The sequence below is a fragment of the Salmo trutta genome, chromosome 3 (assembly GCF_901001165.1).
Source record: "Salmo trutta chromosome 3, fSalTru1.1, whole genome shotgun sequence".
Lineage (NCBI taxonomy): Eukaryota > Metazoa > Chordata > Actinopteri > Salmoniformes > Salmonidae > Salmo > Salmo trutta.
The window spans coordinates 64,721,989-64,786,380 of NC_042959.1; the positions used below are offsets into that span (position 1 = coordinate 64,721,989).

Here is a 64,392-nt window from a genome sequence, read left to right on the forward strand (position 1 = left end):
TACAATAACAGGAAAGGCTAGCATTTTGAGGTGGTATGATATTTATGCCTCTAACTTTCTCACTCATTAATGACAATTCATTCAGTTTTATCCATAATCATGGTAGCCACTAATATAGAAAACATACTCTATTCTAATTTATAAAAAAAAGTGACTCCAAAGAGAAAACATTATTTACCATTATTTCTATTGAACACAAAATACTCCGACACAACCAAAACAAACTGCAAATGCATCCAGTCACAAGCTTAATGTAAGCATTGCGTGCTAGGAATATGGGACCAAATAATTTAACGTTTCCCTTAAAAATGGGGGGGGGGGATATGTACATAAAGTGATGTTCTTTCTAAACGGTTCACCCGATATGGATGAAAATACCCTCAAATTAAAGCTGACAGTCTGCACTTTAACCTAACAGTCCATTATACACTGCTCAAAAAAATAAAGGGAACACTTAAACAACACAATGTAACTCCAAGTCAATCACACTTCTGTGAAATCAAACTGTCCACTTAGGAAGCAACACTGATTGACAATACATTTCACATGCTGTTGTGCAAATGGAATAGACAACAGGTGGAAATTATAGGCAATTAGCAAGACACCCCCAATAAAGGAGTGGTTCTGCAGGTGGTGACCACAGACCACTTCTCAGTTCATATGCTTCCTGGCTGATGTTTTGGTCACTTTTGAATGCTGGCGGTGCTTTCACTCTAGTGGTAGCATGAGACGGAGTCTACAACCCACACAAGTGGCTCAGGTAGTGCAGCTCATCCAGGATGGCACATCAATGCGAGCTGTGGCAAGAAGGTTTGCTGTGTCTGTCAGCGTAGTGTCCAGAGCATGGAGGCGCTACCAGGAGACAGGCCAGTATATCAGGAGATGTGGAGGAGGCCGTAGGAGGGCAACAACCCAGCAGCAGGACAGCTACCTCCGCCTTTGTGCAAGGAGGAACAGGAGGAGCACTGCCAGAGCCCTGCAAAATGACCTCCAGCAGGCCACAAATGTGCATGTGTCTGCTCAAACGGTCAGAAACAGACTCCATGAGGGTGGTATGAGGGCCCGACGTCCACAGGTGGGGGTTGTGCTTACAGCCCAACACCATGCAGGACGTTTGGCATTTGCCAGAGAACTCCAAGATTGGCAAATTTGCCACTGGCGCCCTGTGCTCTTCACAGATGAAAGCAGGTTCACACTGAGCACATGTGACAGACGTGACAGAGTCTGGAGACGCCGTGGAGAACATTCTGCTGCCTGCAACATCCTCCAGCATGACCGGATTGGCGGTGGGTCAGTCACGGTGTGGGGTGGCATTTCTTTGGGGGGCCGCACAGCCCTCCATGTGCTCACCAGAGGTAGCCTGACTGCAATTAGGTACCGAGATGAGATCCTCAGACCCCTTGTGAGACCATATGCTGGTGCGGTTGGCCCTGGGTTCCTCCTAATGCAAGACAATGCTAGACCTCATGTGGCTGGAGTGTGTCAGCAGTTCCTGCAAGAGGAAGGCATTGATGCTATGGACTGGCCCGCCCGTTCCCCAGACCTGAATCCAATTGAGCACATCTGGGACATCATGTCTCGCTCCATCCACCAACGCCACGTTCCACCACAGATTGTCCAGGAGTTGGCGGATGCTTTAGTCCAGGTCTAGGAGGAGATCCCTCAGGAGACCATCCGCCACCTCATCAGGAGCATGCCCAGGCGTTGTAGGGAGGTCATTCAGACACGTGGAGGCCACACACACATTACTGAGCCTAATTTTGACTTGTTTTAAGGACATTACATCAAAGTTGGATCAGCCTATAGTGTGGTTTTCCACTTTAATTTTGAGTGTGACTCCAAATCCAGACCTCCATGGGTTGACAAATTGGATTTCCATTGATTATTTTTGTGTGATTTTGTTGTCAGCACATTCAACTATGTAAACAAAAAAGTATTTAATAAGATTATTTCATTCATTCAGATCTAGGATGTGTTATTTTAGTGTTCCCTTTATTTTTTTGAGCAGTGTATAATTTGGAATCCAAAGTGCTGCAAGAGAAACAAAACGTGTCACTGTCCCAATACATGGAGCTCACTGTGTGACCCAACTGGAGGACTGCTAAAACATTGTGGCGTTATCATAAACAGGAGGGCAAAATTTTGTTAGCATTTGTTGTCACACATCGATCACTGACTAAAGAGATCAGACTCTCCTCCTATTAACTCATAAGAGTAACTGAGTTTCATAAAAGGTTAAAAATATACATCATTATCATTTAGGTTTATGACATCTAAGCAGGTGTTTGGAGAGGTTGGACTTGCGAGCAAAGCTGATAAAGCAGTGGGGGCAGGAAAAACGTTTCCCCTTGTGGATTTTCATGTGGCCGTTCACATGACTCTGTTCATAAAAGCTCTTCCCACACTCTTGGCAGGAGTATGGCTTTACATCACGGTGAGTGTGGGTCCTCACGTGCAGGGTCAGAGAAGCAGAGCAGATAAAGCGTTTGTGGCATTCAGAACATTCAAATGGCCTCTCCCCAGTGTGGAGGCGCTTGTGTTTGGTCAGATCTCCAGACTGAGTGAAGCTTTTACCGCACTCGGTACAGGTGTATGGTTTCTCACCTGTGTGAGTGCGCTGGTGGTTCTTCAGGTGGTCGAGTCGGGCAAATTGCTTGTCACACACTGTGCAGTGGTAAGGCCTCTCACCGGTGTGTGAGCGCAGGTGTACGTTCAGCACCCCAATCCTTATGAACTTCTGCCCACAAACCCCACAATGGTAGTTTTTCTGGTTGTTGTGGATCTTCAGATGCATCTTCAGATAACCTTTGTCAGCAAAGTCTTTACCACACACAGTACATTTGAAAGGTCTCGCCCCTGAGTGTGTGCGCAGGTGAAGCTTCAGACTCTCCCGGTATGCAAACTGCCTGTCGCATTGGGAGCAGGAGTACTTCCTCTCACCAGAGTGAACAGTCATGTGCTTCCTGAGGAGGTACTTCTGTTTGAAATCCTTCCCGCAGTCCTGACATTTGAATGGCTTGACCCCATTGTGTATTAACAAGTGATAACGGTAAGCGCCTGTACCTGAGAAGCGCTTGCCGCACTCCTTGCAGACATAAGGCTTTTCTCCAGTGTGGATGCGCATGTGAGTGTTCAGGCTCGTAGGAGTAGTGAGGATCTTGCCACAATCTAAGCATTGGAAGCCGACTTCCTTACAGACCATCTGTTTAGCGTCCTTAGGTTTAGTGACCTCTGGTTCATGACACCGGTGAGGACCCAGACCCCAGCAATTCTCAAAGCTCTTCTCACAGTCTGCGCAACTGATGTGTCCATCGGTGAGAACAACGGCCATTTTGTGCAAACTCTTGCAGTGCTTCAGCAGGCTGCCCAGGTACTTGAATCTGCGGGAACACTGTGGGCAGGTGTGGAATTTCTCCTGAACCCTATGGGGACGTCCAGTTCTCCGGGGAGGGGCAGGTTTCTGGGGACGGTCAGAGGGGTGGGCCTGGCGGGTGTGGATGTCTAGCTGTCGTGGTGTATGGAACATGCAGCTACAGTGGGGACAGCTGTGTGTGGGGCCGTACACTCTTTTACTCTTTGAGACTTGGCTTTTCAACATGGCCAGGTACTGCTTCTGGTGTTTGGTTTTGATGTGGTTCTCCAGGAAGTAACAGTCAGTGAAGGAGATGGTGCAGTGTGGACAAGGAAAGAACTGAGGAGAACCTGAGAGTGAGGGATAGAGGGAGAAGAGATGGGTACGATAAGAGGGGAGAAAAAAATGGCAAATGTAATTTTCCTCATTCAATAGTCCTTGCCGATATTAATATGAATGTTCCAGTATCCATCACCCATTTAAACTGCACTGTTGGGAGTAGACTGGAGTGTTAAACAGTATGTCCTGCCTCCATGGTTGTCTTCATCCTTCCTGACATCCGTCTCCTCCTTCACCAAACACACTTTAATGTCTTTCAGAAGTGTCTTAACCACCACCTTATGGATTAGAAAGATACAGAAACTACTAGTATGCATTAACAATCTTAATGATCTTGCCACGATACTAGACACATTAGAAAACACTAATCCTACGTACCTCAGCCAACCTGGTTAGCACCACCACAGGATCCTTGTGGAGTGGACTAGAATCTGAATGATGATTTGAACTGGTGCTCTTTGAGAGGGCTTGGGTACAATCTGATTCATCTCTGCCGGTAGAGTCGTCACCTGATTGTGGTTCATGTTCTGTTTGTGTTATACCCAGGTTTCCATGGCGTTTAGTCCCCATGGTTTTTTTGTGCAGTGGTTTAGTTTTTGAATGTTGTTTGATCTTCATCTTGTTGACTAAAGTGCCTCTAATATCCTCCTTACTGGCATTCTGAGTGAAAAGAGAAGCAGTTTTAGGCTGATGCTCATTAACCAAGATGAGCTAGACTAGGTCAGGAACCATAAGGGAAACTCTTCTCATGGCACTTAGACATTTTGCGACTTTTTCGTAGCAGGTTAGGAGAACAGACAGCAGGTTAGGATAATTAACATAGCAGGTTAGGAGACTGTGGTTAAGGTTAGGAAAATGCTCTCCTTACCTGCTATGAAAATCACTTTGTATCGAAGTGCCATGAAAAGAGTATCCGGGACCAAAACAGCCTATATACATACCCACACACACACTGCAGACTTAGGCCGCTAGGCAATGATGAATACACACAATTCTGCATTATTAGCCAAAAGTTGAATCACTCAACTAACAAGGCTAGTGGTCTTAAATTACCATAAAACTCGAATTAAATGGCACAGGCATTTATTTTATTAAATCACTCTACATAATAGGCTATTATTAGAGACAGGATTCTATTTGAGCAAGGCATCTACACTGAACAAATATATGAACGCAAAAAAGTGTTGGTCCTATGTTTCATGAGCTAAAATAATAGATCACAAATTTTTCTTATGTACAAAAAGGTTATTTCTCAAAAAAATGTTGCACAAATTTGTTTACATCCCTGTTAGTGAGCATTTCTCCTTTGCCAAGATAATCCATCCACCTGACAGGTGTGGCACATCAAGAGGCTGATTAAAACAGCATGATTACATTTACATTTTAGTCATTTAGCAGACACTCTTATCCAGAGTGACTTAGTCGTGAGTGCATACATTTCATAGTTTTTTTTCTCCGTACTGGTCCCCCGTGGGAATTGAGCCCACAACCCTGGTATTGAAAGCACCCTGCTTAACCAACTGAGACACATTGGACCATACACAAGATCATTACACAGGTGCACCTTGTGCCGGGGACAATAAAAGGCCACTAAAAGGTGCAGTTTTGTCATACAACAATGCCACGGGTGTCTCAAGTTGAGGGAGCGTGATATTGGTTTCAACTGTACCGGGCAGATGGCAGACATGGCGTGTGGCATTGGCATGTGGGCGAGCAGTTTGCCGATGTCAACGTGCCCCATAATGGGGGTGGGGTTATGGCATGGGCAGGCATAAGCTACAGACAATGAACACAACTGCATTTTATCATTGGCAATTTGAATGCACAGAGATACCGTGACAAGATCCTGAGGTACCTTTGTCGTGCTATTCATCCGCCAAATTCACCTCATGTTTCTTCACAGCCCCATGACGTAAGGATCTGTACACAATTCCTAGAAGCGAAAATGTCCCAGTTCTTCCATGGCCTACATACTCAGACATGTCACGCAATGAGGCTGTTTGGGATGCTCTGGATCGTTGTGTACAACAGCGTGTTCCAGTTCCCGCCAATATCTAGCAACTTCACACAGCCATTGAAGACGAGTGGGACAACATTCCACAGGCCACAATCAACAGCCTGATCAACTCTATACGAAGGAGATGTGTCGCACTGCATGACGCAAATGGTGGTCACACCAAATACAGACAGATTTTCTTATTCACGACCCTACCATTTTTTTGTATGTATACGTTACCAACCGACAAATATCTGTATTCCCAGTCATGTGAAATTCATAGATTAGGGCCCAATGAATTTATTTCAATTGACCGATTTCCTTATAACTCAGTAAAATCTTTGAAATGGTTGCATTTTCAGTGTATTTTCTTTATGCACACAGCTTTGCATAGTTAATTGTTTAATTCCAGTGTTCACTTCCAGCATTTATCAATTTCTTCATTTCCTGAACTAACGTGTTATCACTTACACACTAAGGTTTCTTTTGTCTTAGTATGCGTATTAAAATTGTAAAAAATTAATTGGACTTTATTTTTTGGGGAAAATACATTTTCGCCAGTTATTACTTTCGCCACGATTTGTATGGATATGTACTAGCAGTTTCTTTCTGGCGATATAAGCGCCAGTAAGTCATTACTGAATCATTTAAACCCAACAAATAAAAACATTAAGTGGTTAACACGAATTGTTTACCTAGTTTAAACAACTAATTTAAACCTGGCGTTTATTTGAAACAGGCGCATATTTGCTGACATGTGTGCCTTTGCCCGGTTATTAAAAAGGGACAGGCAGCTATTTCAAATGGCGTTTAATTGAACTTACGGTTTTAGCTGTCTAGAATCTAGCTAGAAGATGGATTTTTTTGTTGAAAAACGGAGTGAGCTAGCTACAAAAACAACACATATCACGTGGTTTTGGTGAAACTTGGATAAACCAAATTACGCAGCTTCCTACTTAGCTTGTTTAGCTACATTTGACACCCACCTAACGTTTAACGATGTGAGTAAACATTTGTTTTCTACGCAAAATAACTTCTTACCTTCTTCGATTCAAACCAAACACTGACCGGAAGAACTGTTTGCACTTCCTTGGCATGGGTGTAAACTGACCAATCAGGTAATCATGTAGAAAGATTTAGTCTGCTGACTGATGAGGATTTTAAAAGGGACACTCGCAGAAAAGTGTAGGTACCGACCTGAAAACAATGAGCCAATATAATCTAAATCTGACCCTTAACCTAATTGTAACCAATTCTGAAATTAAATAGCCTATCGGTTTGCACTGCAGGCCAGGAGTGTCCATTATAGGGTGCGTTCGTAAATTCAGAATATTTGTACATTTTTGGGGGGTTAATTTTAACCATTATTTAACTGTCATATTGTCCTTTAGTAAATTCAGAGCTTTTCGCTGTCGGAGCGTTTAGAGCGCACCCTGGACGCTCTGGCCGAGGTGTAGGGTTGATCCGAGCCATCTGACCTCACAACGGCACCCAAGCTAACTGGCTGAAGTAAGCTAGTTACTTCCAAAACAATTGATATAACACCTCTCTGACCATTTTACTTGCCCTAGCAGAGCTGGTTATGCGGTTTTCATGTTATCCAGTGCGTTGGTGACTGTAACTGTGCTGCTGGCAACAATTGAATTAAGCTTTTTTTTTTGCCGTTGTTTGCTGACACCGGCCCTATTCAACGGGTGTTGAGCGTTCGTAAATTCATCAGTTATTCTGCGCTCTGAAATGGGAAATAGTCAGAGCGAATTTTCGAACGCCTATAGTCTTCCCCCAATGATGACGTAACAGGATAAAATGGTCTCCAACCAAGGAATTTGACGCTATTTCAATGATATGTGTTGAACAGACATGAATTGAATATAATTAGTCCACCTCAACCGATGTCTCTCTTATTCCACGTAAAAGAAAACATGCTCAAGAAAACCACAATAGTGTGCCATCTTTCCTGGACTTTTAATATTGTCGCCTACTCATCACCAGGACAAAGAGCCTGGCAGGCAACCATCTTATGTAAATCACTTGTTCCCTTATATAAAAAAAAACGAGCAAATGAAAAATGTAAACAAACAAATACAAGAACAATGTAACCAGTGTAATAATGCTGTGACCAGACTCGAGGGTAGCTGAAGATAGTGTTACAATTTAACTTAATTAGGAGCAATGCTACTAAACAAGAAAGCTGTTATAACAAAAATATATTCGATTAAATACACGTAAATCTCTCTGAATGACTGGTTGTTTTGTGTAGTGTATCAAGCAGCACCATTCAGATTGTTCCAAGATAATGGGGGATTCATCGTGTCGTGATTCATATGAGAAACCGAAGAAAATGTCCTTATTAAGAGTGCAAAAAACATCTACATTTTTTTTAACACACCCTCCTTGAAAATAAAACACCTTTTTCATTCATGTTATCTTTCACCAGGAAGATGCAGCTTTGCACATATCTTGTCTCTTTCCTTTGTCTCCATTATAAATCTGACATAATTTACATACAATTTTTTGTTCCACATACTGTAATTGTTTTCTTGTTCCATTTGTCACAAGACAAATCCAAAAAGTTAATTCAGTTCTAATCATAGCCCTCATTGGCTGATAAAAATCATCCAATCAAAAGAGCTAAAAACAAAACCATAAAAGTTAACATACAGTTCATATAAAAAAACTGAAATAAAAGCCTTTTATAACATAAACAATACATAGTATGTTATGTTATCCACTCATAATGGCTACAGGGACAGAAGTTTGATAACAACCTAGTTAAATCCTTCATTTGTTACAAAATCTATTTAAAACAGACATGAAATGTGTCAAAGGTGGAGACATACACAACAGGATTGTTAAGTGTAGGCCTGGGAGTTCACAAATGCATAAGAACTGGAGACAGACAAGCAAAGAAACAAATACAACAACCGATAAAGAACCATGTAACTGGTCGTGTGAATGAACATGCACAAATGTATACTTGACACGTAGTTTAAAAGCCTGCCATATATTAACTTATAATTAATATCACTCATCATTACTGCCATGATATAAAAAACATCTGACAAACAAGCATCACTTTTTCTTTATTCCTATCCTGTCAATTCGATGTTGCACATCCAGGTGGACTAAGCCTTCTATCTCTTGTTTTTAATGGCAATGTTTGATTGCTACTTTTTGGGGTATAAAGCACATATTGGTTCCAACACCAGTAGTTATCATCCCTACTTTTATTGGTCATTCCAAAAACGACAGTGCAGCAAAAGTCTATGCGTCTGGTTGTCGACTGCACTCATACCTCAATAGCGGACGCAGACAGGATGCAGCTGAATGCTTGAGCTGATATAACGTGCAGTTGTTGTGCATTCTATTCACGTATAGCGTTTGAAATAAAGCGATACATAACGGAATAAAAGACAATCAATATTGAAACAGTGTAAATAAAGGTACGATCCTATCAACTTCAACAGGCTCTTATACAACTTTCTCCTGTATGGCCTTTTTCATGTAACTCCCCATCTCTCTTCTAACCTCAACATGTTACTACCACCCCACCACATACCCCTCTCTCTCTTACCCACTTTCTTTTTCCTTTCTCCCCCTCTCTTCTCTACATAGCCATGGTGGTGAGGTGCTGATGCCCTAGCAGGCCTTTGCGCCCCCCTCCTGCCCCGGGGTGTCCCCCTCCATTGCCATGACCACAGTACTCCTGGAGGTTCTGCCGTAGTGTGACCAGGGCGGACCCCAGGCAGGCGCGATTAGGGGCCAGGATGCCCCCCGGCAGCTGGATGAGGACCGTGGCCACCCCGGCCATGCCGTCGTCCGTGGGCTCCAGGGTGATGGGCCCCACCTTGAAGGTGGAGTAGGAGAAGCCCATGAGCTGGGACAGGAAGGGGTCGGAGCGGCAGAAGTGCTGGTAGCCGCTGTGGGAGGATGGGTGGTGGTGGTGGTGCGAGGCCGTGGTGTTGGTGGGGACATAGTGGTGGGTGTTGAGGTAATGCAGGGGCAGATGTTGCCCACTGTTGCCCCCTCCACCCAGGGTAAGGTGGTGGTGGTGGATGGTGGGGCCGGAGCCTGGCTCGTGTTTGTAGGAGACGACTCCAGCTCTCCCCCTCTGGCCAACTCGCCCCCCGGATTTGCCTGTGCGTGCATGAGCCAGGGACACGGCACTGCCCCCCACCCCTCCGCCCCCTGTGGAGGGCAGGTAGATGAGCTGGGGCTCCTCTGGCTCCAAATAGACAGTGAGCTTGGCGAAGGGCCTGGACGCCATCTTGGTCATTTCCTGGATATGACGCCTCTGCTCTCGGCGGAAGTCCATGAACTGCTTGATCTTCCAGAGGAGGACGCAGACGGAGAGGAAGAGGAAGAAGCAGGAGAAGAAAACAGAGAAGAAGACGAACAGGTCGATGTGGGCCTGGTCTTGGCGGAGGAAGAGCAGGCCCTGGGACTCGCCCCGTCTCTCCTCAGTACCTACACCGCGCAGGGCGATGTAGAAGCGGCTGGACTTCAGGGAGTGGACCTCATGGGGGAAGGTGATGACCACACGGTCACGGACACCTCGAACAATCAGCACAGTCTGGGGCTTCCACACCGTGATGTAGGAGATGAGCCCCTCCGTCTTGGCCTCCCGTACCTCCCTGTCCGCCCCCTGGGGCTTGGCGTGGAGCTGCAGGGGGGTGTTGGGGGGCATGGGCCCACCCAGGCTGGATGAGGAGTTGGCATACACCTTCATAGGTGATGGAGGCGTCTCCTTATCCCCCCCGCTCGCCCCACATCGGGCCGCCGACTCATCCTCGATCTTGATGGCGTGGATGCCTGTGTGGAGGTCCACTTCTACGATGAAGGTGTCATGGGAGTTGGACACGTACACTTCCACCTCCCCAAAGGTCACGTCGATGGTGACCCGGATGTCCACGTTGGTGAACTTTGGCTGGGCAGCGAAGAAGACGGTGCGTCCCTTGGGCAGATTGCGGATGGTGGGGTCGTGGAAGCAGTTTGTCTGAGAGGTGGGGTCGAAGCAGCACTCATTGTCCACGTTGAACTGCCGGTAGCACTGGCGCCCGTTCACCGGTGTGCCGTTGAAGGAGTCTTTGCACTTGGCGCACTGCGTGGAGGATTCCAGAGAGGGAGAAGAAACAAGAAATACAAGTGCATGTAAGTACTGTGCTTATTGTCTGTATATGGATGTGATCTTTACAACCAGGAAAATCAAGGTGTCCTTATTCAGAACTCCCCCTGCTGTATCAGTATACCTGCTTGTAAACTGTGTTTAGTGCCTGCACTATCCTATCCATACCTGTGTTCTGTAGCAGTCCTTCCTGTCGCTCTGCGGGCTGCTGAGGCAGGAAGAGGTCTCTGTGTTGTTCTGACATGGGCAGCCTGTGCCGTCATGTTCATTACACGTGTCTGCATGGCCGTTACACTGACACCTGCAGGTGGGAGGAACAAATAGCATTTCAGCTTTCTGTAGGATTCAGCCCTCCGAAGTGATTTTTACAGAATCACTCCATCATGAACACTCTTCTGAAGTGCACAGTCTCGAAAAATGAAAAGTCGGATGGGTGTGAACACCAAAATATTTCTCCATGTCCCTTTCATCCATTAATTACAAGCAGTGGTGTAAAGTACTTAAGTAAGAATACTTTCAAGTACTACTTAAGTAGTTATTTGGGGTATCTGTACTTTACTTTCCTTTTTATATTTTTGACAACTTTTACCTCGCTATATTCCTAAATTAAATTATGTTATTTTTACTCCATACTTTCCCCTGACACTCAAAAGTACTCATTACATTTTCAATGCTTAGCAGGACAGAAAATCGTCCAATTCACACACACTTATCAAGAGAACATCCATGGTCATCCCTACTGCCTCTGATCTGCCAGACTCACTAAACACAAATGCTTTGCTTTGAAATGATGTGAGTGTTATCCTTGCTTCCGTAAATAAAAGAAAAAAAGAAAAATTGTGCCGTCTGGTTTGCTTAATATAAGGAATTTTAACTTATTCATACTTTTACTGTTGATACGTAAGTATATTTATATCCAAATACTTTTACTCAAGTAGTATTTTACTAGGTTACTTTCACTTTTACTCGAGCCATTTTATATGAAGGTATCTTTACTTTTATTCAAGTATGAGATTTTAGTACTTTTTCCACCACTGATTACAAGTGAATTAGATGTGGCTAGTTCATTTTAAAGGAATCACTACTCACTTGTCACAGTTACCCTGCAGTAGGAAGTAGCCGCTGAGGCAGCTCTCACACTTGTCCCCCACGCTGTTGTTCTGGCAGCTCACACAAACCGCTGAGTCCTCTGTAGGACCCTCCGACACCCACTGAACAATCTGATAAAGGAGAGGGAGTTCAACAAGAGAAATGTAGCTAAATGACATCCAAGATGATATACCTGTTCCTACACAGTGAGTTTCTAGCTAGCACATAAATCATGATATAACCACAAAAGATGCTGTTGATCAGATCAAAAGTAACCCATTACTAAACTCAAAGCAAGATGGAGAGAACATAAATGAACTAAAACAGACAGTGTGTCACTTACACTGTCTGGGTCCAGAGGGTGGTCTTGGGGGTGGTCTAGCGCCCTCTTGTGTTCGTCCCGGGACAGACATACTGCGCTGTTCCCCCTGCAGAACTCCCGACAGGGGCGACACGTCCCCCCACCCACCGCCGACCCCACATACAGGGGCTTACACTTCTCACAGTGATCACCCTGGAACAAGAGAGAGAGAGAGCCACAAACCACATAATCATCAGTTTATGATACACTGAATGAACTGGGAATCTGACCTGGGATCAGCACCAGTGTGTCACTAGTGTTTTGGCACTCAAGAAACACATTGGGCTGTGACATGCATAATCTTACAGTTGAAATACTGTGTGTGTGTGTGTGTGTGTGTGTGTGTGTGTGTCTGCCTCACTCACCATAGTGTTGTTTTTACACTCCAGACACTTGTCAGGCTCAGACACTCCTTTACAGTTGCTGTGTTTGTTACAGCGACACTGAGATGAGCAGTTGTCCCCCACAAAGCCAAAGTGACACTGACACACTCCCGGGGACACGCAGGTCCCGTTGACACAGCCCTGAGCACACACCGGCTCACACTGGCCTGACACACTGCAGAGAGGGAGTAGAGAGAAAGAGGAGAAACTTAAACGGATACTATGGATGTATACCTACTGAATATGTAGCCCTGTTTGTTATCAAGTTTCAATGTCACATACACAAGTACAGTGAAATGCCTTTCTTGCAAACTCAAAACCCAACAATGCAATAATCAATGTATTACTAGAAAAAAACAAGAAATAAGAAGAGGAAATATGAAATACGCAATAAAGTAAGCAAGAAGGATACTATATACAAGTCAGTTCCAATACCATATTTACATGTGCAGGGATACTGGAGTGATGGAGGTAGATATGTATAGGGCAAAGGGGACTAGGCAACAGGATTTAAGATAAACAGAGTAGCAGCAGCTTGTATGTGAGTGGGTGTGTAGAGTCAGTATAAATGTATGTGCATATTATGTCTGAGTGAGCAGATGATGAAGTGAGTGTGTGTGTTGGAGTGACAGCGTGTGAGTGTGTAGGGCCCTGTGACTGTGCATTGAGACAGTGCAAATATTGAAATAAAAGGTAAATGAAGATACAAGACAAACTCAGTCTGTGTAGCTATTCTAATTATCAGTCTAATTGTTTGGGTATAGAAGCTGTTCAAGAGCCTGTTGGTGTCAGACTTGATACACCGGTAGCTCTTGCCATAAGGCAGCAGGGAAAATCGTCTATGACTTGGGTGGTTGGGGTCTTTGATGATTTTCCAGGCCTTCTTTTCACACCTCCTGATATAGATGTCCTGGATGCCATACCAAGCAGGGATGCAGCCAGTCAATATGCTCTCAATGGTACAGCTGTAGAACCTTTACAGGATACTATGTATGTATACCAACTGAATATGTAGCCATGTTTGCAGGACAGGTGGAGTGGTAGTACTGATGATTGTGATGATGATGAGGTTGTGTGTGTATTGCTGCTGAGGTATCCAAGTGCTACTTCTTCTGCCGTTAATGATGATTGTGACGTGTGGCTTCCTACCGGCTGAGAACGTAGCCCTGCTTGCAGGTGCAGTGGTATCCCTGGGTCAGGTCATGGCAGTCCTGGGTGATGTTACAGTGGTGGTGGCCGTTGGCACACTCATCCTCCTCTGGGCAGTGGAGGAAGGACCAGCTGCTGTTTCTCTGGGGACACACTCCCTCACTCACACCTGACACATGCACGCACACACACACACACACACACACACACACAGGGGAAAGTGAGGAGAAGAGGTAACTTGAAATAGTTATTGGGAGTAGAGAATATAACCCTCAATGTTGGACAATATAGTTATATTCTATAACGCTCTTATATTTCATTAATTAATTTAATATAAACTCAGTAAAAAAAAAAGTCCTCTCACTGTCAACTGTGTTTATTTTCAGCAAACTTAACATGTGTAAATATTTGTATGAACATAAGATTCAACAACTGAGACATAAACTGAACAAGTTCCACAGACATGTGACTAACATAAATGGAATAATGTATCCCTGAACAAAGGGGGGGTCAAAATCAAAAGTAAGTCAGTATCTGGTGTGGCCACCAGCTGCATTAAGTACTGCAGTGCATCTCCTCCTCATGGACTGAACCAGATTTGTCAGTTCTTGCTGTGAGATGTTACCCCACTCTTCCACCAAGGCACTTGCAAGTTCCCGGACATTTCTGGGGGAATGGCCCTAGCCCTCACCCTCCGATCCAACAGGTCCCAGATGTGCTCAATGGGATTGAGATCCGGACTCTTCGCTGGCCATGGCAGAACACTGACATTCCTGTCTTGCAGGAAATCACACACAAAACGAGCAGTATGGCTGGTGGCATTGTCATGCTGGAGGGTCATGTCAGGATGAGCCTGCAGGAAGGGTACCACATGATGGAGCAGGATGTCTTCTCCGTAACGCACAGTGTTGAGATTGCCTGCAATGACAACAAGCTCAGTCCGATGATGCTGTGACACACCGCCCCAGACCATGACGGTCCCTCCACCTCCAAATCGATCCCGCTCCAGAGTACAGGCCTCGGTGTAACGCTCATTCCTTCGACGATAAACGCGAATCCGACCATCACCCCTGGTGAGACAAAACCGTGACAAGTCAGTGAAGAGCACTTTTACCAGTCCTGTCTGGTCCAGCGACGGTGGGTTTGTGCCCATAGGCGACGTTGTTGCCGGTGAAGTCTGGTGAGGATCTGCCTTACAACAGGCCTACAAGCCCTCAGCCCAGACTCTCTCAGCCTATTGCTGACAGTCTGAGCACTGATGGAGGGATTGTGCGTTCCTGGTGTAACTTGGGCAATTGTTGTTGCCATCCTGTACCTGTCCCGCAGGTGTGATGTTCAGATAAACCGATCCTGTGCAGCTGTTGTTACAAGTGGTATGTCACTGCGAGGACGATCAGCTGTCCATCCTGTTTCCCTGTAGCGCTGTCTTAGGCGTCACACAGTGCGGACATTGCAATTTATTGCCCTGGCCACATCTGCAGTCCTCATGCCTCCTTGCAGCATGCCTAAATCACGTTCACGCAGATTAGCAGGGACCCTGGGCATCTTTCTTTTGGTGTTTTTCCAGTCAGTAGAAAGGCCTCTTTAGTGTCCTAAGTTTTCATAACTGTGACCTTAATTGCCTGCCTTCTATAAGCTGTTAGTGTCTTAACGACCGTTCCACAGGTGCATGTTCATTAATTGTTTATGGTTCATTGAACAAGCATGGGAAATAGTGTTTAAACCCTTTACAATGAAGATCTGTGAAGTTATTTGGATTATGAATTATCTTTGAAAGACAGGGTCCTGAAAAAGGGACTTTCTTTTTTTGCTGAGTTCACACACACATACACACGTTCAAAAGTTTGGGGTCACTTAGAAATGTCTGTTTTTGAAAGAAAAGCAACATTTTTGTCCTTTAAAATAACATCAAATTGATCAGAAAGACAGTGTAGACATTGTTAATGTTGTAAATTACTATTGTAGCTGGAAACAGCTGATTTTTAATGGAATATCTACATAGGTGTACAGAGGCCAATTATGAGCAACCATCACTTCTGTGTTCCAATGGGACGTTGTTTTAGTTTAGTTTATAATTTTAAAGGGCTCAGGACTGGATATTCTAAAGGTCTATTAAATTCTGTTCCCCTCACCGTCGAGGCCTCCCTGCTGGCAGCGTCCAGCCCCGTTGCCCCCCCGGGCAGCACACCAGCCACACTGGGGACAGGCGATGCACTGAGAGCACTGGGTGAGCTGGGCACACTGGGGGGAGCAGGAGTCCCCACCAGACAGCAGACGACCACACTGACCCGCCTCACAGCGCAGAGGCACGAAGGACGGACTCACACACTGGAGGAGAGGGGGAAAGAAGGGCTGAAATATCATCTTATTCATTTGTTTTTGAAGCTATAATGCAGAAATACATTCAGGAAGAAAATAGACACATATGATCCTAAAACACCCACCCATCCACCCACAGTCTCCGTCTTACCTGCTGCAGTGCCATGCTCCACACACAGTGCTGCCAGCCCCCATCTGAGCCCCGGGAGCCCAGGCAGAGGCTGCAGGTGCTAAGGTGGTGGCAGGGGGGCGGGCAGGGCAGAGGGGGGGAGGACTCCACCTGCATGGGGGACACGTTGAGCAGGGCGTAGCTGAAGCACGTCCAGTCGTAGGTGGGGTTCACACTCAGGATGCGCCTGGTCTCGCCTGGAGGAACCGCAACACAAGATGTAAGAGAGTGGTTCTCAGTTATTCCAGCCACAACTTAGTCTAGTGGTCAACCCAAGACTCCTGTCCCTAGCAATAGAAGGTGAATGGCGGTGTCTCTCACCGGTGCGTTTGAACTGGCGTGTCCACATGCACTTCCCTGAGGCGGTGCACTTGGGGCAGTCGGAGGCCTCACAGCTGGTCTCAGTACAGTTGCTGGACAGGAAGATCTCTCTCTGGTTTATCCTGCAGTCGTGTTCGGAGGTGCAGCTGACTGTACTGCTGATGCATGCTCCCTCTGGACAGTTGGTGCACCACTTACACTGCAGAGCAGACTGGGACTGACAGAGAGGGGAGGTTAGTGTGTGTGTGTACTGTCTGAGCTGGTGTTTGTGTGCGTTTGCGTGTGTGTATTACCTGTGAGGGGCTAGAGAAGGTCCTGGGGTGGCGTGCCAGACACTCACTGCAGGTCTTCAGTCTGCGACACTGGTCTGGTAGACGAGGGGTGGGGGAGCAGGGAGACTGACCAATGGAACAGCCCAGTCTGAGAGAGAGGGACAAAACACCATAAATAGGGAGAGATGGGATAGTTTGTCACTAATTCTGAGATTGTGTAATCATGTTTATTCTTTCCCTAAGTGATAACCCCAAGAAACACCTCCAAAATAAAAGACAGTCAACAACATCATTCCCATGATAACCATAGCTGTACCTCTCAGCAGTATCGGAGGCGGCGCAGGTGCCCCTGCACCAGACACAGCTGCCTGTGGTGGTGTTGCAGGCCTCGGGCGTGGACAGCAAGGCACAGGGGTCAGAGGGAAGGGTCAGGGTGACAAGACGCCCCAGGGTGACCCCGTTGAAGCCCCCAGAGAGGAACAGCTGCCCACCCCAGCCCGCCATGGCCAGAGACACTGAACGGTTAACCGGCTCGCCCACCGCCGAGTCTGAGAGAGAGGAAGGGAGAAACGTTAGGATAATCTCCACATCATCATCAAACTGAGCATATATGCAGTGTTTTGGCTAGCCACATGTAGTGTCAGTCACACAGTTACCTGGCTGTATCCAGGTGTTACAGTTGATCTGGTACAGAGACACTGTGTTGCTGTAGTCCTCCACTCCTGTCCTCCCTCCCACGATCACCATGGTGTCTTTTATCAGGGCTGCAGCGTGGAAGAAACGAGACAGGGGCTGGGGAGAAAGAGGGAGAAAAAAAGACAGTGTTAATTTAAGAAAAATTGTTACGATATAATGACGATGTCATCAATTAAGGCCAGCCTGGGAACATGTAAAAGCTGTTTAAATACCGGTAAGCTAGTTAAGCCATGGTAGCACCTACCTTATTCCCCTGTGAGGGGACCAGTAGGGACCAGGTGAGGTTGGCATAGTAGAGACTGTAGAGCTCTCCTGAGGGCTCCACTGTCTCCACGTGGAAGCGGTAGCCTCCGAACACGTACACGGCGTCCGTCTGCTCGTGGTACACAGCCGAGTGGCCATACAGACCTGAAGAGAGGACAGGACACACAGGAGTCAGTCAAGAGGCAACACGGGAGGGTTAAGGGTTAATAAACAGACTGGTAAATTATGCAACATCATAAGGGACAGCAGTTTACTGTTCACGGTGTCAGAAATAACTCTTTGCTCCAACCATAATGGATGCACCTCAATCTTTATATTCTATGCCTACTTAGTGGGAGAGGTTCCACGAAAGCTAAGTAGGGACTTTCCAGATTGGCAGGTACTAAGTGAGTTAATGAGTGCAGGTGGAGATAGGTCCTTCTGACCTGTAGGAGGTGTGCCGGTGTGGGGGGTGACGGTCCAGTTGCCAGAGTGGATGTTGAACTCCAGTAGGTGATGGTTGAAGCCGTTCTCTGGAGAATAACCTCCGATGAGCAGCATAGAGGAGTCCCGACGCACCGTTAGAGTATGACCTGCCACCGGTGGCAGCACTGAGCTCTGTGGGGGAAGAGGACACAGACTAATTGGTTACATAGAACAAGTCTATAGTAAATTGAATCGTGGGGTGTAGGCTGACAGTTAACTACCAATATCTTATGTTTAGTGTTTTTTTGTTCATATATATATATGACGATATATATATATATATATTCCCAATTAAGGCAAGATGGTGGATTGCTAAAACCAAACAAACCAACTCTGACCTTGTGCTGTCTCCACACCAGACTGCTGAGGTTGAGGCTCCACGTATCCATGGCGACGCCCTTCTGCGTGACACCACCCACCACCAGCATGAGGTTGTGAGTGGCTCCCTGGGCGTCGGAGAGAGGCTCGTGACTGGCCAGAAGGGCAGAGGCATGGTGGTAGCGGGGGCTGGGGGTGGAGCCTTCCTCCACTGAGCTGGTCAGCATCTGAGTCCAGCGCCGCTCCAACACAGAGTACCTGAACCCACCAATCAACACAGTGAGATGACATGAACCCACCAATCAACACAGAGAGGGAAGAGATCAGAGAAACTAACTGATATGAGTTACTGGTAACTTCAAACAATTACAACAACAAAAAATTGCTGTCTCATAAAAAGCATCTTTAAATGAACGCTAATAAAAACACAGCCATTAAAAAGCCCCCCCCCCACACCTGTAGACGTTTCCCAGGATGCCCTCTGAGAGAGAGAGGCCTCCATACATCCAGAGGTTCCCCTGGGGTCCAGACACTAGAGAATGGCCCATCCGGTGGAGGAACCTGTGGGCCTGGTTCTGTGAAGGGAGGGCGAAGTTCAACACTGTGACACTCTGTGGTGGGAGTGTGTGTGTGTGTGTGTGTCTCCTGGTTCTTACCGCTGTGAGCTGTGTGTCCAGTAGGGTTTCCCAAACTAGACTGCAGGAGTCCAGAGGAGTGGCGCAGTCAGAGCCACCCCAACCGTCTGCACACACACACACTCCCAGAGACTAAAACAGAGACAGACAGAGACAGACAGACACAGAGAGACAGAGACAGACAGACAGAGAGAGAGCGAGACAGACAGAGAGAGAGAGAGAGCGAGACAGACAGAGAGAGAGAGAGAGAGCGAGACAGACAGAGAGAGAGAGAGAGCGAGACAGACAGAGAGCGAGACAGACAGAGAGAGAGAGAGCGAGACAGACAGACAGAGAGAGAGCGAGACAGACAGACAGAGAGAGAGCGAGACAGACACAAACAGACACAGACAGACACACAAACAGACGACAGAGAGAGACAGAGGGTTAACATTAGAGACACACAAGAGATTGCAATATATAGGAACAGGATAAACAAAGAGGAAAACATCAAAACACCAACAAAACAACAATGAGCATTCACACTGTCTTGCAGTAACAGTGCTACTGTTCAGTCCCTCTCACCAAGTTGCAGGAGCCTCGGCCCTCTGCTAGCCCACAGCCCTCAGGACAGAGGGGCCTGTCGCAGTACGGTCCCCCGTACCCTTGAGTACACTGGCACAGCCCCCCGCTGCACTGCGCCCCTCCCTGGCATACGGGTGACCCATCCTCCCCCGCCTCAGAACCCTGGCGACAGCGCCGCACCCAGAAGGAGGCGTTGAAACCCTGAGGGCGGTCGGACGAGACGTTGGCCTCAAAGTACACAGAGATCACACCTGGGAGAGAGAGAAAAACAGAGGGATCAGAGAGGGAAGCTTTCAATAAAAAATGTATAGAAGTTTTAACAAACAAATCACTAAGGTTACCTGAAGTGGCCTCCACAGTGATTGGCTGAGTCCGGGTCGTCCCACAGAACGCACCAATCAGGTTGTGGTCCGAGTGCACCACCCCGTTGCTCAAGAAACGAGGCAGGCCGTCAAACACGTAAACGTAGGAGCTCTGTGTGTGAGAGACAGCAAATACATCTCAGGCCATGGGAATGCTGGTGGCTCTGTTCACTACAGCACAATAAACATCAGTCTGTTGTAGGAGTTAGTGTGTGTGGTTAGTACTCACAGTGCACTGTGTGTAGGAGTCTGGGTGCAGGGTGAGAGCCACAGGAGGGCACAGCTCGCCCAGCACACAGGGGGCCAGGTTCTCAGAGACAGACAGGACCCACAGACAGTGGGAAAGTCCCCCCTTCCCCCCGACGCCCCCTCGCCACCCCAGGGAGGACGAGATAGGGAGCTCAGAGAGGGGTGACTGGTGGGACAGGATCACAGAGCGCCCCTGACACTGACGGAAACAGGTGCCATTATTCCTGAGGAGGAGAGAGAGTTGTATAAGTGATATGCATTAAGTGAGAGAAATTCAAACATTCAAATATATAGTGAAGCGGGTTCTTAATTATAGAGCACATAGCAACTAGTTGCTGATGCACAGTACACATACTGTTCTATAAAACAGATCCTTTACAGAATGCCTATTATTTGTAATGCTGCAAAACTAATTTCCTCACTGGGGGTAATAAATCCATCCATCCAGAGTCCATTGTCTGTCCCCCTCACCTGGGGTCTCCGTAGTATCCAGGCAAGCAGGATTCACAGTGTGGTCCCTGGGTATGGTGTGTGCAGTAGCATTGGCCTGTCTGATTGTGGCAGTAGCCCAGGAGGGGGCCTCCATGGCCGTTACACTGGCAGGGCACACAGCCCCCGCCCCCGGCCAGCGCAGAACCAAAACTCCCGGGTCGACAGTGCTCACACTGGAGACCCATTGTCCAATCTGAGGAGAAGGGAGAACGGAGAGCACATTAACTAATTAGACAATATTATGACTTGTGAAATTAATAAAATATGTTGTTTTTCTGGTCATCTTGGGGTGTTGCTGTAATTGTTCCTTTTTGGAAGGATGAATTGGGTTGATATTTATGTCTGTCTCACCCTGGCAGTGGTCACAGATGCCTGGGGCAGTGATACAGGTGCTGTGGAAGTTACAGCCACAGTCCACATCACACTCCACCCCGCTCAGCACCAGGGTGGCTGGGTCAGATGTCCAGCCCAGGGAACACTCACACTCGAACCGCGGGCTGCCGCTGCACTGGCCCTCACGACACTCATTATAACAACTGGAGCAGAGAGAGAGAGAGAGCAAGCGAGAGAGCGAGAGAGAGAGAGGTCAGCTTTAGGATAATGGAGTTATCCAGAGAATGAGATATTATAAAAGCTAGTGGAGAGAAAAAGGGCTTGTCATGATAGGGAGGATGAGAGGGAGAAAGAAAAAGAAAGAGCGACAGAGTGAAATGGAGAGAGAGAGAGAGAGAGATAGAGAGAGGCTCACGTCTGGTTGCAGTGCAGGGTGCCGTCCCCGGTGTAGCCCCTCTCACAGTGGCACTCAAAGGAGGTGGGGGTGTTGACGCAGGTGGCGAAGGGGTGGCAGCTGTGGAGGCCCAGCCTGCACTCCTCCACATCGGGACAGGTGGGGTAGGACCAGACTGGGTCCCTCTCTCCCTCCTCCAGGTGCTCCAGCTCCATCTCCATGGGCCGCGGGGGGGCCAAGGTCTGGGGCTCAGGACTAGAGGGGGAGGAGGAATAACAAGGTTCAGTATTACCTCCTAATGCAGAGAGGTGGTCTGGTATTGACATGGTAACTTCACAGGCAGGTCCAGTGTAGGTAGGCATTAGTTACACTGGACCTGCTCAGAGAATTATTTTTTCCATCACCACAGCCCGTTTTGTGGGCTTGTCCTCAGTTGAAGTCAAACCTGGGTAAGTAAGCATTTTGAAGTGTGGTTGTTTGCTGGTCATCATACCTGGTAGCCCGTACTTCATCCACAGCCACACTGCAGTTATACACAGAGGGGTCGTCCATCCCTCCCCAGTCTCCTCGTAGACACCTGCCGATGGTGGGGTTGTTGTAGTCTCCACACCAGCCGCACTGAAACGTCTGGAGACAGTCTGTACAGGTGACCAGAGCTGAGCACTGCTTACACTGGGGCACTGAGTGAACACTGGAGTGGGGGAGAGAGGGATGGAGGAAGGGACGGAGAGAGGATTGGGGGAAGGAGGGAGACAGAAAAGGTTATTGCACATTGTTGGTACATAATAGATTCCAAATAGGAAAGGTAAATAAGATTAAACTTCAATTTTAAACTGTTCCAAGTTTCATTGTTGACTACAGGAGTTCAGCTCATTGGTTCTAATGGTTTACCTGTCATACCAGTCCCTGCACTCTCCGTAGGGATACTTGGTGAGGTAGGCAGCGAAGTAGAAGCAGGCCTGGGCCGACTCACACCACGCACACTGACTGGAGTTAGACAGACACTCCCCACACGTCCTCCTCCTGTTACAGAGGGGGGGAAGGGGGAGAGAGAGAGAGAGTGTGAGAGAGTTGCATGCTGTAGGAGTAATTGCCCCAAGAAATTATATTACGATGAGCCTGACAGTGGGTACTCACTGGTTGCAGACTTTAGGGCACCCCCCTGGGTCGCGAATGGATCCATCCAGTTTCCCCCGTCGGCTGCATTGGTAGTCACCCTTCTTGCTGGAGTTGATCTGCCACTCACAGTAGGGGTCCTGTCGGCCAAAGATCATAAAAGTCAAAAGGTCTACAAGATCTATAAGGGGAGTATAAAAAAGATAAAATGTTTTATGAAGCTAATGGCAGTGAGGTGTTCTGTATGTTAAATACCTGAGTGCAGGCGGAGCAGTCCCTGTACTCCTCACAGAGGGTGCATTGCGGCGGGGCCAGCAGCAGGTGGCGCTCCCCTCCTCCCTGGTCCTCTGGGCAGGGCTCCAGGTCAGGCAGTGCACGGAACAGACAGCGGCCCAGAGACGGGCACCAGCCACAGGACTGGTCTGACAGACACGCCAAGCAAGACTGGTACCCCGAGCAAGAGCCAGAACGGTACGGCTCCAAGAACAGGAAGGAAATCTCCTACAGAGAGATAGGAGGGATAGAGAGACAGTGGGAGAAACAAACGTCTTCAATGTTGATGTTAAGGGTATTGAGCCTTAGTATTATAGTGTAAACCTTTTGTTTATAAAATGTGTAATTGTCAGCTGGTACTCACACTTCCGCCGGGCAGAGCGGTTCTGTTCCAGGTCAGGGCCATCTCACTAGTCTGTCCAGAGCCTGAGTTGTTGAGGTATCCCTCGGCCTGGACCAGGTAGCGGTTCCCTCGGGTCAGGTTGGGAAACAGACGACCCATGTCAGGACGGGACAGCAGCTTCGTCTCCTTCTCCTGGTGAGCTGCCCAGCGACCTACCACCTCCTTCTGAGGGGAGGAGGAAGAGGGAGGGAGAGAGTTCAGTAAAAACTAATTACTGTCTGGCTCTATTCGTATCTCTCAAAAAAGGTGTAATCTAAGCGCCCATCTCCCGCTCCCTCGCTCTCTCCCTCTCACCAGTTTCAGGGAGTTGGGTCCAGCGGCCATGCGGGCCTCAAAGTGTAGCCTCTGTATCCGGGCCCACATTGAGACTGTCTCGGTGGGAGGGGGGGCAGGTGGAGGGGCGCCCCACAGGGGGTGGATGAAGCCCCGGAACTGCAAGGTGACGTCCATCTCTGTGGTTGGGCTGAGGATGATGGAGGTGCTGCGCAGGATGGACACCTGAAGGGGTGGAGGTTTAAGGGGGATTGGATGGAGGTGTTACAACTGACATTAAGAGTGGCATGCCTCACAGCAAGGTACAACATGTCAGAAGTCAGCAGCACTACATTCAGTCAGATAAGAGTTTGGGAAGCCCACAGTATCTTAAGCAGGGTGGGAGGAGGGAAAGTACTTAGAGGGGCTTTAGAGACGAAGTATAGCTAGACGTAGAGGTAACACCAGTCGTGAAAGTAAGGTGGTACGGTGTCCCGGCAAAAGAAAGTGGGGGTACGCCGTACCAGTAAAACACAGGCCTATCATAATAATTAAAACAAAATGTCAAGAAAAATAATGGTGTAGTAGCCTACAGTTATCATTACCGCATGTCAAAGGCATGAAACATTTCCAAATGAACTTAGAATATAAATGGGTGGTATTAGCCTACACAAAATGTGATGTGGTTCAATGTGAACACTGACATTTTGCCAAGGCAGAGTTGAATGGCCGACACCAGGACGCGAGGACAGCAGTGGACACACAAATCCTTACACTTTTTGGTGATTTGTGTAAAAGATGTCGCTTTCCATTCACCACTATTTGGAGGCTGGAAATATGTTGAGAGTGGATGCATATGCCTGGGTAGCCTAGTAAAGGAAGTGATTTTTTGAAGTGATTTATTTGACCATCAGATGAAAACATCATGACTGGTTGTGCTTGTGAGGGAATCGAACCCACAAGCCACACAGGACCACAATACTTGGCGGTAGGGTTGTCACGATACCGGTATCGTGATACTCAGAGATATCGTGGCAAGGAAACAAAACATGAAGCAGACTAAATGTTCTGAATCCCGTTCTTTTCCAAGCTATAAAACACACAATATACATACAGTAGGTTTTTTAAAGGACCAAAGAGTTCTTGCCATGGAAAATCAGTTATCGTGGTATCGCGATGTTGGTATCGTGACAACCCTACTAGGCGGGGCCTCTGTACCTTGTCAGGCTGGGAGTCGTTGCGGGGGTGCTGGAAGGTGAGCAGGTGCAGTCCCGGGACATAGTTCTCAGTGCGACAGGAAAGGAGGGAGGTGAGGAAACGGGTGCGCTCCCCCCACCAGCCGTACGCCCCTGAGATCTGGTCCACACGGCAAGCACTTTGATCTGCAATACCGAGAGGGAGGGAGAGCTCATTAAACAACACACAGCACCAGACATCAATCTTACAATACATTTTATTTTTATTTAACTAGGCAAGTCAGAATAAATTCTTATTTACAATGACGGCCTACCCTACCAGAAGGCAAAAGGCCTCATGCGGGGACGGGGGCTGGGATAATAAAAAAAATATATATATAGGACGAAACACACATGACTACAAGAGAGACACCACAACATTACATAAAGAGAGCATGGCACAACATGGTAGCATCACAAATCATGGTACAAACATTATTGGGCACAGACAACAGCACAATGGGCATGAAGGTAGAGAGAGCAATAAATCACGCGAAGCAGCCACAACTGTAAGTAAGAACATCCATGATTGATTCTTTGAATGAAGAGATGGAGATAAATTGCAGTGAACTGAAAAGAGGAGCGACCCAGGGATGTGTGTGCTTTGGGGACCTTTAACAGAATGTGACTGGCAGAATGGGTGTTGTATGTGGAGGATGAGGGCTGCATCAGGTATCTCAGATAGGGGGAGCCCTAATACAGCATTGCTGTTTCTCATGTGGTCCCTCATGTCTTTTTTCTCCTATGCATTTTAGCTATTGATATTTGTATTTCCCCTCCTCCCTCTGTGCATCTCACCTGAAACCGGTAGGCAGGACTCGTTCTGGACACACCAGCCGAAGTCACCGGGGGCGCGGGGCAGGGAACCTGGAGCCCCACTGAACACCAGGCAGGACTGGCAGTCAGACAGGAAGCGGGCCAGGCCCAGGCACCCTGTGCTGCCACACTGGAGAGAGACAGTTAAACATTGTTTTTATCCATGGTCAAGTTAGGTTGTTAGGAGAAGGTGGATGGGGAGGACAGATGGATGAGGTTTGGGTTGAAGATAGAGAAAAAGGGATGGAAAAGCAGGGTGTTGGATAGGTGTGTTACCGGGTTGGTGGGTTGGTACTCCCGACAGCGGCCCTCACACCAGCTGCATTCTGGGTTCTTCAGACACACGCTCTCGTCTGGTGCCTCGGCACACACAGCATCCTGACACAGACAGAAACACATAGTCAAACAATTACACACACACACACACACCACAGCAGGGCTCTCCAACCTTGTTCCTGAAGAGCTACCGTCCTGTAGGTTTTCACTCCAACCCCAATCTAGGGCAACTGATACTAATAATGAACTGGTTGATAAGATGAATCATGTTAGTTACAACTGGGGTTGGAGTGAAAACCTAGAGGAGGGTAGCTCTCCAGGAACAGGGTTGGAGACCCCTGCACCACACTATACTGTGAACTACCCAAAAATTGTGCACAAGAAATACAGTGTATACAAGTCCTGCTTTCAACCCCCCAAAAACATTATCACTGAAAAACATTATGCTTCAGGAGATGAGAGCATTGCAGTTTCAACCATCCACCTCTCCCCCTTTCAATACGCCCCTGTCCACCATGCAATAATACTCCTTAATAAAGTCTCCATCCCTCCCCCCTCCTTACTTCTTGACTCACCCGGTCTCCTGGGTCGCTGCTCACGAACAGCGGAACTTTGTACGCCACCAGGTCTCCACGGGCAATACCACTGTAACCCCCGGCAACCAGCAGCACCCTGCCTTCCATCACAGCAGCTACATGGGAGTACCGCCCTCTCACAGCCTCTCCTCCTGAAGGGAAAGAGAGATGATGCAACATAAAGCAACATGAATATGAGTGAGTGAGAATGTGTGTGTGTAGGGACTCACTGTGTTGGAGGCTCTCCCCAGCAGACACCCACTGATGACACCCCAGGTGGTAGAAGAAGATTTCCTCATCATAACACTTCTCCTCCTGGTAGTGGATGTGCACATTCCCCCCTGAGAGAGAGAGAGAGAGAGAGAGAGAGAGAGAGAGAGAGAGATAGAGAGAGAGAGAGAGAGAGGGGGGGGGGAGGAGAAAGAGAGGGAATAGGGAGAATAAGAACGATATTAGACGGTAAAAGGGGCTGGACAGCAAACAATTGTATGAATCCATTCAAGAGGTGTCCATCCCTATCCTATATTCTCTGTGATGACCATCGCCACCACACATCCCCTCACCATAGACCACCATGTAGTTGCCGATGATGGTGGCTGAGTGGAAGGCTCTCTCCCTGGGGCCTGTGGCTGGGAAACGGGAGCGGAACGAGGTCCAGAACCTCCGGTCCACGTGGAATACATCTGTGGAGTTCACACGTACACTGAACCTGAGGGGGAGAGAGAGGCAGGAAGGATGCAGATGATTTGAGACAACAGAAACACTCCAACATTAACACCTGCTGAGACACAGATAATAAACAGTACTGGGAATCACATGGAAGCCAAGAACCTAGCGAGAACCTGTTATTTTTTTACCTTTATTTAACTAGGCAAGTAAGATAAGAACAAATTCTTATTTTCAATGACGGCCTAGGAACAGTGGGTTAACTGCCTTGTTCAGGGGCAGAATGACAGATTTTTACCTTGTCAGCTTGGGGATTCGATCTTGCAACCTTTCGGTTACTAGTCCAACACTCTAACCACTAGGCTACCTGCCCCCCTTACATTAGCTCCAAACACACGACACAATGTGTACTCTCAGCATTCGGAATTTTGGATGAAAAGCGTTCCCAATTTAAACTGCCTACTACTCAGGCCCAGAAGCTAGGATATGCATATAAGTGGTAGATTTGGATAGAAAACACTCTAAAGTTTCCAAAACGGTTAAAAAAATGTCTGTGAGTATAACAGAACTGATATGGCAGGCGAAAACCTGAGGGAAATCCATCCAGGAAGTACTATTATTTTGAAAGGCTGTTTTTCCATTGAAAGCTTATCCACCATACAAAGACTTAGGACCCAGATCACGATCTCTATGGCTTCTTCTACATGTGGCCAGTCTTTAGGCATTGTTTCAGGCTTTTACTCTGAAAAATGAGGGAGATACAGCACTTTCAATGAGAGGACAGTGGAAATTTACAGACATGAAGCCAGCGCGTGATCGGGAGCGCACCTTTCTTGTTTCTCCTTTTCTATTGACGAAGCTTTTGTCTGGTTGAAATATTATTGATTATTTATGACAAAAATAACCTGAGGATTGATTTGAAACATCTTTTGACATGTTTCTACGAACATTTATTGTACTTTTTTGACTTTTCGTCTGGATGTTGAGAGCGCGCTTTGTGCCTTTGGATTACTGAACTAAACGCGCAAACAAAAAGGTTTTTGGACATAAAGAGGGACATTATCGAAAAAAACTAACATTTATTGTGTAACATGGAGTCCTGGGAGTAAGTGATTAATTTTCTGACTTTTGTGACACCTCTCCTTGGTTGGAAAATGGCTGTATGTTTTTCTGTGGCTAGGCGCTAACCTAACATAATCGCATGGTGTGCTTTCGCCGTAAAGCCTTTTTGAAATCTGACACAGCGGCTGGATTAACAAGACGTTTATCTTTAATACTATGTATAACACTTGTATCTTTCATCAATGTTTATGATGAGTATTTTTGTAATTTGATGTGGCTCTCTGAAATTTCACTGGATGTTTGTTTGAGACAATGATTACTGAACATAACGTGCCAATTTCAGGTTTTTGGACATAAAGAGGGACATTATCAAACAAAACAAACATTTATTGTGTAACATGAAGTCCTGTGAGTGCCATCTGATGAAGATCAAAGGTTAGTGATTCATTTAATCGCTATTTCTGACTTTTGTGAGCCCTCTCCTTGGCTGGAAAATGGCTGTATGGTTTTCTGTGACTCGGCGCTGACCTAACATAATCGCATGGTGTGCTTTCGCTGTAAAGCCTTTTTGAAATCGGACACTGTGGTTGGCTTAACAAGAAGTTTATCTTTAAAATGGTGTATAATACTTGTATGTTTGAGGAATTTTAATTATGGGATTTCTGTTGTTTTGAATTTAGGGCACTGCAATTTCACTGGCTGTTGTCGAGGTGGTACGCTACCGTCCCACTGATACCAGAGAGGTTAACTTTGATAATAAAACACATCACCATGCAAGACAGTCCCACAATCCCATCCAACCATACCTGGCGGTGGTAGGCCTGTGGCCCCCGTAAACCAGCAGGGCCCGGGACGGGAGGTGGAACACCATGGAGTGGCCTGCTGTGGCGGGGGGCTTCCCCCCGGTGGGCTGCACCGCTTCCCACACCCCAGACCCCCGCAGACCAAACCGATACAGAGATGATGAGAACATGTCCTCTTCCGTACGACCTGCAGAGGGGAGAGGAGAGAAAGATTACAAGAGTACTTATTCACAACTGACAGGCGCAATCTTAGAATAGATAGAGTGAAGTATTGAGACAGTGAAAGTGTTGTTTTGGCGCTGTACTCCAGCACTTTGGATTCCAAATGATATAATGGACTGTGAGGTTAAAGTACAGACTGTCAGCTTTAATTTGAGGGTATTTTCATTCATATTGGGTGAACTGTTTAGAAAGAACAGAACTTTTTGTACATAATTCCTGTATATGTGTCAAAAGTTTAGCATCTGGTCCCATATTCCTACACAATAATTACATCAAGCTTGTGACTCAACAAGCTTCTTGGATGCATTTGCAGTTTGTTTTGGTTGTGTGCCCAATAGAAATGAATGGTAAATAATGTAGTGTCATTTTGGAGTCACTTTTATTGTAAATAATATGTTTCTAAAAAATCTTCTACATGAAAGTGAATGCTACCATGACTACTCAAAGTCCTGAATAAATCGCAAATAATGTGGTATTATATTAGGATCCCCATTAGCTGTTGCAAAAGGAGCATCTACTCTTCCGGGCGTCCATACAAAACAAGACATACAGTGCATTCGGAAAGTATTCAGAACCCTTGACTTTTTCTACATTTTGTTACGTTACAGCCTTATTCTACAACAGATTAAATAGTTTTTTCCTCATCATTAATTTCCTCATCATTAATCTACACACAACACCCCATAATGACAAAGCAAAAACAGGTTTTTAGAAATGTATTAAAAACATCACATTTACATACACCACCGTTCAAAAGTTTGGGGTCACTTAGAAATGTCCTTGTTTTTGAAAGAAAAGCACATTTAGTGTCCATTAAAATAACATCAAATTGATCAGAAATACAGTGTAGACATTGTTAATGTTGTAAATGACTATTGTAGCTGGAAACGGCTGATTTTTATGGAATATCTACATAAGCGTACAGAGGCAACCATCACTCCTGTGTTCTAATGGCACGTTGTGTTAGCTAATCCAAGTTTATCATTTTAAAAGGCTAATTGATCATTAGAAAACCCTTTTGCAAGTATGTTAGCACAGTTGAAAACTGCTGTTCTGATTAAAGAAGCAAAAGAACTGGCCTTCTTTAGACTAGTTGCATATCTGGAGCATCAGCATTTATGGGTTCGATTACAGGCTCAAAATGGGCATAAACAAGGAACTTTCTTCTGAAACTTGTCAGTCTATTCTTGCTCTGAGAATTGAAGGCTATTCCATGTGAGAAAATGCCAAGAAACTGAAGATCTCGTACAACGCTGTGTACTACTCCCGTCACAGAACAGCGCAAACTGTCTCTAACCAGGATAGAAAGAGGAGTGGGAGGCCCCGGTGCACAACTGAACAAGAGGACAAGTACATTAGAATGTCTAGTTTGAGAAACAGACGCCTCAAATGAGAGGAAGTGGGAACAAGAAGAAAGAGAAAAGGGAGGGGTCAGAGTGAGGCAGTAAGATAAGGAGAGATGTAGAAATGGGTTAACAGGAGAGGAAGGGAATGAAGGGAACTCTGGAGCTCTGTCAGAGTGACCATCAGGTACTTGGTCACCTACCTGACCAAGGCCATTCTCTCCCAATTGTTCAGTTTGGTCTTGGTGGTTCCAAACTTCTTCCATTTCAGAATGATGGAGGCCACTGTGTTCTTGGGGACCTTCAATGCTGCAGGCATTTTTTGGTACCCTTCCCCAGATCTGTGTCTTGATACAATCCTGTCCCGGAGCTCTACCGACAATTCCTTCGACCTCATGGCTTGGTTTTTGCTCTGAACTGGCGGCTTCATTAAATAGTACCTGCAAAACACCAGTCTCAAAGTCAACAGTGAAGAGGTGACTCCGGGGTGCTGGCTTTCTAGGCAAAGTTGCAAAGTAAAAGCCATATCTCAGACTGGCCAGTAAAAATAAAACATTAAGATGGGCAAAAGAACAGACACTGGACAGGGGAACTCTGTCTAGAAGACCAGCATCCCGGAGTCGCCACTTCACTGTTGACGTTGAGACTGGTGCTTTGTGGGTACTATTTAATGAAGCTACCAGTTGACGACTTGTGAGGTGTCTGTTTCTCAAACTAGACACCCTAAAAACAAGGACATTTCTAAGTGACCCAAAACTTTTGAACGGTAGTGTAAGTATTCAGACCCTTTCCTCAGTACTTTGACGCACCTTTGGCAGCGATTACAGCCTTGAGTCTTCTTGAGTATGACGCTACAAGCTTGCCACACCTGTATTAGGAGAGTTTCTCCCATTCTTCTCTGCAGATCCTCTCAAGCTCTGTCAGGTAGGACGGGGAGCCATTTTCAGGTCTATCCAGAGATGTTCGATCAGGTTCAAGTCTGGGCTCTGGCTGGGCCACTCAAGGACACTCTGAAGCCACTTCTGTGTTGTCTTGGCTGTGTGCTTAGGGTTGTTGTCCTGCTGGAAGGTGAACCTCTTCCACAGTCTGACATCCTGAGTGCTCTGGAGCAGGTTTTCATCAAGAATCTCTTTGTACTTTGCTCTGTTAATCTTTCCCTCGATTCTGACTAGTCTCCCAGTCCCTTCCTCTGAAAAACATCCCCACAGCATGATACTGCCACCACCATGCTTCACTGTTGGGATGGTGCCAGGTTTCCTCCAGATGGGACACTTGGCATTCAGGCCAAAGAGTTCAATCTTAGTTTCATCAGACCAGATAATCTTATTTATCATGGTCTAAGAGTCCTTTAGGTGCCTTTTGGCAAACTCCAAGCGGGCTGTCATGTGCCTTTTACTGAGGAGTGGCTTCCATCTGGCCACTCTACCATAAAGGCCTGATTGGTGGAGTGCTGCAGAGATGGTTGTCCTTCTGGAAGGTTCTCCCATCTCCACAGAGGAACTCTGGAGCTCTGTCAGAGTGACCATCGGGTTCTTGGTCACCTCCCTGACCAAGGCCCTTCTCCCCCAATTGTTCAGTTTGGTCTTGGTGGTTCCAAACTTCCTCAATTTCAGAATGGAGGCCACTGTGTTCTTGGGGACCTTCAATGCTGCAGACATTTTTTGGTACCCTTCCCCAGATCTGTGCCTTGACACAATCCTGTCCCGGAGCTCTACCGACAATTCCTTCAACCTCATGGCTTTGTTTTTTCTCTGTGGGTCCTTATATAGACAGGTGTGTGCCTTTACAAATCATTATGGGGTATTGTGTGTAGATTGACAAGGATTTTTTTTATTTAATACATTTTAGACTAAGGCTGTAATGTAACAAAATGTGGAAAAATACTTTCCGAATGCACTGTATATTATCCCTCTGATTACAATGAAGAGCAAGACGTGGCACTCTGTTCTGGGCCACCTGCAGCTTAACTAGGTCTTTCTTTGCAGCACTTGACCACATGACTGGACAATAATCAAGAGAAGACTAAATTAGAGCCTGCAGGACTTGGTTTTTGGAATCTGAAATCCAACAGTACAGCGTAAGAGTGAGAAAGTTAGACGCACAAATATCATACCCCCAAGACATGCTAACATCTTACCATTACAATAACAGGGGAGGTTAGCATTTATGCCTCTAACTTTCTCAATCATCATTATTCACGTCTCATTCAGGATTATCCTCAATCATGGTAGCATCCACATTATAGGATAGGTGTTTAGAAACATTTTCTGCAAGAAGTTAGGTGACAACATTGTATTTCAATAAGTTATTTACCGCCAAATATGTAGAGATAGTTGTCCACTACAGCTGCTGCATGGTTGGCCACTCTCGGTGCCCCGGGCGAATGGGATTGGCCGAGCTGCTGCCAGTCATCCTGGATTGGGCGGTACATCCAGACATCGCTGGCTAAAGTGCCGCTCGTGAGCTCTCCTCCAAAGATCACCATGTTCCCCATCCACTCTACTGCCGTGTGGGAGTGACGAGCCGCCTGACAGAGGGAGGGGGGAAAGAAAGAAGGGCGAGAGGAAGAGGGTGGTGATGAGAAGCGAGATGGCAGTTGGGATAGGGTGGGCAGGAGGAAGGGAAGCATGAGAGGAAGTGGGAACAAGAAGAAAGAGAAAAGGGAGGGGTCAGAGTGAGGCAGTAAGATAAGGAGAGATGTAGAAATGGGTTAACAGGAGAGGAAGGGAATGAGAGATGTTTAGGAGCATTGGTTTAGTCCCATCACAGGTGTGTTTTGAAGTAACCCCTTTTAGTCTGTGTGATTAACAGGGCCTAAGCTAGAGTGGTGTTTATGAGACAAGGCGTAACCCGAAGGAGCCTGGGGCCGGGTCTTTTATACAAAACCGTCTGTAGAGTCCGAATGGTTTAAGCTACAAACAATTAAAAGCTGAGTCACATGAACATGCAACATGTTTTGCTCTATGACGCTCACAAGCTACACAAGAGTCGTTAAAACATAAGGGTTTCTTTTACATAGAAGATCATAGTGAATCCCAGGACATAGTGTCTATAATACTGTAATAAGCTAACATAGTTGCTGTCAAACTCCAACAGTTGTCACTGACTAGTTGGATATTAATATCCCAATAAGCAAACAATTTCTGTACTTACAGCATTCATATACATTCTCTTTTTATCAGGTCAGCTTTGGCAGCCTTTTATTTTTGTATTTTTTAAATCAACATTTGTCAATACAACTCACGAATGCAACTTTTTATGTGAAATTGTTTTGTGTTCTACTTGTAGCCCTGGTTGTCTTGAAAAGAAAATGGTAAAACACTTTGTGAGGCTAAATAGAAGGGCCGGACATGTAGTTTAATGAAAATCCGATTTTTGCTAGGATCTTGAATAAAATAATCAAAGCATAACATAAACACAGGAAAGAATAACTAAAAGAGTACAGTCTTTGATATCTTTTATTAAGATTACATTTCTGGCATGCAAACGGGCACTTACTGGGGAGTGTCCATAAGATCTGTTCTCCCATTGGTTCAAGCTGAAGTTGTATTTAACCAGGTCCCCCAAAGCTCGGTTCAAGTCAAACCCTGAAATATCAAACAGCCCCAACCATACAGAAGTAGTTAACCAATTACATCATGACATACATTGAAACCCACAATGATTACTATGCAGAGCCAGTTGTCCAACAGCAATAAGGTCAAGGTCTTCTGTGAAGCCGTGTGCTCGCCTCATCTAAACTGGGTTAATGTTAACCAAGCCCACCAATCCTCCTGACTGGGTCGATACCGGGTCCAGTTAGACAATGAATCAGCACATAAAGTGAAAACAAATCAATCCTAACACCCATACTTGCAACACCCTCCTAACTAACAACCCTAACATCCTACCCAACAACACCTGAATTAGAATAGTATACAGTATTGGTATACCTTGGCATGTAAAACATTTTTTTTTAATGTACAATGGGATCCAACACTATATAAAAAATGAACAAACAAACAGTTGTTCAGTGTTCCATCTCTCACCTCCAAACAGGTACATGGCTCCAGTGGAGGACAGGTAGACCCCAGCAGAGCCTGTCCGGGGGGGCGTGTAGGGGTCACCCCCACTCACTTGCCACCACTGCCCCACCCCACTGTCATCACGGAGACCCAGCTGACAGCTCTGGCCCAGGAAGTCTGAGCTGCATAGACAACGCTCTCCTCTCTAAGAGAAAGAAGGAGAGAGAGAGAAAGTTTGAGAGAAATCAGCAATCAACAATATCTAAAGGAAAGGAGGGTCATTCAAGCCCTATTTATGTTGCTGCTGTGCTGGTTTCCCCTTCTGTGTTTGAACTCAAATGTATACGCTGCTTAATAATTAACTCCTTTGGTAGCCTTGTACATAGGTTCCCTCAGCTAGCTGTCTTCAGCATCTCAGTTGGCTGTCCACTTTCCATCCTCACCTAACTCATCCCAACATTTGTTTTATTGCACTGTAATAAACCAACATTTCTAAAGACTGCACAGTTTCCAATGTGGATAATAAAGTCTCCCTCTTCTTACCTTGTCACAGGTGCCGTGCAGGATGCAGGCCTGGGGACATAGAGGGGTGCTGCAGTCGGCTCCTCCCCAGCCCAGGTGGCACTGGCACAGGGACGAGGCCATGTCACAGCGCCCGTGACATCCGCAGGCCCCAGGGCACACAGAGAATGAGTAGGTGGCATTAAAGCCCAGGAGGTTGTAGTTGGCATCGCTGAAGAGGTGGAGCAGCATCTGGAGGGAGGAGAGAAGACAGAAAGGATGTGAAGGGGGCAATGAATAACTTCACTAGATTTTTTCCATGATATTGTAATCCATCCAGCCCGTCAAGTCAGAAACATCCAGCTGTCACTCTGAATTGTGTGCTGAAGTCAAATTGAGGCCATGGAAACCCGTCAATAAATCCATCCATTTAATGCTGGTATGAAAGGTTTCCCCACCCAAATCCCCAGCAGTCTGAGGTTGATATCCGACATCTCAGAACATGTCTAGTTCCACCTTCCATAGATCATTTTTAGTTTATTTATTTATTTCACCTTTATTTAACCAGGTAGGCAAGTTGAGAACAAGTTCTAATTTACAATTGCGACCTGGCCAAGATAAAGCAAAGCAGTTTGACACATACAACAGAGTTACACATGGAGTAAAACAAACATACAGTCAATAATATAGTAGAAAAATAAGTCTATACACAAAGTGAGCAAATTAGTTGAGATAAGGGAGGTAAAGGCAAAAAAGGCCATAGTGGCGAAGTAAATACAATATAGCAAGTAAAACACTGGAATAGTAGATTTGCAGTGGAAGAAAGTGCAAAGTAGAAATAGAAATAACGGGGTGCAAAGGAGCTAAATAAATAAATAAATACAGTAGGGGAAGAGGTAGTTGTTTAGGCTAAATTATTGATGGGCTATGTACAGGTGCAGTAATCTGTGAGCTGCTCTAACAGCTGGTGCTTAAAGCTAGTGAGGGAGATAAGTGTTTCCAATTTTAGAGATTTTTGTAGTTCGTTCCAGTCATTGGCAGCAGAAAACTGGAAGGAGAGGCGGCCGAAGGAGGAATTGGCTTTGGGGGTGACCAGAGAGATATACCTGCTGGAGCGCGTGCTACAGGTGGGTGCTGCTATGGTGACCAGCGAGCTGAGATAAGGGGGAACTTTACCTAGCAGGGTCTTGTAGATGACCTGGAGCCACTGGGTTTGGCGATGAGTATGAAGCGAGGGCCAGCCAACGAGAGCGTACAGGTCGCAGTGGTGGGTAGTATATGGGGCTTTGGTGACAAAACGGATGGCACTGTGATAGACTGCATCCAATTTATTGAGTAGGGTATTGGAGGCTATTTTGTAAATGACAACTCCGAAGTCGAGGATCGGTAGGATGGTCAGTTTTACGAGGGCATGTTTTGCAGCATGAGTGAAAGTTGCTTTGTTGTGAAATAGGAAGCCAATTCTAGATTTAACTTTGGATTGGAGATGTTTGATGTGAGTCTGGAGAGTTTACAGTCTAACCAGACACCTAGGTATTTGTAGTCGTCCACATATTCTAAGTCAGAACCGTCCACAGTAGTGATGCTCTGCAGGCGGGCAGGTGCAGGCAGTGATCGGTTGAAGAGCATGCATTTAGTTTTACTTGTATTTAAGAGCAGTTGGAGGCCACGGAAGGAGAGTTGTATGGCATTGAAGCTCGTCTGGAGGGTAGTTAACACAGTGTCCAAAGAAGGGCCAGAAGTATACAGAATGGTGTCGTCTGCGTAGAGGTGGATCAGAGACTCACCTGCAGCAAGAGCGACATCATTGATGTATACAGAGAAAAGAGTCGGCCCAAGAATTGAACCCTGTGGCACCCCCATAGAGACTGCCAGAGGCCCGGACAACAGGCCCTCCGATTTGACACACTGAACTCTATCAGAGAAGTAGTTGGTGAACCTGGCGAGGCAATCATTTGAGAAACCAAGGCTATTGAGTCTGATGCGGTTACCTTGCCAGACTTGGCTTCTATGGGCTGCGGCAGGGTGGTGCCACTCAGACTGGCCAGTAGGGGGCTCTGGTAGGAGTCTCCATCGTAGACGAACAGGTAATCGTAAGTGCATTCTGTCTCCATGAAGGTGAAGTTCAGGACGATACGGTAATTGCTGCTGGGGGCTTGGAGAGAATACAGGAAAGAAACATCAGTCGGATATAATTTAGAATTTACTTAATTTGCCCTAGACAGGATTTTCTTTGGCATATCTTGAGATCTATGTATTCACATCAAACTGACAATCAGCACACACATCATGGTACTGTTTTCCCACCACTGTCTCACTCACCTTTGATGAGCCACTCGCAGTTCCCGTTTACAGAGTAGTTCCCTGGCCCGTCAGTGACGTACCCTGGGGGGCCCCTGAGCACCTGTCGGTGGCCCTTACAGTCTCCTGCCCAACACCCAGGGGCCACAGCCACCAGCAGCAACCCCAGCAAGGGGACATGGAGGAAGGAGGCCATCCTCTCCCCCACCTGGAATAGGTGGAGGAGGTGAAGAAGATGGGGTTGTCCGATTACCTCGCTCACAAGCCGGGAACCTAGAAACGGTTCAAACAAGCAATGCAACTTCAGTGAGATGGATTACATATGCTAAAAATATTTTACAAAGAGGTTACATTTCAACATAGGATGAAAGATGCTCTAGTTTTGCCTATATGTCACATCAGTGTTGCTTTCTGGTTACAGCCCCAAATTTACAGAGTCAAAAATCTAAAACTTTGCAAGGTAGCCTTTTGGCAATAACTTGCAATCAAACATCAGCCAAATACATATTGCAGTCACATACAGAAGTAACCAAACAGGCAACAACAACAAAAAATTGTGCTGGCAGGTAGACAAGAGATTCTTTAATTTATGTCCATGGCAAGGTGACAACTTAAGGAATGTGCTTTTCATATGAGACTAACGTTAGTGTTATTACCGTTCCAATTATTTATGTCTCTAGGAAAGGTAAATTAATGATTCACATTTTGTAAAGTGGCAACGTGTACCCCGCACATTGTAGAAGATTCGGCTTCTGTCAATATGACAAAATCTCATTCATTTGAATTACAGGACATAGTTATTTACACTTGTCAACACATTAAGAAGTTTTCTAGATAGATATTTCATAGCTAATCATCATCGCAGTTATTATGTCTATGGGTGCTGCTCTGTTTCTAGCTTAGTAATTAGCAACAATCTCAATTGAATCACGTTTAGCAAATAATTTTTAAGAAAATTAAACGCATATATAGTTAACGTTAAATGCCATGAAACGGTGAGCGAGCAGCTAGCCACTATCAAACAATGCTTACTATCCGCAGACAAACGATAACTAGCTAGCTAACGTTAACTGTTATTGCTATGGCTAGCTAACGTAATGTCATTAGTTGGCTAACATTAACATAATAGCTAAATACAAACTTTGCACGTTGCTAGTTAGTTATAACCAGCTAGCAAGCGAGTATTGAACGTTAGCTAGCGTAGCGGATTTGCTGTTATCTTGAAAGCGATACCAGTCACCACACTAGCAGAGGACCGTTAGCTTAGCCTTCCATTGATTTGTCTAACTAACCAGATCCCGTGTCTCCGTTCCCATGATATTTTACATTGTCAGTGAGTTATGAGCGGCACAATGCAAAACTGAATGTGAGATAGCTAACGTTAGCTAGCAGTACCAAAGAGGGTCGTCGGACTCCAGTACTCGATGTCCGGAATCACAGGACACAGACCACCCTCCGCAGGGGCTCTCGCTTACTGGATGGCTGCTAGCCAGTTAGCGACCAAGCTAACTTTACTCCAGATGCAAAAGCGCAGTCGTTGGCCATTTAGTCAATGATGGTTAGCTAAATCATAATAATAATAATTAAATACATCTGTCGCAGCTTCAGACACATCTTCATTATTTTTGCCATAAATTATGCTCTTACGCATAAGCACATTAGCCAGCGTGAAATGTTACTTGCTTATTGCCTGACCTCATGTAATGTTTGTTGTTTTTGTATATGACAGCCTCCCACACAAAAGGCTCCTCCTCTTCTTCTTCTTCTTTAAAGTTTTATGGCCTACTACACCTATTCTGCCACCTACTGTACGGGGTATTGAAACAAAAACAAACAATATTCCATTGTATGCACTGCTTCTTCTTATTTTTTTAAGGTTTTATGGCAGACTACACATATTGGTGTATTACCGCCATCTAATGTACAGGGCATTGAAACAAAACATATTCCATTACGGGAAAGGGGGGGGCGAGGGGACCGACAACATACAAAATACAAAGAAAAATAAAATAAAATCATCCCACTCCTTCAGTCACAGATTTCCTCTCTGTATGCACTGTGCTGTTGAAAGCCAATGCAATAAACACTACAAAGTCCACCATCTTAACATGCAACATGTCAGGATCCCTCTGTTGACAAGGAATATTATCTGGTGTCTCTACTCCTACTACCATTACTTCTTCAACTTCACTCCTTTCTTCCACTCTTCTCACCGACTCCGGATAGGAGACATGCTGGACAACCCTTATTCTTGCCACCTCCGTCTCCTTCACCCTAACAGGACACTTCAGAAATTCAGATGTATGTTCACCAACACAATTGCAGCATTTAGGCTCAGCTGGCATATGATACCCATCATATCTACATACACTTGACACATGACTAAATCATTTGCATTTATTACACTGCATGGGTTTGGGCATGAAGGCTCTCACAGGGAATCTCATAAAACCCAAATACACGTGAGAAGGGAGAGACTTCATCAGAAAACAGTAGAACGGATGGAGTAGAACGCATCCACCATGCAAGTCAAAAAGTGTGCACCAAGCACTTCATCCAATTCTTCCCATATACTCTTGGCTTTTACTTTGAGCGCCACCCCACCCTTGATAGGCGAAATGCTTCGAAGATCCACATTCCAAACATTCCTATCTTCTTGAGTCACAGAGCATGCTCCTTCTGTTCCAAATATATCAGTGGAGGCTGCTGAAGGGAGGACGGCTCATGATAATGGCTGGAATGGAGTCAATAGAATGGCATCCAACACATGAAAACCACGTGTTAAATGTGTTGATACCATTCCATTGACTCCATTCCAGCCATTTTTATGAGCCGTCCTCCCTTTAGCAGCCTCCACTGATAGATATACAAAAAAACTAAATATACCCACTTCCCGTTACTCTCATCTACGCCACCTCTTCCAATGCATCCACAATTTTCTTCTTCTTCTTCTGTTTTTAAATGGCGGTTGGCAATCACAAGGTGCATTACAGCCACAAATTGAACTGGAGTATAAATCCATTACACTTTGTAAAACAAAAGGGAAAAAAACAAAACAAAACATGCTTCTGACTAACCCTTCACTCATTAAAAACCCATTACCCCATTCCACTACTTTGACCCTATCTGCTCCTAAATCATGCCAACGGCCTGGGAGGACAGGACACCACCATTAAACACACCCTGTAACTCTACTGAAGTAAAATCTCGTATACCCAAGTACTTCTCTGCAGCCATGAACACTAAGAACCTAACCTTGCTGAAGTATATATCACTCATTGGCCAATCCCTCTGTGCTGGCACAGATCTACTACTCGCAGGGATCCTCTCAGGATTCCTCACCATTGACCCATCCTCTACTTTCTTCATTGCCTCAACAACGACACCTTCTGCACTACTCTGACCCTGGCCACCGTAACCTAAAAAAGGCTCCTCGTCATCTCTACATCACAAAAATCGTAAACCTCAGCATTGCCCTCCAGTGGCGATGTTTGGTAATTGCGTCCTCAGAGAAATTCACCTGAGAAAGTATGAATATTGACAACTAGAAAAGGTGTAACACGAAGTGTGTTAGTTTTGATTTCTAATCAGATGTAGTGTCTATCAGTTAAACATTTATTACCAGAGCTATAGCTGCTGTGCATCACCCGACGAGTGCATTATTCGAAGAGTGCATTGGTGGTGAATCTGGGCTATGTAGACTTCAAAATACTCAATCCATTTATTCATCATTATTTTACGAAATCTGTATCAGTACATAAAACTTATTCCAACATAGATTACTGGTTAAACAAACATTGAATCGTGTCTGAACATCCACCAGAGCAGGAGTTTGACTGATTCAACTGTTTTATCGTTTATACAAAATAATTAAACATTAAAAGACAAAGTCTAGTTTCCCATAGTATGTTTATTATTTTATAATAAATTAATAACATAAATACAATCAATTTGATTGAGAGCAAAACACTTTGGCATTCACTCAAACCTAAGACAATGAAAAGTAAGAAATCGTCATAATGCATTATTTCATATAATCTAATGGTCACTTAAATGTTTCTATGAAACATTACATCAAGTCATTATAATATCATACAACACTGTCATGAAAATATGCAATCATGTGCCTTCCTAGATATTTTTTTTAAACAGATGAACAAATAAAGCATCACATAGAATAGGCTTATACAAAGACTAAGACAGTTTGGCATAGACTAATTAGTAAATTAAAGGTACTGTACCCGAACTACCTGCATTGACTCCATCTTGCACTGACCCTACACACACTCCCTAGACCAGTGGATCCCAAACTTTTTATAGTCCCGTACCCCTTCAAACATTCAACCTCCAGTTGCGTACCCCCTTTAGCATCAGGGTCAGTGCACTCTCAAATGTTGTTTTTTGCAATCATTGTAAGCCTGCAAACACACACTATATGATACATTTATTAAACATAAGAATGAGTTTGAGTTTTTGTCACAACCCAGCTCGTGGGAATTGACAAAGAGCACTTATAGGACCAGGGCACAAATAATAATAATTAATAATTTTGCTCTTTATTTAACCATCTTACCTATAAAACCTAATTTTGTTAATTGAAAATGGTGAATAACTCACCACCGGTTAATGAGAAGGGTATCTTTGGCTTTTCTACAGAAATGTTTGGTGATCGACTTGTAGACATGCTGCTGTGCGTTTTGTTGCCAACCTTACTTTGCTACCTGACAACTTTACGGTTTTTACTTTTTAATTACCGTGTATATTTTTTTTGTTTTTCCCTCACTCAACTTTTTTTTCATTCAACTTTTTCACCCCGGACGTTTAATCTGGACATGGTTCGTCAGGACTTCCACCAGCCGAAGCTAAGTAGTAACATTAACATGATGCCTTCTAATTGCAGTCGCTGTACTCATAATATACAGGAGAACGATCGCCTTACGGCGAGGATAGCTGTGCTGCAAGCCCAGCTTCAGACGCAATCGTTAGGCAAGGGTCATTTCAGTGTAGGAAAGGATGAAACAGCGTCTGTGCCACCAGTAAGCACAGATAGTAACGTTAGTATAAATCCCCTCGCACGGTCCCCGCAGCCGGACAACTTTCTCATGGCTTCTGGAGGGAAACGCTGTAGGAATGCTCAAACGGTGTCGCTCATTCAGCGGACAGAAACTTTCAACCGGTTCTCCTCATTAAGCAGCGAGTCAGAGGCCGAGCCTTCTCTGGTCTCTACTCCACCCGTTACGGGGTCTGAGACGCCGAAGGCTCTGACAAATTGAAAACCCTAGTCATTGGCGACTCCATTACCCGCAGTATTAGACTTAAAACGAATCATCCAGCGATCATACACTGTTTACCAGGGGGCAGGGCTACCGACATTAAAACTAATCTGAAGATGGTGCTGGCTAAAACTAGCGAGTATAGAGATATCGTTATCCACGTCGGCACCAACGATGTTAGGATGAAACAGTCACTTCAAAGGCAGTTATAGTCAATGAACTAATCACTGATCATAATCTTGATGTGATTGGCCTGACTGAAACATGGCTTAAGCCTGATGAATTTACTGTGTTAAATGAGGCCTCACCTCCTGGTTACACTAGTGACCATATCCCCCGCGCATCCCGCAAAGGCGGAGGTGTTGCTAACATTTACGATAGCAAATTTCAATTTACAAAAACCCCGAAGTTTTCGTCTTTTGAGCTTCTAGTCATGAAATCTATGCAGCCTACCCAATCACTTTTTATAGCTACTGTTTACAGGCCTCCTGGGCCATATACAGCGTTCCTCACTGAGTTTCCTGAATTCCTACCGGACCTTGTAGTCATAGCAGATAATATGATCATTTTTGGTGACTTTAATATTCACATGGAAAAGTCCACAGACCCACTCCAAATGGCTTTCGGAGCCATCATCAACTCAGTGGGTTTTGTCCAACATGCCTCTGGACTTACTCACAGCCACAGTCATACTCTGGACCTAGTTTTGTCCCATGGAATAAATGTGGATCTAAATGTTTTCCCTCATAACCCTGGACTATCGGACCACCATTTTATTACGTTTGCAATCGCAACAAATAATCTGCTCAGACCCCAACCAAGGAGCATCAAAAGTCGTGCTATAAATTCTCAGACAACGCAAAGATTCCTTGATGCCCTTCCAGACTCCCTCTGCCTACCCAAGGACGTCAGAGGACAAAAATCCATTAACCATCTAACTGAGGAACTCAATTTAACCTTGCGCAATACCCTACACTGGCTTCCTGTTATGGCAAGGGCTGATTTCAAGGTTTTACTGCTAACCAACAAAGCATTACATTGGCTTGCTCCTACCTATCTTTCCGATTTGGTCCTGCCATACATACTTACACATACGCTATGGTCACAAGACGCAGGCCTCCTAATTGTCCCTAGAATTTCTAAGCAAACAGCTGGAGGCAGAGCTTTCTCCTATAGAGCTCAATTTTTATGGAATGGTCTGCCTACCCATGTGAGAGATGCAGACTCGGTCCAAACCTTTAAGTCTCTACTGAAGAATCATCTCTTCAGTAGGTCATATGATTGAGTGTAATCTGGCTCAGGAGTGTGAAGGTGAACGGAAAGGCTCTGGAGCAACGAACCGCCCTTGCTGTCTCTGCCTGGCTGGTTTCCCTCTCTCCATTGGGATTCTCTGCCTCTAACCCTATTACAGGGGCTGAGTCACTGACTTACTGGTGTTCTTCCATGCCGTCCCTAGGAGGGGTGCGTCACTTGAGTGGGCTGAGTCGCTGACATGGTCTTCCAGTCTGGGTTGGAGCCCCCCCTTGGGTTGTGCCGTGGCGGAGATCTTTGTGGGCTATACTCGGCCTTGTCTCAGGATGGTAAGTTGGTGGTTGAAGATATCCCTCTAGTGGTGTGGGGGCTGTGCTTTGGCAAAGTGGGTGGGGTTATATCCTGCCTGTTTGGCCCTGTCCGGGGGTATCATCGGATGGGGCCACAGTGTCTCCTGACCCCTCCTATCTCAGCCTCCAGTATTTATGCTGCAGTAGTTTATGTGTCGGGGGCTAGGGTCAGTCTGTTATATCTGGAGTATTTCTCCTGTCTTATCCGATGTCCTGTGTGAATTTAAGTATGCTCTCTCTAATTCTCTCTTTCTCTCTCTCGGAGGACCTGAGCCCTAGGACCATGCCTCAGGACTACCTGGCATGATGACCCCTTGCTGTCCCCAGTCCATCTGGCTGTGCTGCTGCTCCAGTTTCAAATGTTCTGCCTGCGGCTATGGAACCCTGACCTGTTCACCGGACGTGCTACCTGTCCCAGACCTGCTGTTTTCAACTCTCTAGCGACAGTAGGAGCGGTAGAGATACTCTATACGCTATGAAAAGCCAACTGACATTTACTCCTGAGGTGCTGACTTGTTGCACCCTCGACAACTACTGTGATTATTATTATTTGACCATGCTGGTCATTTATGAACATTTTAACATCTTGGCCATGTTCTGTTATAATCTCCACCCGGCACAGCCAGAAGAGGACTGGCCACCCCTCATAGCCTGGTTCCTCTCTAGGTTTCTTCCTAGGTTTTGGCCTTTCTAGGGAGTTTTTCCTAGCCACCGTGCTTCTACACCTGCATTGCTTGCTGTTTGGGGTTTTAGGCTGGGTTTCTGTACAGCACTTTGATATATCAGCTGATGTAAGAAGGGCTATATAAATACATTTGATTTGATTTATGTTTGAAAGGATGCACATCACTCTGCAATGTTGAGTTGTATCGGAGAGTCTCAGTCTTAAATCATTTTCCACACACAGTCTGTGCTTGTATTTAGTTTTCATGCTAGTGAGGCCGAGAATCCACTCTCGCACTTTGCAACCACGTACCTATGTATCAGTGTCTTAACAGCGCGGTTTGCTAAAACAGGATACTCTGAGCGCAGGCCAACCCAGAAATCTGCCAGTGGCTTCTGATAAAATAAAATTTTCACAGAACTGCTTGTTGCAATTTCGATGAGACTCTTGTTCAGATATCGGTAAGTGGATTGGAGGCAGAGCATGAAAGGGATAATGAATCCAGTTGTTTGTGTCATCTGTTTCCGGAAAGTACCTGCGTAATTGCGCACCCAACTCACTCAGAGACTAAGCTATATCACATTTAATATTTGCAAACCAAAAAATCATACAATGATGGAAAGACCTGTGTGTTGTCCTTGTCAATGCAGACAGAGAAGAGCTCCAACTTCTTAATCATAGCCTCAATATTGTCCCGCACATTGAACATAGTTGTGGAGAGTCCCTGTAATCCTAGATTCAGATCATTCAAGTGAGAAAAAACATCACCCAGATAGGCCAGTCGTGTGAGAAACTCGTCATCATGCAAGCGGTCATACAAGTGAAAATTATGGTCAGTAAAGAAAACTTTAAGCTCGTCTCTCAGTTAAAAAAAACGTGTCAATACTTTGACCCTTGATAGCCAGCGCACTTCTTCTGTATGTTGTAAAAGCGTTACATGGTCGCTGCCCATATCATTGCATAGTGCAGAAAACACACAAGAGTTCAGGGCCCTTGCTTTAATAAAGTTAAACATTTTCACTGTAGTGTCCAAAACGTATTTCAAGCTGTCAGGCATTCCCTTGGCAGCAAGAGCCTCTCAGTGGATGCTGCAGTGTACCCAAGTGGCGTTGGGAGCAACTGCTTGCACAGTTACCACTCCACCATGTCTGCCTGTCATGGCTTTGGCGCCATCAGTACAGATACCAACACATCTTGACCACCAAAGTCCATTTGATGTCACAAAGCTGTTCAGTACTTTAAAAATATCCTCTCCTGTTGTCCTGGTTTCCAGTGGTTTGCAGAACAGGATGTCTTCCTTAATTGACCCCCCATAAACGTAACTGACATATACCAGCTGTGCCAGGCTTGCCACGTCTGTTGACTAATCCAGCTGTAACTCATATAATTCATTGGCTTGTATGCAAAGCAGTAATTGTTTCAAAACGTCTCCTGCCATGTCACTGATGCGTCGTGAAACAATGTTGTTTGATGAAGTCATTGTATAGTTTTTTTGGCCTTTTCCCCCAGCATTGTCCCAGCCATATCTGCGGCAGCAGGAATAATTAAGTCCTCCACAACAGGATGGGGCTTGCCTGCCCTAGCCACGTGGTAGCTCACCATTTAAGATGCTGCTAGCCCCTTCTTATTAATGGTATCTGTTGCTTTTATACATATTTTACTACTTGAAAGTAGTCTTAATTCTCGCTCAAAAAACTCCTGTGACTTATTTTTCAAATTGGAATGTTTTGTTTAAGTGTCTGCGCAAGAGTGAAGGTTTCATCGAGTTGTTAGGTAGTACTTTTGCACATATAACACACTGTGGCTGAGGAAAGGCACTACTCCCAATATAAGTGAACCCCAAATCAATGTAGTTGTCATCATATTTGCGCCTCTTTGATGGACCAACGTCCCTGTCGGTTGCTCTGTGCTTTCCCGGGTAAGGGGGAAGTAGCTCTTTGGCTGCATCAGATTCACAACTGTCATTGTCCGTGCTAGCTGGGTTAAAACAAATGTATAATTACTGATGCTAGCATTGGATGTGCTCGTGGAAGCAGAATACCTTGTGTCATCAACAGGTGCAGGTGTAGTACTGCTGGTAGTTGTAATACTGTGTCTCTATGGGCCTTACTTTTTTTAACCATTTATCCATTTTTGAGCAAACGGAATGAGCATCAGCTACATACAGACCGTTAGTGGAATTCCCGCAAGAGAGTAACGGTTAACGTGATTGGATGTTAATTATTTGACTAGGCTGCCTGTGTTTGACATATTTTGCTGAACACTAGATGGTTTCATTTTGTTTTTGGCAGTGAAACGAGGCTACTCAGGCGAGAAAAAAAACTCACCCAAATGTCTAGCCCCGTTGGAAAATATAAATGGACTGTTTAAAAATGTGAAGAATTGTTTTCATTTTATTAGGCGTACCCCGACGGCATTGCGCATACCCTAGTTTGGGAATACCTGCCCTAGACACACACACACACACACACACAGTACATTCGGAAGGTATTCTGAAAAGTATTCAGACCCCACATTTTGTTACACTATAGCCTTGTTCTATAATGGATGAAAATGTTTTTAAAAAAATACACAGGATACCCCATCACAACAAAGCAAAACTATTTTTTACTTTAGCAAATTTACAAAAATCAACAGAAATACCTTATTCACGTCAGTCTTCAGAACCTTTGCCACGAGACTCAAAATTGAGCTCAGGTGCATGCTGTTTCCATTGATTATCTTTGAGGTTTCTACAACTTCATTGGAGTCCACCTGTGGTAATTTCAATTGATTGGACAGGATTTGGAAAGGCACACACCTGTCTATATAATGTCCCACAGATGACAGGGCATGTCAGAGCAAAATTCAAGCCACGAGGTCGAAGGAATTGTCCATAGAGCTCCGACACAGGACTGTGTCGAGGCACAGATCTGGGGAAGGGTACCAAAACATTTCTGCAGCATTGAAGGTCCCCAACAACACTGTAGCCTCCATCATTCTTAAATGGAAGAAGTTTGGAACCACCAAGACTCTTCCTAGAGCTGGCCAGCTGGCCAAACTGAGCAATTGGGGGAGACGGTTCTTGGTCAGGGAGGTGACCAAGAACCCGATGGTCACTGACAGAGCTCTAGAGTTCCTCAGTGGAGATGGAAGAACCTTCCAGAAGGACAACCATCTCCACAGCACTCCACCAATCAGGCCTTTATGGTAGAGTGGCCAGATGGAAGCCACTCCTCAGTAAAAGGCACATGACAGCCCGCTTGGAGTTTGCCAAAAGGCACCTAAAGGACTCTTAGACCATGATAAATAAGATTCTCTGGTCTGATGAAACTAAGATTGAACTCTTTGGCCTGAATGCCAAGTGTCCCATCTGGAGAAAACCTGGCACCATCCCAACAGTGAAGCATGGTGGTGGCAGCATCATGCTGTGGGGATGTTTTTCAGAGGAAGGGACTGGGAGACTAATCAGGTACGAGGGAAAGATCAACAGAGAAAAGTACAGAGAGATCGTTGATGAAAACCTGCTCCAGAGCGCTCAGGACCTGACTGGGGCGAAGGTTCACTTTCCAACAGGACAACGAACCTAATCACACAGCCAAGGCAACGCAGGAGTGGCTTTGGGACAAGTCTCTGAATGCCCTTGAATGGCCCAGCCAGAGCCCGGACTTGAACCCGATCAAACATCTCTGGAGAGACCTGAAAATAGCTGTGCAGCGACGCTCCCCATCCAACCTGACAGAGCTTGAGAGGATCTGCAAAGAAGAATGGGAGAAACTCCCCAAATAGAGGTGTGCCAAAATTGTAGTCATACCCAAGGAGACTCAAGGCTGTAATCGCTGCCAAAGTTACTTCAACAAAGTACTGAGTAAAGGGCCTGAATACTAATGTAAATGTGATCAGTTTTTTTTTTTTTAAAGAATGCATACAAACCTGTTTATGCTTTGTCATTATGGGGTATTGTGTGTAGATTGATGGGAAAAAACTATTTAATCCATTTTAGAATAAAGGGTGTAACGTAACAAAATGTGGGGGATAAATCAAGGGGCCTGAGTACTGAATCCAACTGCACTCTGTGTTATGTGTATACACACACAAACCATATATTTGCACTCCCACACATTCACTACATCACACACACACACAGACCGACAACACACATACACCTTTACACTAATTTACTGCTGCTGCTCTGTTCTTTATTTTACTCTTAATCTATCCTGATGCCTAGTCACTTTACCTTGCCTTCATGTACATATCTACCTCGAATACCTCATACCTCTGCACATTGATCTGGTACTGGTTCTCCCTGTATATAGCTCCACATTGATCTGGTACTGGTTCTCCCTGTATATAGCTCCACATTGACCTGGTACTGGTACTCCCTGTATATAGCTCCACAATGATCTGGTACTGGTTCTCCCTGTATATAGCTCCACATTGACCTGGTACTGGTTCTCCCTGTATATAGCTCCACATTGATCTGGTACTGGTTCTCCCTGTATATAGCTCCACATTGATCTGGTACTGGTTCTCCCTGTATATAGCTCCACATTGATCTGGTACTGGTACTCCCTGTATATAGCTCCATTCTTGTGTATATTATTTTATTTCTCATGTTACTATTTTATTTAGATTTTTAAACTCTATTGTTGGGTAGGGATGGTAAGCAAGCATTTCACTGTGTTCGGCACAGTTGTAATTGGCGCATGTGGCAACATTTTATTAGTTATTTTTCGCATAATTCCATACAGAAACATAATTAAATAAGTAAACATATCAATACATCTCAGAACGCAGCAAAATTTGACAGAAAATACATTCTTACCACTGGAACCCCTCTAGTCCTAGAAAATCCCTATGTATAATAGCTCAGCAATCTAAACATACTAGTTAAAGAATCAGGGTCCAAAAAAATCCCTCATGTAATAAATGCCTGCATTATGTACATCCTATGGAAAGCATAGGAATACTGCTATGGCACAATTTCAAATATGATTGTGACCATAAAAGGCCTTGATCCAAACCTCAACACAAACCTATAGCCACAGTAAAACTACTAGAATACAACCAAACCAGCCTGACAGCTGAAACAGTGGAATGCCCCATCTATTCAGGTGCACATATTAGGCTATCTTCTGACCATAACATGTGACGTCTATCCAAGCGAGTACTACTACTGCCCATCGGCTATTGAACCATACACTTAGCAAGCTGTAGTGACTGTCACACTGCCCTGTCACGCAGTATGAATGGTCACCTTGGCCGGGTTAACCTCCATCGGGGTGGTGTGGAGCCCAGGACCAAATATGGGGAACACTCTCTCTGTAAACTCGTGTGTGAAGGTGCACAGGTGCTTCCCACCGTTGCCTGCATCCCAAAATGACACCTCCCCCTTATCCATGTTTAGCTTGACCCGGACCCTCTCTGGCCGACTCTCCACGACCAGCACTGTGCGTTTGCCCGTCAGCGCGTTGTACACCCCTTTGCTCAGCCCGATGGTCCACACGCCCCTGTCTGTGGACACGGTGAACTTCCTCTTGCGAGCCACAGACTCCTTACAGATTCCCAGGATCCACTTCGGGTTGTCTCCCACATGGACCTCCCAGCGGTGCTTGCCGGAGCGGAAGCCCTCAGCTCCAAGGACAAAGACACAGGGGTCGAAGCGCTCAGGGTTGTCCGGGAGGGACTGGCGCTCTGGGCTGTCCCGTACGCTGGCCAGGTCTGGGGACATGGAAAGCCAGGGAGAGGCCGTGTTAGGGTCCATCACCACTGGGACTGGAGAGAGAGAGGGAGACGTGTTACAAAACATTATGACTGAAGTGTAACTGTTGCTCAAAGTGTTTCCTCCTTCATTCAAAACATTGACCCCATTACACATTATATAATGCCATCCACACCCAATTTATTATGTGTCATAACTTATGTAGCAAGTTAAAACCCTAAACTAAACCTTCAGTACATGTACTCACGGCATGTGACGTGAGCCTGCATGCTCTTCCAAATGCTGTAGCCCAGAGAGCCCACGTGTTTGGCCATGTTCAGGAGAGCATCTGAGGGATTCTGGGGGTCTTCACGAGGCCACTGGGCTCTGTGAAAACATGACGTCATAGAAGATGACCATGATATTAGAGGGAGGGTACACAAACTGTTGGGCAACTGATAGGATGTTACTGTACTTACTTTTTCTTTAAGGCTTGGAAGTTCTGAAAAACAACACAATTGAACCCATTAGTTCATTGTGAATAAGATTGACAAATGCTTGCATTCAAAAATGTCTCACTGTCATGCATAGTGACAATGTACAGTAAGGATGAGGGAGGGCGACCCCCACCCCATGAGAGAGAGGGAGACCCATGACCCACCCCCATGAGAGAGACCCCTCCTGCTTACCTGCAAGAAGGTTACATCCTCCGCCCCCATCTCCCTCTTTAGTGTTTGGACCAGCTTAGTGAGGGCAGCAATGTCACGGGTCAAGGAACTGATCCTGTCCTCCATACCGGATCTCTTGTCCTCCTCCTCGTCTGCCAGGGCCTTCAGCCTGGCAGCCTCCTCTGCACACAGCACCTGACGAAGCCTCTCAAACTCTGCCTTGATCTGCTTCTCTGCCTGCTCGGCCTGGCTCTGGGTACGAGAGAGGTTGGAGGAAGAGTGACATTTTGTAATGATACTGACATACCTCTTGCAATTCATATCTCACACAACATTACTCATCTATAGGCTATAATTATAGTTTCCTCTAGAGGCTTTCCTGGAGTTTTTCCTTGTCAGGACTCCAGGCCCTAGGTTTGATCTACAGTCAACTATTTTGTTATTACCAATTCTTTATGGAGGCTCAAGGAATCTCAGTCTGTCCCTACCAGTCAAACAGGTTGGTTCACACATCTCATTACAGAACAATGATGAACATCAAACTGTTGGGCTCTGGATAGGCTACACACATCTGGATAGAACTAGTGAGGGCATCAAAGAGCTCTAACAAATCCCATTATCTTACACAAAACCTTCACCTATCATGGTCATGGATAGGCCCTACAGTGTAGATGTCAGCAGGTCAAGCAGAGACAGTATTATAGTACCTTCATGAAATCAACTGTGTTTGAATATTTCTTTTTCATTCTCTTGAATGTCTCCACTTTCTCCTCCAATATGTTGACTTTAATGGTCAGTTCTTCCTGCAATAGAACACATAAAACACAATTAATATGCATATTAGTTTGTGATCTATTGACTACCAGATAATATAAAACATACAGCAACTTATTTGCAGTACGTGTTTCAGGTCCTAAGCTATTGGGTGTTGACTAAGGGACAATAAAGCCTTGTTCACACTGCAGGCCTAAATGCTCAAATCTGTTTTGGAATACTGATTGTCCAAACACAAAGTTACAAGTGACCAAATTAGATGTGTGTGTTCAGACAGCAGTCATTAGCTGACATGGCTACGCTAGTTGTCATAGTACCGACAGCTGTGTCCACAATGGTGTTGGCTGATTGGTGGTGGTGCTCGTGGTTCCTATCACTCAGAAGTTATGCAGCAAGCTAAGGTGACAACAATGCCTGCTGGGAAAGTTTCATTGTTGTAAGCACTAACTTGGGGAGGGAGAGCAATGGCGGAACCAGAAGCAATGCTTGATTCTGTTGGTGCGAGTGAAGACAGAAGAAATGATTGGAATACTGAAATATCTAAGAATGGAGCCAAAAGGACTAAAGTTGTAAACCAAGATAAGCCTCGGTATGATAATGCCTCATTCCTTGTTGGAGTGCGATTCATGAGCAAGGATGTTTTTTGGGGAAACCCGTTTGGTCACAAAGATGGTGAAGAATGCATTGGGAGAAGTGGAGTCAGTCAGAGTGACCAAGAGTGGTATGATGTTGATTTCATGTGTGTCAAAGGAACAAAAGAAGAACGAACAAAGTGGAATGCTATGATTACCGGAGTAGGTCACCAATAAAAGGTGTCATATCTGGTGTCTCTATAGATAGAGGCTTCATGGTTTAAGATTAACGTGCCAGGAATTGTTGATTCACGTTGCTCAACCCGCACTGTGAATGGAACGGAGAAAAAGCCTTTCTGTGTTACTGATGTTCGATGAAGAATTTCTCCCAACCCATGTAAAGCTGGGATATAGGAGATATGTGGTGCGAGTTCATGTACAAAAGCAACTTCAATGTCATAAATGTAAAAAGTTTGGCTATGTGTCAAGTGTTTGCAAACGGAATATCATTGTTGAAGAGTCTGAGGACGCACAATGTTGCCATTGTGATGGGAATGTTCTAATTTTCAAACGAGTTTTCATTGGGAAGGCAGATAAAGCGCTATTAAACGCAATCAATTTGCATGTTAAAACACAGCATTCTATTAATTACTCCACGTTCTTAACCTGACTTTTTTTTGCCTACTTCGCCGTCGGCCAGAGCCGGGCATCTGGCTCAAGCCCCGGGGGCAAACCGGTTCCAAAACGAATGCAATCACTTTTCACCCAATGCAAACTCATCTCACTTGGGAAACCCGGCCCAGATAATCGAATCTCCTCACTTACCTTACACAACGGCGCCCCCTTGTTGAGTGGCAGCAGCTCGTGTGTCCGATGTAGAGTGACACAGTCAACGCACACGGGCTCCTCGTCCTTTACGCAGTAAAGTTGAAGCTCCAAACGGTGCAGGTTACAAAGAGGCACGTTATTGATTGCGTTCGGTCCCCGCCAGCGCTTCTCCTTCTGAAAGGACTCGGTAGCGGCCATCAGCGCCCGGTTGGAGATTGGTTGCTCCCCGTCACAGCTCTTCCTGCACACCGGACACGTCTGCCCCATCTTTCGGCTTTGCTCCAAGCACTCCTTGCAGAAGCTGTGACTGCAGGAAAGAAGCACGGGCTCCCGGTAAAGATCTTTACACACTGGACAGGTCAGATCTTCCTGAAGGAAGGATGGACCCTCTGACATCTCCTCATTCCAAGCACATTCAGCCATGGTGTCGCTGTCGGCAATGCAGGCCCCTTCTGAAAACGCGTAAAGTTTACTTTCGCTTTCTTCAAAATGCTCCTTTTTATACGCTGACAGTTGTCCAGAGACACTCTTCCGTTCTGTTTGACGGTTTACCTTTATTGTTTGTAGATTTGTTGACGCCAACACAAAACTTCAGTTTGTAAACAGGTAAAATGTGCATTTTTTGAGAGCCATCGCCTACAGTTCCAACTGTAACCTCCCTTCTGACTTCCTTCCTCAGTGGAGTGGGTGTGTATGGTGCGCAACGTTCTTTTTCGATGAGGTTTATTAAAGGCGGTTGCCATCCAATAAACGTTGCATTACCGTGAGCAACGTTCTTCTTCGATGAGGTTTAAAGGCGGTTGCCATCCAATACACGTTGCATTACCGTCACCTACTAGACTGGAGTACAACTCCCTTATACTTTCCTTGAAAAAATTATAAATAAACAAATACCCTACCATCTAACACTACACTCTCCAAGAAAATTATAATAATACAAAAATAACACCACCATACTCCACTATTTAAATCTATTTAGTCCTACCTCAGGCCAACAACCTGAAAGGATGGGACACCACCACTTAACACAGCCTGTAACTCTTCTGATGTCATGTCTTGCACACCCAAATACCTCTCTGCAGCTGCCACCACAACCTCAATTTTCTGTGACTTACATTCCATCCCTGCAGTACAGTTGATAACCATTGCTATAAATGCTACAAATCCAATCTTACTGAATCATCACTTGTTGGCCTTTCCCTCTGTACTGGTACAGATCTACTACTCACACCACTCCTCTCAGGATCCCTCCCCTTGACCCATCTTCCTCTACTTCACTGCCTCAGCATATGACAACTTCTGTACTACTCTAACCCTGGAAACCTCAACCTGCCTCTCTCGCACGGGACATTTCTAATCCCCAGCCTTATGGGCACCCCTACAATAAACACATACCACTACTTTCCCCAATGCTACACATTCCTTTGTCTCATGCCCTTCTGCACACTTTTCACACCTAGTAACCTCCCTCCTACACACTGCTTTCACATGCCCATAAGCTTGACACCTGTAACAACGTAATGTATTCAGCACAAAAGCTCGTGCAGGATAACTTACATATTCTAACATCACTTTGTCAGATAAAGACTCAACATCAAAACTCAAAAGAACAGACAATGACTCTTCTGTTTCACCACTCCCGCCACCCTGTCTGTGTCGCACCAAACGACGACCATCACAAACACTGGGAATCTTCCCCTTCAGTTGGTCAACTTCTACATTTACTGCTACCCCAGTAATCACTCCTTTCAATGGTGTCCTTTTCTTGAGACCATTCGTTTAACTCGGAGCACCTTTTCCATCTGACCAGCAGAACTTCACCACACCTACCACCTCTGATACTTCGTCCTCATTCACTTCCATTTCTCCTCCTGTCTTCAGCTCACTCTGCTTACACTTTCTACCATTCTTCTTTAACAAACCATCTCCATTCTTTTCCTGCCAGTTTTAACCAACTCAATGTATTATACACGTTGCTATGTATTGGTACAAGTTATGCAAAGTAAAGTATATATGATTGAATGCTGTGTCAAGATGCATTTCATTTTATACATTGTGCCAGTGGGTAAATTGCTCCTGTCATTGCTGTCTCCCCCCTTTTCCCCCAATCCATGAAATCCTCCTAAATGGATTTAGGCCTAGAAATAGACTACATGTATGTTCATGATCAATATTTTCTCTCCAACAGAGGGAGCTCAAACATTTGATAAATTATGTTAATAATTGCTCATGAGAGTTTTACCATTGTTTGTGATTTATGAATCACATTTATTTAAATGAAATTGTGAAATAATTTTTCCAGTATCAAATATTTCTAAATGCAAAAAATGAAATGCACATGATATCATTTTTATTATTGTAAGTATATTTGCATTACAAATCAGTGACAGTAAGACCTGAGTTCCACATTATGTGAATGTAAATGTCTCACTGTCGATCAAATTATCTTCATCTGCTGGATGAGTCGCTCCATGGCCCCACTCTGCGTGTCCAACACCATGGAAACTATTTCCAATAATAAAAACTGGTTTTATACATGTTCTCATTATTACCAAAAACAACACTCTTAACGACTAGGCTAACTCCCACCCCTTGTGGTCTGTGAGTAGTAGCCATAGACACAATATGACATAATTGATAGTAATAGCAGTGGTTGACTGAAATACAGTGGCTTGAGAAAGTATTCACCCCCTTGGCATTTGACCTATTTTGTTGTCTTACAACCTGGAATTAAAATTGATTTGTGGGGGGTTTGTATCATTTGATTTACACAACATGCACTTTGAAAATGTAAAATATTTTTTATTGTGAAACAAACAAGAAATAAGACAAAAAAACAGAAAACTTGAGCATGCATAACTATTCACCCCCCCCCCCCCCCCAAAAAAAGTCTGTAGAGCCACCTTTTGCAGCAATTACAGCTGCAAGTCTCAGGGTATGTCTCTAATAAGCTTGGCACATCTAGCCACTGGGATTATTGCCCATTCTTCAAGGCAAAACTGCTCCAGCTCCTTCAAGTTGGATGGGTTCCGCTGGTGTACAGCAATCTTTAAGTCATACCACAGATTCTCAATTGGATTGAGGTCTGGGCTTTGACTAGGCCATTCCAAGACATTTAAATGTTTCCCCTTAAACCACTCGAGTATGCGTAGGGTCATTGTCCTGCTGGAAGGTGAACCTCTTTCCCAGTCTCAAATCTCAAGACTGAAACAGTTTCCCTCAAGAATTTCCCTGTATTTAGCGCCATCCATCATTCCATTAATTCTGCCCAGTTTCCCAGTCCATGCCAATGAAAAACATCCCAACAGCATGATGCTGCCACCACCATGCTTCACTGTGGGGATGGTGTTCTGGGGTGATGAGAGGTGTTGGGTTTGCACCAGACATAGCGTTTTTCTTGATGGCCAAAAAGCTAAATTTTAGTCTCATCTGACCAGATTACCTTCTTCCATATTTTTGGGGAATCTCCCACATGCCTTTTGGCAAACACCAAACATGTTTGCTTATTTTTTTCTGGCCACTCTTCTGTAAAGCGCAGCTCTGTGGAGTATACGGCTTAAAGTGGTCCTATGGACAGATACTCCAATCTCCACTGTGGAGTTTTGCAGGTCCTTCAGGGTTTTCTTTGGTCTCTTTGTTGCCTCTCTGATTAATGCCCTTCTTGCCTGAGTTTTTGTGGACGGCCCTCTCTTGGCAGGTTTGTTGTGGTGCCATATTCTTTCCATTTTTTAATAATGGATTTAATGGTGCTCCGTGGGATGTTCAAAGTTTCTGATATTTTTTTATTACCCAACCCTGATCTGTACTTCTCCACAACTTTGTCCCTGACCTATTTGGAGAGCTCCTTGGTCTTTATAGTGCTTCTTGCTTGGTGGTGCCCCTTGCTTAGTGGTGTTGCAGACTCTGGGGCCTTTCAGAACAGGTGTATATATATATATATATATATATATATATATGTATGTAATAAATAAATAAAGTCCACCTGTGTGCAATCTAAGTGTCACATGATCTGTCACATGATCTCAGTATATATATATATATATATATATATATATACTGAGATCATGTGACAGATCATATATATACTGAGATCATGTGACAGATCATGTGACACTTAGATTGCACACAGGTGGACTTTATTTAACTAATTATGTGACTTCTGAAGGTAATTGGTTGCACCAGATCTTATTTATGGGCTTCATAGCAAAGTGGGTGAATACATATGCATGCACCAATTTTCCGTTTTCTTTTTGATTTAAAAAAAAGAAGTTATTTTTTTCTTTTCACTTCATCAATTTGGACTATTTTGTGTATGTCTATTACATGAAATCTAAATAAAAATCAATTTAATTACAGGTTGTAATGCAACAAAATAGGAAAAACGGCAAGGGGGATAAATATATTTGCAAGGCACTGTAGGTGCCGGTACTGTTTATATTTGGGTGCAGGTGCACCACAATACTTTTGATTTAATAAGAGGAACCGGAACTCAAGCTGTAGAATATTTGAGGCACCGGTAAGCTCCTGCCCAAGTCAAGCACTGAGTAATACTAGTATTTTAACTAGGCAAGTCAGTTAATAACAAATTCTAATTTACAATGACAGCCTATCCTGGGCCAATTGTGCACCACCCTATGAGACTCCCAATCACTGCCAGATGTGATACAGCCTGGACTCAAACCAGGGACTGGAGTGACACCTCTTGCACTGAGATGCAGTGCCTTAGACCACTTCACCACTCAGGAGCCCAAATATGAAACCATCGCTTTAAGCTTAAAAGGCCTCAGGCAAAGAGACACAGGAAACTGACAAAAGTGCAGCAGATAATGTGAAAAGGTTATATGCCTGTGCCACATACACACACACTATAGGGATCACATGCTACAACATCCTCAACACACACACCTAGATCAGACCATATATAGAAATGTATCTATATGGATCCATTGTAGACGCTACAAACTTATCTCTGTCACACAAAGGCTACAGCAGAGCACAACCTACACCCCAGTGGACAAACACACACATACACACCATGTCTGTGGGTGTACAACTGTGTCAAATTGATGATTGGAGACATAGGCATAATTACTCTGATAATGAAGAAATTACTCAGAATAGAATTGATAGCAAGGATATGAGCTCCTGTGCCAGATTAAACAGGGTTCAGATGATTACAGATGACTGGAATGATAAGAAACTGTAGCAGACATGTATGCAAATAATACATTTGTAGGTATTGATATAGTTTAATATCTAGATAGAGCTTGTCATCCCCTTTGATTCTAGCTGTGTCTGACTGTGTCAGTGTGTCAGGTTAGCGGCTGGCTGTGTAGTGTGCTGTGGTGACCCCATTTCTTCCACCAAACAGAAAAATCGAGAGATGAGGGAGGAAAGAGTGGTTTCACGAGAGACCTATTCAAAGTCATACCTTTAGTGCAAATGGTAAAACTCTGGTTTTAAAATAGATTCAGTATTATTTTTCTCAGAAAAAATAAGTTGGTGTGTACACCAATTTGAAAACACTAAGAATATATTAAATAACCTTTTCAACTCGGTCAAATTCAGTCCTAATATTTGTGTTGTCATTGATACGGTTTGTTTGCTACTCAAGCACCATAGTGAACTATAATCACAGCTCATGTGTTTTGTGGTACCAGTTCCTGGAACAACAACATCTATAAAAGAGTTTCCGTTTTATTATTTTTCAGTTCCTGTACCATGTGGAAGTAGTGCACTCAGTCAAACTTGTTACATGTGTAACAACTGCCTTTTTGAAACAATTGCCTTTTTGATATGTTTTGAGAACCTAATATCACGGTTTTCGGTGAAACGAGAAAGATAGACGACAGGCAGGCAGGCGGCAGTGAAAAGAAAGGGGGAGGAAGAGGTGCACATTTAGAGTTTTAAGCGGCACAGTGGATCAGAGTGAACTAAGGGGGGCGAGAGAGAGGTTCCCTTATGACTCATCTTTGACATGAAGAATAACAATAATAATGCATTTTATTTTCATTGTTTTTCACAACACTCAGTCACTTTACATACACAAGAAAATCAGCAGGATAAAAAGCAATACAATCACACAAAGTAAGTCAGTATATAAAAGTAGACTAACCATTGAGAACACAAACCATTATGACAGACCAACCATGGAGAACACTAAACATGATGACAGACTAACCAGGGAGAACACTAAACATGATGACAGACTAACCATGGAGAACACTAAACATGATGACAGACTAACCAGGGAGAACACTAAACATGATGACAGACTAACCATGGAGAACACTAAACATGATGACAGACTAACCATGGAGAACACTAAACATGATGACAGACTAACCAGGGAGAACACTAAACATGATGACAGACTAACCATGGAGAACACTAAACAGGATGGAAAACTAACCATGGAGAACACTAAACATGATGACAGACTAACCAGGGAGAACACTAAACATGATGACAGACTAACCATGGAGAACACTAAACAGGATGGCAAACTAACCAGGGAGAACACTAAACATGATGACAGACTAACCAGGGAGAACACTAAACATGATGACAGACTAACCATGGAGAACACTAAACAGGATGGCAAACTAACCAGGGAGAACACTAAACATGATGACAGACTAACCATGGAGAACACTAAACAGGATGGAAAACTAACCATGGATAACACTAAACATGATGACAGGCTAACCAGGGAGAACACTAAACATGATGACAGACTAACCATGGAGAACACTAAACAGGATGGCAAACTAACCATGGAGAACACTAAACATGATGACAGGCTAACCATGGAGAACACTAAACAGGATGGCAAACTAACCAGGGAGAACACTAAACATGATGACAGACTAACCAGGGAGAACACTAAACATGATGACAGACTAACCATGGAGAACACTAAACATGATGACAGACTAACCATGGAGAACACTAAACATGATGACAGACTAACCAGGGAGAACACTAAACATGATGACAGACTAACCATGGAGAACACTAAACATGATGACAGACTAACCATGGAGAACACTAAACATGATGACAGACTAACCATGGAGAACACTAAACAGGATGGCAAACTAACCATGGATAACACTAAACAGGATGGCAAACTAACCATGGAGAACACTAAACATGATGACAGACTAACCATGGAGAACACTAAACATGATGGCATACTAACCATGGAGAACACTAAACAGGATGACAGACTAACCAGGGAGAACACTAAACATGATGGCAAACTAACCATGGAGAACACTAAACATGATGACAGACCAACCAGGGAGAACACTAAACATGATGACAGACTAACCATGGAGAACACTAAACATGATGACAGACCAACCAGGGAGAACACTAAACATGATGACAGACTAACCATGGAGAACACTAAACATGATGACAGACTAACCAGGGAGAACACTAAACATGATGACAGACTAACCATGGAGAACACTAAACATGATGACAGACTAACCATGGAGAACACTAAACATGATGACAGACTAACCATGGAGAACACTAGAGTGTGTAGTTTTAGAAACAGACGCCTCACAATTCCTCAACTGGTAGCTTCATTAAATAGTACACGCAAAACACCAGTCTCAAAGTCAAAAGTGAAGAGGCGAGTCCGGGATGCTGGCCTTCTAGGCAGAGTTGCAAAGAAAAAGCCATATCTCAGACTGGCCAATAAAAATAAAAGATTAAGATGGGCAAAAGAACACAAACACTGGACAGAGGAACTCTGTCTAGAAGGCCAGCATCCCGGAGTCGCCTCTTCCCTGTTGACGTTGAGATTGGTGTTTTGCGGGTACTATTTAATGAAGCTGCCAGTTGAGGACTTGTGAGATGTCTGTTTCTTGTTATTTGTCCATTGGCCCAGTTGTACTGCAAGGACTTCTGATTGGTCAACCCCAGGCTAGGGTGGGGGGTTATAAGTGGCATCCTGTTTCTTTGTTTTGTGGAGAAAAGCTGAGGACAGGGGGAATGAATGAACATCTAGTGTACCTCCCAGCATAACATCCATGATTTGCCCTTCTCAAATAAATCTATTTTTCTCCCCCTGATTTGCTTTGGGGTCTGTGTTATTGAAGAATAATATTAACTGCTAACACTCACCACCATTTGCCTTGATGACAGCTTTGCACACTCTTGGCATTCTCTCAACAGCTTCACCTGGAATGCTTTGCCAACAGTCTTGAAGGAGTTCCCACATATGCTGAGCACTTGTTGGCTGCTTTTCCTTCCCTCTGTAGTCTGACTCATCCCAAACATCTCAATTTGTTTGAGGTTGGGTGATTGTGGAGGCCAGATCATCTGATGCACCACTCCATTACTCTCTTTCTTGGTAAAATAGCCCTTAAATAGCCTGGACATGTGTTGGTTCATTGTCCTGTTGAAAAACAAATGATAGTCCCACTAAACCAGATGGGATGGGTTATTGCTGCAGAATGCTGTGGTAGCCATGCTGGTTAAGTGTGCCTTGAATTCTAAATAAATCACAGAAGTGTCACCAGCAAAGCACCCCCACACCATAACACCTCCTCCTCCATGCTTTACGGTGGGAAATACACATGCGGAGATCATCCGTTCACCCACACTGCGTCTCACAGCTGTTGGAACCAAAAATCAAAAATTTTAACTCATCAGACCAAAGGACAGATTTGAATATGTGTATGGAATGTGAGGCTCTCACATGGAGAGGGAGTTCCAGAGTTGGCTAAAAGCCTGGTCTCCAATGGAGCGGAGCCTGGTGTGAGGGATGATGAGGCGGCCAGTGTCAGAGGAGCTCAGTGAACAGGTGGGAGTGTAGGCATAGCATAGGCACAGGAAAACATGTCCGGTCAGCTAATAAAGGACTAGCAAAGGCTGTAAAAAAAAAAGAATATATATTTTTTTTTCTGAGAAAAATAATACTGAATCTATTTTAAAACCAAAGTTTTACCATTTGCACTGAAGATATGAATAGGTCTCTTGTAAAACCACTCTTTCCTCCCTCATCTCTCGATTTTTCTGTTTGGTGGAAGAAATGGGGTCACCACAGCACACAACACAGCCAGCCGCTAACCTGACACACTGACACAGTCAGACATTTATATATTTTTTTGTCTGTTAAAATAACATCAAATTGATCAGAACTACAATGTAGACATTGTTAATGTGGTAAATGACTACCGTAGCTGGAAACGGCTGTTTTTTAATGGAATATCTACATAGGCGTACAGAGGCCCATTATTAGCAACCATCACTCCTGTGTTCCAATGGCACATTGTGTTAGCTAATCCAATATTGTCATTTTAAAAGGCTAATTGACCTTTAGAAAACCCTTTTGCAATTATGTTAGCACAGCTGAAAACTGTTGTTCTGATTAAAGAAGCAAAAAAACTGGCCTTCTTTAGACTAGTTGAGTATCTGGAGCATCAGCATTTGTGGGTTCGATTACAGGTTCAAAATGGCCAGAAACAAAGAACTTTCTTCTGAAACTCATCAGTCTATTCTTGTTCTGAGAAATGAAGGCTATTCCATGCAAGAAATTGCCAAGAAACTGAAGATTTCGTACAACTCTGTGTACTAATCCCGTCACAGAACAGCGCAAACTGTCTCTAACCAGAATAGAAAGAGGAGTGAGAGGCCCTGGTGCACAACTGAGCAAGAGGACAAGTACACATATAGACAAAATTAATTACTTTAAAAAATCTGATTTTCTTATGGGGTGCTGCAGCACCCACAGCACCCCAACTTCTCGTTGCTATGAGTGTAGGGGTACAGGAAGTGGGCGGTAAGTGGGCGCCAGTCCATTGAGTGCTTTGTAGGTGAGCATGAGCAATTTGAAGATGATCCTGTATTGAACTGGGAGCCAGTGGATTTTAATGAGAGTGGGGGTGATGTGGTCCCAAGGTCTAATGTGTGTGATGACTCGTGCGTAGGACAGGTACCAAAAGAAAAGCATGAATGAGGGTTTCTGCGGTGGAGTCAGTGAGATAGGGTCTGAGTCCTGAGATGTTTTTGAGATGGAAGAAGGCTGACTTGGTGATATTCCGGATGTGGGGTTCAAATGAAAGAGTTCGGTCAAATGTCACCCCAAGATTCCTGACTTTGGAGTTGGAGTGGCTAGTGCAGTCGTCGACTAGCATGTTGAGTTGAATACTCTGACACACTCAAATCTTTTTCAGTCAAAGGATCAAGGGCAGGGGTAGGCAACCCTGTTCCTGGAGTGCCACAGGTACTGCAGGATTTTGTCCCAACTAGGCACCACACCTGACCAACTGAGCTCATTGATCAGTTCAGTGATTGCCTAAATTCAACATACCTGGTTTTCCAGGTTAGTTAAATCAAAAACATGAAGTGCCTGCAGCAGTCTGGGACCAGGGTTGCCTACCCCTGGTTGTCTATCCCTGGTCTAGCGTCACATCTATCCACCGCTCATCCTCTTACACTCACTGAGACACAGGAAGTCAGACCCCACTGAACCATGTTTTGTTCAAGTCCTGGGTGGGCTTGTTTGCTGTAACAGTAAAAGACAAAGACTCTGAACAATAGTGTTGAGGGAGTCGCACAATAAATTTGAGGTTTTGGTACCGCTTAGTTTTTCACTGTCAGCATGTAGGCTGACAGTGAAAAAGTCTGTATCATGTTTTCTACTTTAGGTGGTCTCCTGTTTCTCATGTCCTTGAAACTGTCTCTTATAGCTAGTGTTAGGAGCCTACAATAATGTCCTGCCATTGCTGTCACGTATACTACCTCTCCGGCCTCTAGGTCATCAGGCTGCTGATCCCGCACACCTGTCACCATCATCTCGCGCACCTGCGCC

At 45.0% G+C, this 64,392-nt stretch overlaps 3 protein-coding genes across 8 annotated transcripts; all 3 read right to left on the reverse strand.

The window, feature by feature from the left end:
* Positions 1-1,973: 1,973 nt before the first annotated feature.
* LOC115183642 (gastrula zinc finger protein XlCGF57.1-like) lies at positions 1,974-7,238 on the reverse strand. Of its 3 annotated transcripts, none has more exons than XM_029744758.1 (4): positions 6,729-7,238; positions 4,070-4,351; positions 3,882-3,969; positions 1,974-3,702 (listed from the first exon to the last, which is right to left on the reverse strand). In XM_029744758.1, exons 2-4 carry the CDS (start codon positions 4,307-4,309, stop codon positions 2,255-2,257), a joined length of 1,776 nt encoding a protein of 591 aa, XP_029600618.1. In that variant the 5' UTR covers positions 4,310-4,351; positions 6,729-7,238; the 3' UTR covers positions 1,974-2,254. The 3 variants fall into 3 exon arrangements, with proteins under 3 accessions (XP_029600618.1, XP_029600626.1, XP_029600614.1); XM_029744766.1 differs by lacking the exon at positions 6,729-7,238 and adding an exon at positions 6,512-6,709; XM_029744754.1 differs by lacking the exon at positions 6,729-7,238 and adding an exon at positions 5,547-5,685.
* A 390-nt stretch (positions 7,239-7,628) lies between these two features.
* On the reverse strand, positions 7,629-39,240 carry LOC115183719 (multiple epidermal growth factor-like domains protein 8). Of its 4 annotated transcripts, none has more exons than XM_029744819.1 (43): positions 38,891-39,240; positions 37,517-37,768; positions 37,186-37,349; positions 35,237-35,446; positions 34,718-34,898; positions 34,188-34,276; positions 33,003-33,216; positions 29,128-29,311; positions 27,157-27,302; positions 26,824-26,934; positions 26,594-26,745; positions 26,019-26,120; positions 25,725-25,872; positions 24,910-25,073; positions 23,734-23,937; positions 23,401-23,604; positions 23,019-23,264; positions 22,785-22,903; positions 22,539-22,670; positions 22,141-22,338; positions 21,669-21,902; positions 21,272-21,456; positions 20,900-21,113; positions 20,409-20,652; positions 20,159-20,291; positions 19,818-20,068; positions 19,275-19,385; positions 19,075-19,193; positions 18,639-18,876; positions 18,261-18,432; positions 17,816-17,979; positions 17,532-17,667; positions 17,192-17,423; positions 16,897-17,023; positions 16,604-16,820; positions 16,265-16,479; positions 15,927-16,122; positions 13,795-13,963; positions 12,628-12,820; positions 12,245-12,415; positions 11,902-12,032; positions 10,981-11,113; positions 7,629-10,788 (listed from the first exon to the last, which is right to left on the reverse strand). In XM_029744819.1, exons 2-43 carry the CDS (start codon positions 37,689-37,691, stop codon positions 9,295-9,297), a joined length of 8,622 nt encoding a protein of 2,873 aa, XP_029600679.1. In that variant the 5' UTR covers positions 37,692-37,768; positions 38,891-39,240; the 3' UTR covers positions 7,629-9,294. The 4 variants fall into 4 exon arrangements, with proteins under 4 accessions (XP_029600679.1, XP_029600655.1, XP_029600672.1 ...); XM_029744795.1 differs by having other exon boundaries at positions 26,582-26,745; XM_029744812.1 differs by having other exon boundaries at positions 26,582-26,745; positions 39,191-39,211.
* Positions 39,241-49,708: 10,468 nt separating this feature from the next.
* LOC115183741 (zinc-binding protein A33) lies at positions 49,709-54,283 on the reverse strand. The gene is made up of 6 exons (XM_029744833.1): positions 53,556-54,283; positions 52,092-52,187; positions 51,406-51,636; positions 51,196-51,218; positions 50,985-51,103; positions 49,709-50,790 (listed from the first exon to the last, which is right to left on the reverse strand). The coding sequence occupies exons 1-6, from the start codon at positions 53,979-53,981 to the stop codon at positions 50,252-50,254; spliced, it is 1,434 nt and encodes a 477-aa protein (XP_029600693.1). The 5' UTR covers positions 53,982-54,283; the 3' UTR covers positions 49,709-50,251.
* Positions 54,284-64,392: the final 10,109 nt, after the last annotated feature.

Bases quoted from the DNA above. Each gene is read 5' to 3' on its own strand.
- LOC115183642 (XM_029744754.1), bottom strand. The intron at 3,970-4,069 runs GTACGTAGGATT...CTAATCCATAAG, and splicing joins TGCTAACCAGGTTGGCTGAG to GTGGTGGTTAAGACACTTCT. The intron at 3,703-3,881 runs GCAGGACATACT...CCTCACTCTCAG, and splicing joins GGATGAAGACAACCATGGAG to GTTCTCCTCAGTTCTTTCCT.
- LOC115183719 (XM_029744795.1), bottom strand. From the start codon at position 37,691: ATGGCCTCCTTCCTCCATGTCCCCTTGCTGGGGTTGCTGCTGGTGGCT. The intron at 25,074-25,724 runs GTGAGATGCACA...TCGGTATTGCAG, and splicing joins GTCCTGCCTACCGGTTTCAG to ATCAAAGTGCTTGCCGTGTG. The intron at 18,877-19,074 runs GTGTGGGGGGGG...TGGTGGGTTCAG, and splicing joins ATCCTGGGAAACGTCTACAG to GTACTCTGTGTTGGAGCGGC.
- LOC115183741 (XM_029744833.1), bottom strand. From the start codon at position 53,981: ATGGCTGAATGTGCTTGGAATGAGGAGATGTCAGAGGGTCCATCCTTC. The intron at 52,188-53,555 runs GTAAGTGAGGAG...GTTCTATTGCAG, and splicing joins AGGGGGCGCCGTTGTGTAAG to GAAGAACTGACCATTAAAGT. The intron at 51,104-51,195 runs GTAAGTACAGTA...ATGTTTTCACAG, and splicing joins TTCCAAGCCTTAAAGAAAAA to AGCCCAGTGGCCTCGTGAAG.